Source organism: Propithecus coquereli, unplaced genomic scaffold, assembly GCF_000956105.1.
Source record: "Propithecus coquereli isolate 6110/MARCELLA unplaced genomic scaffold, Pcoq_1.0 Scaffold121, whole genome shotgun sequence".
Lineage (NCBI taxonomy): Eukaryota > Metazoa > Chordata > Mammalia > Primates > Indriidae > Propithecus > Propithecus coquereli.
The window spans coordinates 1534385-1606473 of record NW_012136192.1 but is presented as its reverse complement, the minus strand read 5'-3'; the positions used below and the strand labels follow the sequence as shown (position 1 = coordinate 1606473).

The following is a 72089-nucleotide window of genomic DNA, read 5'->3' as shown; positions in this document are numbered from 1 at the left end:
AAATCAGAGGCTTTCATATACGCCAACAGCAGTCACTCCAAGAACCAAATCAAAGATTCAATCCCCTTCACAACAGCAACAAAGAAAATAAAGTACCTAGGAATATATTTAACTAAGGAGGTAAAAGACCTCTACAGGGAGAACTATGAGACATTGAGGAAGGAAATAGCAGAAGACGTAAACAGGTGGAAAACCATACCATGCTCGTGGGTTGGCAGAATCAACATTGTTAAAATGACTATACTACCCAAAGTGATCTACAGATTCAATGCAATCCCCATTAAAATACCAGGATCATTCTTCACAGATGTAGAAAAATTAATTTTATGCTTCGTATAGAATGGATTTTTTTTAACTTTTTATTATTGAACATTTCACACATGCACAAAAGTAAAGACAATGGTATAATGACCTTTCTTGTACCTAGTTTCAATAATTATTCTTGGCCAATCTTTCACCTATATTTTCCCTGGTTGCCTCCCCGTGGATTATTTTGAAGCAAATTCTAAACATCACATTTCATCATATAATGTTAATATTTTAGTGTCTAACTCCAAAAGTTAAAGACATAAAAATTAATTTTTCTGGTTGTTGTTGCTTTATAACTTCTCCATAAATGAGTCCAGAATGAGTCCGTTTTTAATCCTCGTTATATCTTTAGTTCTTATATAGTGTCTGGAGCATTCTAAATAAATATTTTTTAAATTAATGAGAGAGGGTCACTTATGTAAATTAATCCTGGAATACTTCTCTGCCTGGGTCATTAAAAAAAAAAAGATTGTACTTAGAAATAACAAACCATAGTTAGAAATAACAGAGAATAGTTAAAAAATCTTAGAAAAATTTATTTAAAAGGATAAACTGGACATAAGATGGTAGAAATATTAAAGCCTATAAATATGAAAAAGAAAAGAATTACTCCAGAAAGTAAAGTAATACATCCATAGTTGAGAGAGAAATGGGAGAAACCAAAACAAAGGCAAATTTGATAAGATGAGCTTACAAGACGTTGATAAGACATGTTTGTGGACATTTGATTGGTTTGTCAATGAGAAGACAAATTAACTAAGAAGGTATGCTTAGCATGTAAATGTCATTTATTAAAAACAACAACAAGGATAAATAATAGAATGGATGTGAACATTGCTGGAAAGCTATTAAGGTACTATCCTTGGGGTTTCAACAACAAGCTTTCTTTTGGAATTTCCCAAAATTAATTTGAAAGAGATACAAAGTTGGAAGACATTTCTAGCCTCGGTAGCTCAACTTAAAGGCAAAACTGAGCTGACATAAAAAAATACCTTGTGATATGAATCGTGTGCACAAGAAAATGTATGAGTGTGCCAGATGCTTTCCAGGTGCTCTTTGAGACCCACTCTGCACTCATCCCCACCCCACAGGAGGTCGATTTGCAGGAACCCCTCTAGCTTCCAGTGGGTGTGGTCAGTAGGGCCACACCCTACTGTAGGGTCAGTCTCAGGAGACTGAAGGGGGAGAAGAGAGCGAAGTCCAGGTGTTTATTCCCCCACTTCCATTCCTGCAGGTTGCTTTGATCTGGCCACTGATCCTCTCCAGTTGGTTATCTATTTATCTCCTTTTGGGATCCCCTAACTCCTCCTTTCCTTGTATCTTTGAGTGCTGGGTGGTAACATCTTCTGTTACTGTCCCTGAGGAAGCTGACTCATACTTTTGATAACAGGCCTTTATGGACTGTCCTCAAATTATCCTATTAATAATTTGAGTGTGTCCCTGTCTGTCAAGGGCAGGTATCACACAGAACTTTTACAATCGCGCAGTCATTTCTACTCCTTCTAGGCAAAACAAAAACAACAACAACAACAACAAAAATCTTTCAGCACCCTAGCCTGATGTTTTCCTAATCTTTTCCTAATTATTTTTAGAGAAAGAGATTCAGCTTCCCTCAATAGCTCAACTAGCAATAAACCTTCTCAATAATACATCCAGCATTAACTGACCTTTGCTGATAGAAATTTATACTTTTGCCAGGCACAGTGGCTCATGTCTGTAATCCCAGTACTTTGGGAGGCTGAGATGGGAGGATCGCTGGAGGCCAGGAGTTCAAGGCCAGCCTGGGCAATACAGTGAGACCCCATCTTTGCAAAAAAATAAGAAAAAAAATTAGCTGGGTATGGTGGCACATGCCTATAGTCCCAGTTACTCGGGAAGATGAGGCAGGAGGATAGCTTGAGACCAGTAGTGTGAGGCTTTCATGAGCTATGAGTGGGCCACTGCATTCCAGCACAGATGACAGAGCAAGACCTTGTCTCTAAAAAAAAAAAAAATTAAAAATTAAAAAAAAAAGAAATTTATACTTTGTATGCAATGATAGTCCATCCCTCTTTCCCTTTTGTGCTTGTCACTGAGAACATAGAATTTCCAAGTGAAGAAGGGACCTCAGACATCATCAAATCCAGAAGTTTCCAAATAGGTGCTTTTGTTTATGTGCTGAAACATTTTCTAAATGTGTTATTCTGTTGTTTGCAATGTATTTAGTGGACAAAATCTTTCCAAACACACACATCACACATGAAAAGTTTGAGGACTCACTAACCTAATTTAACCTCCTCCTTTGACTGTAGCTCGGAGAGATTTATAGCTTATCCGAAGTTAGCTTGTTGCATGGGTTGGAATATAGTCCTGGTTTCCTTGCTCCTAATTAGTCCTTTCCATTACACAATCTGCTGCCTTAGAGGAAAACTTCCTGCTCCAATATAGCTTTATTATCCATATCCTTTGGGATAAATTTCCAAAGAGCAAATTGCCAAGTAAGAGCAGCCTTGCTACTCACAATTTGGTCTGAGAACCAGCAGCATCAATATTACACGGGAACTTGTTAGAAATGCAAACTCTCAGGCCCCACCCCAGTCTAAAACACTTTAACAAGGTCCCCTGGTGATTCTGGATATATACGTGGATAGATAGATTGATACAGATGTATATCGAATATATAGGAGATACAGAGATATAGCTATATAAAAAGATTTATTACAAAGCATTGGCACACACAATTATGGAGACTGAGAAGTCTCAAGATCTGCAGTAGGCTGCTGGAGACCCAGCAGGGCTGAGGGTGTAAGTTCAAGTCTGAGTTGAGCCCAAAGGCAGAAGAAGAATGATGAATGTCCCAGCTCAAAGACTGTCAGGCAGACAGAATTCTCAGGCCTTCAGTGGATTAAATGAAGCCCACCACACTGGAGAGGGCAATCTACTTTTCTAAGTCTATATATTCAAATGTTAATCTCATCCAGAAACACCCTCACAGACACACCCAGAATAATATTTAACCAAATTATCTGGGCACCTCCTGGCCCAGTCAAGTTGACACACAAAATTAACTATCTCATTCACATACACATTATAATCTGTGGTACTTTGACCTGTTGTCTTGCTAATTTCACAACGTAAGAAGAATCTATTGATTGGAAACACACCTGTAGGTGGTCCCCAGCATCAGATGCACAAGATCTGCCTTCATCACCTGCAGTGGGATTTGCTGCACAAAGGCTCACAAGGAGAAGAAATTGTACCCTCTCTTTCTTCTCAGAATAGAAGGTTGATGTTGCATTAATGTGATTCTCCAGCCACCTAACAGTTCTTTGCTTAAAGAGTGAACTATTCCAAGTTTCCCAGGGTTGGTCACCTTTATTAGTGAGAGCTCCTTGAGAACGCATGTTTCTTCCACCTCATTGCCTAAAACCTGCTAATAGAAGTTAGGAAATTAAATGAACAGGGATAAAGGGGCCAAGAGGTGGCAGTGGGGAAACTCAGCTAAACAAAGAGGAATCACTGGGAAATTAAAAACAAAACAAAATAGGGATCCAAGAGTCTGGAGTTGAAAAGGGAAGTTTTGTGTAATTCTAGCCAGTTGATGTCATCAGAGCCAGTTCTCTGCTGGCCAGGGAGGCCGGGGGAGGGGAGGATGTGGAGGTGGGAAGGATCCAGACATTCTCCTTTGGATGTGAGACTCAGCCTTATGTGTGCAAGATGAGGTCAGTGAGAACAAAAGGATGTGTCTGAGCAACAGCCAGGGCCATTTCCCTGCAGAGATGGTTCCGCAATCACGATTGCAAAGGAGGGCCACTGTGAGTTTAAACCTCTGTCATCCCTCCTGTGCCTCCCCCTCCCTCCGCCAGCCTCTCTGGGCCTCCCAAGCCCATCCTCGCAGTGGTGACGCCTTGCAGGCTTCCAGCCCATCTGTGCTCAGGAATGGGAGGGTCGGGGCCACTGACACACACCAGTATCCTGCAGCCTATTATTTCCTGCCTGTCCTGGCTCCCCTCCAAGGCCCAACATGACAGGTGGATGAAGTTCACGAGAAAGCTCTGCCAGTTTTCCAGGAATGCCGCTGCTAACTAGACTCACAAACTAAGCCAACTCCCCACCACCCTAAGCTGAATGGGGAGGTAGCTGAATGGGGCAGAGTTGGATTTTTTTCTTTTTTTCTTTTTTTCCCTCTGTCTCCAGTCTGGATCCTGTGATTGTTTCAGCTGGTATAAGCAACTCCCTGTTCAGGCTCCAGAGTTTCAAGTGCTCCCAAGGCCCATGCAAGGAACAAAGACGCTTAACTCAAGCCTCTCATTTCCAAACCAGTGACCTACAATTGAGGACTGGAAGGAAAAACAACCCATGACATTGTGGAGCACGGGGGGTGAGGGCGTATGAGGGCCTCAGACTGCTTTAGTAAGAAAAGTCGCAGCATAATTTGATAATCTGATTGTGGAAGGAGGAGATGGGAAAAGCATAAAAAGATCACGGCTTTTACTAGGCAATCCAGAAAGATTTAAAGAGCCAGATTAAATTTAGAAAGATAAATCTTTTCATTTGAAGAGGGCTTGGATAAAAGTGGCTCATCTTACAGTTTACTTACGGCTATTTTTCCCAAGTAAAACTGTGAGTTAATAGGGCAAAAAAAATATGCAAATGCTTTTTGTCCACAGCTTCAGACTTAGCAGGGCATCATATATGGTCCGTTCCATGTGCAGCTAATCTGTGCCTCCCACCGTACTGAGAAGGAAAGGAGAAGGGGAGGAAATGCAAAAATAAGTATAAATCCCTGCCCTTCTGGAACTCACAGACAAGCAAGAAAGGCAGATATGCAAGTGGATAGATCATAATACGATGTGGCTAGCATTGAGGTAGAGGTATGTGAAACCGCGATGGCAAGTCAGAGAAAGGAGACCAGGAAAAAATACCAATGCTGGGTGAGTGAGAGTTGCCCTCCTTCAAATTCAAGGTAAACGAAGCCAGAATGGGATGGATCTGGCTTCCAGATTTTAAGGCAGTAAAACTTGCTAATGGGACCAGCAGTCGGAAAGCTGACTTTAGCTAAAATTGTAACCCGTGGGCTAGGGTCAGTATCTAATTATTTTGGGCTCTCATTGGATGCTAGTCACCACTTCTTACTACTGCGAGCCTAGGCACCACTGGGTAGGCATTTGCAGAAGTCCTTAGAAAGTTACCAAGAATCAGCAAGCCTGCTGGGAGAGCTAGCTTTATACTTCACACAGATGTCCTAGAGATCTGGAGAAAAACTATTTGGGGTAGCAGTATGTATTCGAAGATCTTGGCTGGTATCTAAATAACTTTTGTTTTTGCCTCTATGGTTAAATACTAAACGTTTCTTCCCCATGCTATAGCATCAGTGCAAGGAAATGAACTGGAAGAGCCCACCACTCTCCACTTCAAATCATTTCTGTTCTGCCCACAGGTGGAGAGGGGGAGATTACTTGGATGTGGGGCTAATAAATTCTCTTATTGCCTTTGAAGAAGATTTAGAAGAAGGATGAACAAAGAGGTTCACTCAACTGTGCACATATACAATACTGTCCCATTGGTAATAGGGTCTTGAAGATTATCTTTTATATAGGAAAATGTTTCACCTTAAATAAGTCTCTAGATTACATTTTTCTAAATATTAATGTTTATTCTTGAGTGAAAGGGAGTATTTACATATGTGTGACTTTGAAACAATGTTTATTTGCTTGGAAACTAGGAAGAAAGAGAAAGAATATCTGGATGTCACAGTGATAAGGATTTATCAAAAGGGACAACAGAGTACCGAAGTCCACCCTGGGAAGTTATCTTATTAAAATACTAAAGTCTATCTTTGAATGTCTTACCAAAGTCCCTATCATCTCCTCTATTCTTCCTTTCCTTTCCCTAGGTATCATTCTAAGGAGAATAAATGAGACTTTGGAAAATTACTGTAAATTATTATGCCTTAGCAATTATGCTGTTGTGTTTGGAACAGAGGTAGGGATGGATTCTACCTCTCTGGGAAAAGAGTAAAGGATCCTGAAGGAGTGAGATTATTTGCAATGTAAAGGTTTAATACAAAAGCCAAAAATAGCAATCTCTGAGAGGAAGAGCCAATCTTGGGATAGAAGAGCCAGGCTAGCTAGAGAATAGAGATTCTCTATGGAGCAGCTCTATGAGAAACTTCTCCTATGACGGTTTTAAATTATCTTTGTTTCTTACTTTGTTCTATAAAAACAATCATATTTATCATAAGTGTGAAGTTGGTTTTGCCCTTTTAATTCCTCTTTTATTATAACAACGCTTTGGTAAAATGTAAAGGCAAAGACATCTAGGAATGGTGTGTTAGGAATTAGGGACTTTCTGTTTTCCTCTTTATTGGTTGAGATCCTTGCTATAGTAATACCATCATCTTAAGAAAAATAGTAGTCCAGGCATTCTTGATGGGAGTAAACCTGAGATCAAAGATCTTTTCTAAAAAGATACCAGAGTAAGAGCATGTTTAAAAAGACTTGGATATTTGGATATAGGAGGAATTGAAGAGAAAAAGAAAAAAATATTCTTATGACCTTGCTACCTTCAAGGAGCTTCCAATTGACTCAAGAGGCTAAAGCATACATTCATGACTCAATTTTTCCAGCCAAAGTGGACATTTGCCCATCCTGCCTTGTCTCAACTTGCTTTCCCTATCATACCCCTATCTTTAAGAATGGGGTACGACCCCATCCACCCAGTTTCCAAGCTAGGAACTTGAGCACCATGTTTGAATCTTTCCTCTTCCTCACCCTCCATAAATAATCAGTCTCAAAGCCCCACTGGTTTTGTTCTCCCAAATACTTGCAATATTTTCATTTGATACATCAACAAAGACATTGGAGAAGATAGAGAATGGGGAAGCCAGTGGATTTGGCAACCAGAAAAGTTTTACAGATTGGTGAGGGAGCAGATTGAGTAGCCGAGTTACAAGGAATCGAGTATGAGTGAGAAGAAGAGAATATGGCCATTGTACCTCACAAATATTTTGGTGTAATGTTATTCAGTAAGTGCTCAAATTTTAAAAAGTCCAAATTATGCCTTTGCTAATGATTGAAATGAACTTGTGCTCTCCCCATTCCACTATTTCATCTCATAATTTCTTTTTCCATATTAAAATTAACTCTACCTTTTGAAGAATTAAGTATAAAAATCAGGGTAATAATAATTAGTGGAAACGTTAGCTTTGCTAATTGTAAGCGTATGGGCAGGAACATTCCACTATCTATGCAGAACTAAATAACTGTTTATGAACCTCCTGGATTCTTAGATAGTACATACATTTTTGCCCCGACCCCTGCCTTATTTATTTATTTTTAATAAATACTAGCTTTAATATTTTTTTAACTTGTTTTGAGTTTCCCAGATTCCTGTCTGTCAACTAAGCCAATCTCCTTCATATCTGTATGGTCTTGGCTTCTCTTGGAATTTTTATTTTAAATTATTTTCTCCCATCTTTTTGTCAGTCTGTAACCACAATCAGCCTCCCAATTCCCCTAAAATAGGATTTTAAAATATGGAAAGAATCTAGCAGCCAGGGTATTTAGGTGTGAGTATTGGGTACACCACATGATGGTTGTATGAACTTGGAGGAAAACTTAATGTCTGACCTCAGACTCCTCATCTATAAAATGGGGAGAATTGATGCCATCTCACTACAGGGTTGAGGTAAGGGCTAGGTAAGAGCAAGTATGTGAAAGTGCCTGGCTCACAGTAGACACTTAATAAATGTTACTTTCTTCATATACCTTTGCTAAAGCCCCCTACTCTTTCTCGAGCTATAATATTAATACATACTTGCATTTCCAATTTCCTTCCAGACATCTCCACATGTAAGTCTTCCTAGTACCTCAAAACTCAATTTGATGGAAGTTACCATTTTCCATCAAGCTCACCCTTCACATTTCCCTCCATATTTTCGTTAATAATACCATCACTCTATCATTCACCACATTTTCCTACCCACCCTTTGTTCCAACCTCCAATGACACCTGGCAGAGAGCATGAGATGCCTTCCAGGTATCCCCAGGTAGGAGCAGAAGCACTTGGGTCTAAACAAGAGACGAAAAATGCAGAGAGCAGCAATCCACTTAATGAAATTCCTTGGAGACTTTCTAAGCCTAGCTCCCTTCACCGTTTTTCTTGTCTGCAATGCTTGGCTCCTGATTCATACCTGGGATCTGCTACTATCTTTGATATTTCAGGATCCAACTCAACTTTTATAGATTGCAAATTTTTCTAACTAATCTCTGGAACCTCAACTATTGCAAATACTCATTAATTGATCTCTCTTCTTGCACTATCTTCCTGTCTAATCCAGCCTTTCAAAAGGGATCACCTTAATTATCCAAATAATTTTTTTAAATAACATTAGTCTATAGCATAAATACAAAATTATTTTGCCTGGAAATTATATGAGCAGCTCTACAACTTGATTCTAACCTACCTTTCTAGACTTAAATCTGACCATCATCCTAGATAAATATTTTGTTGTCATGTTAATTTAATTTACTTACTCTCTGAGTAAAGTGTACTTTTTCTGGCTGTCCAACAGTTTAACCACCTAACCTTCCTGTTTTGGGGAGAATCCCCCCATTATGTTACTCTTGGTGGGGGATAGGGTCAAATGTTCCATCTGTCTCCTTGCTTCTGTGGTATGAGCACTGGCTGAGGCTTAGCCAATCAGATGTTCCTATCCAAGACTATGGAAACTGAGTGAGTGATACAAAGACAAAAAAAGCAGTTGGAATTCATTTGCGGCTGTGACAGTGGGGCTGACTGAGTCCTCTGGCAGTGGCCTTAGCGTCTTGGCTAGATTCTTTTTGCTGAAAGACTGTTGTGTTTCCTTCTCCTAAGCCCTTGGGAACACCTTTGCTTCTTAACTTTTTTAAAGACTTGTCCACTAGCTTTCTGATAGTCCTGTAAGCCACTGACATTCCAAAACATTTTCATTGTCCTTCCTACAGATGGAGGTGGTCTTTGTTACTTTCAACCCCAAGAACCCCAACCCATATATCCCCAAATGAGTCTTGATTCCACCATTGTGTTTTTGCTAGGCTAATTGAGCATCCAGAATGCCTTTCTTGCTTCTTTTTGCTTTTCCATATCCAACTCAAATTTCACTTTTCTTGACCATCCTAGCATTTTCTGAGTCCATCCTACGAGGGTAAGCATGAGCAAAGACAAGGAGGCGTGAACAGGCATGGCAGTACAGAGGAACGGCTTAAGTTCAGTGTGACTACAGCACAGGATGTGAGGGGAGGGAAAGGCACGAGAAATAAAGCTGGGGAAGAGCATCCCTATTGGGCAAGTTTACCAACGTGAGGCTCCGTCGTCCTGGCCACAGTCCCCAAACCTTCTGGATTGTACATCCCAACCATAAAGTGTTTTGAGCTTCCCCCCAAATGTACATACATTCACTTTTCAATTTTATACAGTACTATGATGGATCCATATATGAAGTATTAATTACATTAATTTTATATTTGAGGAGAAAAGTAACAATAAATAAATGCTAAGATAGTCTTTCCACACTCCAAAGGATTGTCTTGTATAACCACAATCTGCTGTCATTAGAAGAGTTTATTAGAAGGCTTTTTTGCAGGATAACTCTACCAGCAGCATGGAAGAAGCACTGGCAGAATCCTTGAGCTCTAATGTGTGTGAAATTTACTTGGCTTGCTTTAAAAATAAAGAACCATAGTCCCTAATGAGTTGGTGGAAGTCAGCAATAATCATCGATAGCTACTAATATTACAAAAAAGACAAGCAGACATGCAGCGGTCCCAGATGAAAGTACTCCATAGTTTATGCCACCTATAATGTATTCTTGCCAATAACATGAAATCTGAATCTAAGCGAGGCTTACCATTTCACGGATATTAAGAAAATTATTATTAACTAGTATATACTTATTAATAAATAAATGATAAAATGAAATATGTAATAGATTATAGAGTTAATTATTATGCATATTATAGATAATAGATTATAAAGTTAATTATTTTGCATATTATTATTATATAAATTAAAGAAAACATGGGCTCAAAAAGACATGTCAAATGATACCATAAGAATCTAACCAGCAAAATACAGACTGTAGGAATTTCTATGGGACAAACAAGCCACTTTCTTCAACAAATATCAATATGAAGCAAGGGGAAAAAAAAAGAGTAATGGAGGGGCAATAAAAGAGGCATGGGATGTATCAACCATTTGCAATGCAGGGAAGTTATTTGGCTTTTGATTCAAAAAATTGTGAGACAATGTGGGAAATTTGAACACTGATTGGATATTAGATATGAAGGAAACATTTCAAATTTTTAAGGTATGATAATGGAACTTAGATTTTTAAAAGTCTTTATCATTTAGAGCTACACACTGAAATATTACAGATAAAATGATTTCTGGGATTTGCTACAAAATAATCTGGGACAGTGTATTCATCAAATAAGATTGACCATAAATTAATAATTTTAAAAGATGGATGATAGGAACATGGTAGTTCATTATATTTTTTCTCTTTACTTTGGAATATGCTTGACGTTTTCCTAACAAAAAGTATTTTAAATTCAGATTCCTTGGTTTCACCCCATAGAGATTCTGATGCCATAGATCTAAAGTGGTACCTAGAAATCTAAAATTTTTTAAGGGATTCGGAATCAGATGGCCCCTAGACCACAATTTGAGGAAAATTAGACCAGACAGTTCAATGACTTGAATGGAAAAAATTAAGCAGGAGAGAAGTTGGCAACATCCTGCATGGAGTGGGTGCTCATAATAAATATCTATCAATTTTGTTTGATAATTGTTTATGAGTAATTGCCCCAAATCTTAATAATGTTCATTTATAATAATCATTCAGGGTACAATTACCAGCACTATTTCCTGACTTGGGCCTTTTTTTTTTTTTCCTATCAGATTTTTTTTTTAAGAGTCCTCTAATACTTGCCGCATGAACCAAGGCTAATTCCCTGATTAGATAATCATCCTTGTGAATGCTTCCTTCATCATCACAATGGCGGGAGAGATGTTGCCAGGCCTTTCAGGAAGGGAGAGACACCCAGTTGTGACCCATTAAATTGACATCAGCTCTCACTCCACCCCTTCCAGGAGGAAAGGATTTTATAACCCTGGAAGGGGGAGGGAGCAGAGAGGTGACCCATCTATCCCAGTGCTGTCAGGTCACATCACAAGGTACACACCCCAACCCCTTTTTCTTTCCACATTGGCGACCTTTTCGACTGGAAAGAGCCCTCGGCCCTGGAGCTGGGATATGTAATGAAGACAGGGCTGGCCGCGTTATAAGGCAAACAAACTGAGAATTGGAAGGTCCTACCCTAGCTCCTCAGAACATGGGTCCCTCTCCAGCCATTAACCTGCAGCTGGCCCTCCCAGCGAAATCAACACAAAAATCGCTGCTGTTGGCTGAGCCTCCCTGGGATTGCAAACATGATTTCTATCCAGGCTCAGCTCTGCCGTCCTGCCAGCAACAGAAAAGCAGTCTTCCAGAAGAATCTCCTTATCATGAGAGGTTCCGGGCTTCAGACCTGTCCGGGATCAGCTCGGCTCAGGGTAGGTAGATGGAGTGGCTGCATTCCACTCCGCCCCGAGACACTGTGAACTGCAATGGCCTTACCTCTCCTGCACGATCCAGGGAAACCTCATTATCTCCTCCTGATAAAGCAATGAAATAACAATAACCAGAGATAGGCTTATCCCATTCTGTTCTTATCCCGATTTTGTAGACAAAGACCTTGAAATGTAAGGTCTCAGTGACTTGTCCAAGGTCACTGGGCTCAGAATCAGAGCCAGGATCCCAGTAATCTTGCTCCAGATTTTGTGCATTTAACCCCCTCAGAAGTTCTTTGTTTAGTTGGCTTGATGCAATCGAGGCTTAAGTCCTATTCTTCTCCTCTTCCCTAAGGATAACCTACACTGCCACCAATGTGGACCGAGCGTGTTTCCTGAACATGTTCCACCTGTTCTGATATACTTCCTTTTTCCTTAGCTTTCCTTCTTCCTGCAGAAACTGTCTTTCCCTCAGCTCCAATTTCGCTGATTGAAATTCTGCCCCAGCTTCAAGGCTCATGTCAAATGCCTCTTCTTTGGAGAAGCCTTTCAAGATTGACTCCTCCACCCGTATCTATGAGACACATTCTCTTACTTCGCATCTTCATCACATTCTGCTGGTTACAGTTTTGGCATTCACATTTGTTTCCTTTTCTTGTATTATTCCATTATGGCCATGCGTATACTTGCCTTAAAACTCCTGTTACATTGCTAAGTCCTTGAGCCCAGTAACCATTTATTACTCAAATTTTTATTTCTCTCAGCATTTACTACAGTGCTTTGTATATAGTAGGAGCTTAAAAATACCTATTGGATTGAATGTATACAATCCTGAAACACGTCTCATTTAATTTGCTTTTACCAAAATATAATTAAATGCACTGAGGAAGTTACATGCTGCAAATGAGTAACCCTATGATTCATCTTTACACAATTAAAAAACTCCTTAAGCAACAGTATAACTTATGTCTTTGTTAAATATGTATTTGCACGTATGAAACACATTAGAAGTGAGCTGCCACTGTGTTTGGAACATCTGGCTCCATTTCTCCACTTCACAGGCATGAGAAAGTAGACAAAGCCGCAGAGCTGCCTGGGAAGTTAGTGGAGTTGGATGCTCACTTCCAACCCTCCTTGCCCTTTTGTGGTTCCGGATTGGATTGGGTGTGTGAGGAGGGAAAGGACAGCCCTCTGGGGAGATTAATAATGTGGTCTGAAGGATGAAGATCAAAGAGTAGCCTTGGCTGTGGACCACATAGTGACCACAGTAACCGGCAGAGGCTTTCTGATCTCCACGCTCCTCAGTGCCCCCTGTAATCTCACACTGCACTTTGCACCCTTTCTTGGGGTCAGCACCCTTCTCAATTACACCATCTCCACTCCGCTCTTGTTTCTTCAAAGCTCCACCTCCTGCAAGGCTACAGGTCTGCTGTTTCTCTGCATATAACCCACTGTCTAGCCATCAGAGAGTACCACCAAGAAAAGTTTTACAAAACTGATATGAAGCTCATTTTTAGTTAGTATGAAAAACCAAAGTTTGTTTAAACTACTCTTAAAATATCAATCCAAAATGAATGATCCTAATTGGTCTTCTATAGATAGTATCTAACTTCGCTAAAACTACAGCCAAGCCATAAGCCTTATGAAAGTTTTATTGCAAATCATCTATTGCATGTTGTCTGAGATGTGCTCCAAAATAACCTGGTGGCAGGTGGCAGTTGAGGGGGACAAACAAACCAAGACTGACGGTGAGTTTAGAATTGTTGAAGCTGGTGATAGGTTCCTGGGGTTCATTACACTCTTGTCTCTTGCTTTAGTAAATGTTTTGAAATTTCCCTTAAGAAATTTTTTCTTTAAAAAAATCTGTTTTATTCTCAAATTCTAGCTCCAAACAATTCTAATGTGCTTAACTTTCCTGTTTTAGAATCTGGTCATCACTTAGTTGGGTCCCCTGCTCTGTCTTCCTTAGTCTCAATTTCTGTCATTGTCTGTTTTTAGCCAGCTTAGTGAAACAGGGCTCTACCTGCTTGGTGAATCTGAAGTACTATCCACAGAGCGGCCCAAGAATCCTGGGCATTACCAGACTGAATGCTCAGACTCCTTTCGTAACCATTTAAAAATATGCAGTGGTAGCTGCAGTTCCAGGCTGGAGGGTTTTATTTTCACTGGGGACTTCGAATACCATCACTGGGCTGCAAATAGAAACTAGGATGGTGGTAAGTTTGTGAAAGTCGCCATGTTTGTTCCTTTTCTTTTCCTCCTTCCTTCCCTCTCCTTTTTCCTCTAATTGGAAAAGCACTTACTGGTGAGTAATCACCAATTAGGGGATACAAGAACTCTCGATGTTAAATATTTCCCAGGACATCAAAAACCAAGCTGTTTGAACTGCTATGAATGATGCAGTAAATTGCCAGCCTTTGTCCTTGTTTTGGAGACTTAAACTACATTGTTGGTCCGGGAGGAAAACAAGCTCAAAACCCAAATGTAAACCCCTGTATGAACAGGTGATACTCAAGTTTTGTTTCACAGGTGTTTTGGCACCAGCAAGCAAGCAGGGCATTTCTTAAATCAAATGAGCAGACGGACTTGCCATTCGATCCACAGCAGAGCTTGTCCTGCACAAACCAAGACCAAGATGTTCCACACAATGGGCAATTCTTTGCAACACCAGTCACTGGCAGCCTTCCCTTGAGAGCTGCTCTTGGGAACGTCTCCTGAGGTGTTGCATTTCTCTAATGCTTGTCTGACTCCATGAGGCCAACAAGATTCCTTGAACAACCAAGAAGCTCAAGGCAAAGAAAAAGAGAAGTTCAGTCGGACTGGTTAGAACCTCGGACTGTGGAGGAAGATGTGCCAAAGAGCCTGGATTTACAGCTGTCAATCATGCCTCTTGTTTTGCACAGGAAAGGCATTTCTTTAATCCACCTGTTCAATTATTTATCATGCTATGTGTTTCCTCTTAATTGTAAGTCGGGTAAAGCCTTCATGCTGTAAGGGGACACCCTAGTATTTCTTAATGACCTTAGGCAAAGTGATTGACACTAGATCCTGGAGTCAGATGTTCCTAGTGACGCAACTTGTTCTCCCAGTAGCAGAAAAGCTTCCTGCCATGATTAAGTTAGAACTTGTGAAAGTGCTAAAATGTGTGGTCAGCCTTCCTCTGATGCAAGCACTTTTATTATAGAGCCTAGCTGCAGAGGAGTGTAGCAACACAAATCCTGCCTCCAAATATCCCTTCTCTCTCTGGACTAACCATTCCAAACAGAAAGGCATTGTGCTGTATACATGTACCGGGCACTTGAAATATCCCTGATCACAGTCGTACTTTCTCTAAATTTACCATTTTACTGGCTCTATCCCTTTCCCCTTTTCTATTTGTTTTTCTGAGTTCGTACCACAATGCGATCACAACTGATTTATGTCTGGCAGGCTGCCAGTCTCTGAGCCCTCATCAACTACTCTAGTCAAGCAAAACAAGAAGCAATCCATTCTGTATTTGAACTTGAAATGGAAAATCATCTGTGTTTGCTTTGCTAGATAGGAGGCTGAGATGGAGCAAAAGTGTCATTCTATTTTTTTTGGATGTGGCCTACACTTCCCACTAAAAACGCTTGAGAACGTGTGAGCAGTGGATGTCAGATCCACTGTGACTCAACGCTGGATGATCCCTTCCTAGTTAAAACAACACAATAGGGCTTCCCCCCTCCCCTTGGGTTATCTCCCCTGAGCCCGCTACTCTTCAGGGTTCCTAGGCAAAGGGTATTTTTAGGATGTGATTGCCTTCTGAGTGGTTGCATGCTGAATAGTCCCTATTATTACTGATTCATTAATTTACCAATGTTGTACCACAACTAATGCAGTAAGACCAAAACACACATGAGGCTATGACCCTTATAAATTTGTGACTAACTTGGAAAGGAAGGGGAAACCAGCAGAGAGTATGTGCACTCTCGTTACTTTATGCTCAAGACTCTTAAAAGTATTTATTCCAAATAACCATAGGCATTTTGTTCCCATTCTATCTTGATCTCAAATACTCAGATATTATAAACCTATATGTATAATATCAGATGCTAAAAACCTATATTCTATAGGTTGTTATTGTTTTTGTAGAAGATTTGTGTCTCAATTACCTTAGCCAGACTCATCTTAATGCAATTGAAAAGCGTGCCTTCTTACAGCTTGAATTTCCAATATCTAGAGGTGCTTGGTGCATTGTACATGTTCAGCAAATATTGGGCAAATGAGCAAATGAGTGAAGGAATGAATGGAGAAGACCCCTGGTGCAGAAAGGATCTGACCTGAATCAGTAATTCCCTAATGTTGCTGCATACCAGAATCACTTAAATGTTTTTGATGTTTATTGTCTCTCATTTTATTTTCCCCTTTTCCATCTATGTTCTTTTAAAGTTAATTGTTGTTCATTCAATAATTTAAATAATATAGAGATCTCTTAAGAAAAATGTCTGATTTTCCTTGAAGTAACATCCTAATGATGTAAATACTCTCAACAATTCAGCAAGTGTTCTTCCGTATTTTTTCTTTGTTTAAACAAACCCAAATACACTTTCAATTTATTTTATAAGAATGGCATCATCTGATAAAGATTAGTTTAAAACTTGATTTTTTTCACATAATATATTGCAGATACCCTTCCAAAGTAATATTAGTACATACCAATCTGCCTCATTTATTTTATTAGCTATATAATATCCAGAATATAGATACATAATCATTCATTCGAAAGTTTGTGTGTGCGCACATGCAAATGCTGGCAATGCAGAAATAAATATTCTTGTAGTTCTGTTACATTTATATCTTTCAGATAAATTTTCAGAAGTATGATAGTAGAAATCAAGAGCATATACATTTAAATTTTTTTTAAAAAATGGCCATATAACCTGATTCCCTGCTTTTATCAGCACTATACTTATCAATCTTCTACTTTATTACGTGTCTATTGAGAAATAAAATGATATCATATCGTGGTTACTAATTTGCATTTCCTGGGACATTTTCTTGTTTGTTTTTCCCACTATGAACCTACTGAACCAGAATGTCTGGGGTCAGCACCTGAGAATCCTGGTCCTTATGAGAGCCCCTGGGAGAGTCTGATGCAGCCAGTGCCCAGACAGGCATTTGGAAACCACTGGTCAAGACAATCTCTCATGTTCTACTGAGATGTAAGCATCTATTATTAAAAATATAAAATGAAACTCCCCCAACAAAAATAACAACCTCAAAAGCAACAAGAGCTGGTTAGTGAAAAATGTGTATTGCATTATCATGTTATATTTTCTATATGATTTAAAACCCTACACTCATTTTAGATGTTGATGCAAATTTCTACATCATCACTTTTTTTTTTTAAATGTCCGGTCCAAGCAGAAAGAAGATAGCTATAGACATAACCAATTACAAGACTTGCTAAAACATTTTTATCTACATAGCCAGGGAGCATTGAACCCCCAGGGAGGCATCCTACAGGAACCTACAATGCCTGGGTTAGTGAAATGGTGGAAAAATGCAATGGGAAGAAGAAAAATTTGTAGTCAGAAGAGCTGGATCTGGGCATGAGCCTTATTTCTATCACATGTGAACTATTTGATCATGAACAAATAATTTATCCTTTCCAAGCCTCAGTTTCTGCATCTATTAATAAAAATGAGAATAACATTTTGTGGAGTTTCTGGAAGGAATTAGCAAGGCAGTACATGGGAAATGCTCCGTCCATGTTAAAGCACCATGAGAATGCTTATTGGCCCTTTGTCAGGTAGTTTGATAGCATCAGAGCTATTTTTGAGGTGTGTAAATTTGGATATGAATATGCTGAACACAAACAACTTCTGACTGAGAAAACAAAACATCAATACTGTGTACATGGATTTGGAGAGGATGAGTGCCTGCCAGATAAGACCTAATGCAAATTTCTGTGTCAACCCATTTGCATCAGTATTTACAATTTCACCCACAACACAAACTGCTGTTTTTCTACTAATGTCCCATTTAAACTGATTTTCTTGTAGCTTTCATAGTTTTATGTCACCTATTCACCCAAAGCATATGTCAGCTTTGAGATAGATGATAATATTTTGAGTACTAGGCATTGGCAGAAGCACTTTATATCCATTAATTCAATTAATACTTACTACCACCATATGAGGTGAACAATTATTATTCCTATTTTGTTGATGAGAAAATTGAGGCATGAAGAAACTGACATGTACAGAGACATATAGCTAGTAAGAGGTAAAGCTGCATTTTAAGCCCAGGTACTTTAACCACAGTGATATGCTGTCTTCGGGAAGACAGTATTTGATATGATGATGAGGGAAAAAAATTTAATTGTGGTAATATTTTTTATTAATGATCCCCAAATGCTTTCAGATTGAAGTGAAGTGCTTGCGCTCTATTAGAACCTAAACATTTTATTCTCTGGTCGTAAGTTCGAGCCCTACAGGTATTGGAGTTATTTAATCCCTTTGCTTGGACAGAATTTTGCAATTGACAAATACACTCAACAAGTTCATTCATTGTCACCCTGAGCCAGTGAGGTGGAGAGACTGAAGACTACTTTTTCTCTCACCTTCCAGCATTCACTCATGGTTTTCCCTCTGGAAATATCTCTGATCACTCCTCCTCACTTCCTGTCACCTGGCTAACACCTCTACCTATCCTAGTCTTACCAAGTCACCACCTGCAGGAAGACTTCTTTGATTGTCCCTAAAATGTATTAAGTTTTCCTGGTCTGCAGTTCCTTCACATCCTGCCTGCAGTGGCAGGCTGAGGCTGCCTCATATCCTGAATCCCGAATTTTCCACATAGGAAACTCAAGGAGGCTGAGAAAGAAAGCAGCACCTTTGGTGGCAGAAGATGTGGCTAGGGTCCTGAGTCCCATGTCCACTAACAGGAGAGAGTGTCTTGATATTTGTAAAAGGCTACAAATATATGGAAGGTTCTCAGAAGAAGGCCTGGCTTCTGATGGCAAATGATTCAGTAATCATCTCCAATTTTAGTCTTGGTTTCTCAAACACTGTTGCTGACCCCACTCTTAGCTGAGACACCTGACCCTGTGTCGCTCAGCTTCTACTCGGGACGTTTATTCAAGAATCGAGTACTGAAAGATTACCGTGTACCAGGCAGGTTAGGGCTAGTGGTTCAGTGAGTAGGTTCTGGATTTTGAACTCAGGCCCTACTCTTTACTAGCTGTGGGATCTCAATTAGTCAGCTTCATCAGTGTCTCAGTTTCCTCATCTGCAAAATGAAGATAGTGATAGTATCAACTTCAGTGGGTTGTTGTGAGGATCAAACGAGATATTCCATGCAGAGCTCAGAGTATGATGTTTGGAGAATAGTGGATGCTCTATAAATGCTGCTACTAGGACTATAAATTAAATTCCCAGTCCTAGGCTGATTTCCTGATTTTTAGAGCACTTCCCTGAGAATTCCCTTTTGCTGCTTTGCTCCTTCAAAGCCCAAATCTAACTCTGATTTTTCCACTCTAAATCCTGGTTTCATCTTTAACCTGCGCTGCCTTGTCAGAGCCCGTGTCCCAGGGCTACATTTCCTCTCTCAATACTTTAAAAGCAGAAGTTTTCCCTACCAGAATGACTAAAATGAAAAAAATGAAGATGTAGTACATCCAGGCTCTCTTATCGTGCTGGTCAAGAGTAAATTGATTCTACTATTTTTGAAAAGTGTCTGGCAGTAAAGTTGAACTCATACCTATCCTTTAATCCAGGAATTCTACACCTAGGTCTATCTTTAACAGAAACATGCACATACGCACATCAAAATTCACTTAGAAGAAATTCTACAGTAATACAATATTAGCTACCTATTGTCACAAGATAAATTACCCCCAAACTTAGCAACTTAAAACAACAAACATTTATTATCTCACAGTTTCTGAGGCTCAGGAATCTGGGAGTAACTTAGCTGGGTGCAGGGCCAACTCATCCATTAGATGCAGCAGGCACAGTGCCCAGGGCCTACAATACTTGTCAGTACAATTTCCTCCTTCCAGTGAGTGAGACACATCCTTTTTTTTGGAATGGAGGAAGGGGCCCACAAAGATAGGTCCCGTAAAGTCACAATGCAGCCCTGGCGGGGCAGGGTGGGGTGGGGAGGGGTGGTGGTGGTGGTCTCTCACGAGGTTTTGGTCAAGCCATCAGCAGGGAATGCCATTGTTGGAAGACCTCACTGGGGGGAAGGTCCACCTCCAAGCTCACTCAAGTAGTTGCTGGCAGATCTCAGTTCTTCTCTGACTGTTGGCCAGAAGCTTCAGTTTCTCACCACATGGACCTCTCTGGAACTGCCTGGGTGTTCTCAAGACATGGCAGGTGGCTTCCCTCAGAACAAGTGGAGAGAGTGAGAGTGAGAGCAAGAGAGAGAAACACCAAGATGCTTTTCATAACCTAATCTTGGAAGCGACATACCATCACTTCTTCATACTCCACTGCTCACACAAACCAGCTCTGAGACAGTGCGGGTGGGGACCACACAAGCATGCAAACACCAGGAGTCAGGGGTCACTGGAGCTGTCTTAGAGGCTGGCTACCCAAAGTTCTATCTTTTGTTAGAAACCAGAAACTATCCAAATGCCTGTCGACAGTAGACAGGATAAATAAATTATGGTGTATTTGTACAATGGAATTCTATACAGCAATGAGAATGAACAATTTATAACTACATGCAATAATATGGATGAATCTCATAAACACACTATTGCACAGAAGTCAGCCACAAAGAGTATGCACTATATGATTCCATTTACGTAAAGTTAAAAAACAGGCAACGCTACTTGGTGTGTTAGAGGTCAGATTGTGGTTCCTCCCGGAGAGATAGTCAAGAAAGGTGGATACAAAGAGATTTTAGGTGCTGGCAATATTCAGTTTCTTCATCCAGGTGTTAGTTCCACAGGTTTGTTTGTAGAAATTCAACTGAGCGGTGTGCCTTTCTCTGAGTATGTTATACTTTCATAAGAGTTTTTCAAAAGTCGGTGTTATAATACCTATATTGTCTCCCTTTCCTAAAGAGACATTCTGGAAATGATTTAGGTTATGGCTAAGTACAAAACTGGTGATATGTACTAAATGTTTGTGTCCCCCCAAATGTGTATGTTGAAAGCTAATCTCTGACGTGATGGGATCTGGAGGTGGAGGTTTTGTGGGGTGATTAGTCATGAGGGTTTCGGGTTTAGTGCCCTTATAAGGGGCCCCAGAGAACTTTTCTGCCTCTCCTGACATGTGAGGGCACTGCAAGGAAGCTCCACTTTCTGAACCAGAGAGCAGGCCTTCAGCAGAGACCGAATCTGCTGGCAACTTGATCTTATTCTTCCCAGCCATTGGAATTACGAGAAATACATTTCTGTTGATTATAAGCCACCCAGTCTGTGGTACTTTTGTTATAGCAGCCCCAAAGCACTAAGACACTGGGATAACCATAATGCATGGTCAACTTATTGGTCCCAGGGCTAGGCCTCACTCGCTGTGAGATATTGGTTAACAAGTCACTTAACTCTCTGAACTGTAGTTTTCTCAACTGCAAAGCAGAGTGGACACTTATAGTACTAGACTCAGAGTGTGGTGGAGAATATTGAATAATAACAAGTGCAGCTGAGTCCTGTTACACTATAAGGGCTATAATATCAAGATCTTCCAAGTTCAAAACTATAATTACTTCCCAAGAGATCAGGATAACTATCATCTATCTATCCTTCATCTATCTATCATTCATCTCTCTATCTACCTATCTATCTATCTATCCTCTCTCTCCCCACTCACTCTCTCTCTTTTTAGGGGTGTTGGGGGGTGGAATAAATAGGTTTGAGGATTTTTGAACTGGCTCTCCTGGGTTTATCTTCTGGCCTTAGCCGTCTGCACTATCCACATGACCTCCTTCAGTGGCGAGATTGCCTAGATTAACCAAAATAGTAAGGTGGGGAGAGCAAAGCCACCAAGCAGCTGTGGTTCTCACTGGGCCAGAACCCAACTACGTAGGATAAGGTTAAAAGTTGTTTCTGTGTACTGTGGGATGTGTGGGTTTAGGGGGAATCCCACCAAGCGATACAGCTGGTTTCTGATGTTCCAGGATGAGGCCAGATCATCTTTTGAATACATTTACACATGCATGTTATATAAATATTCATTTAACACCTGCTCGTTTGTACATAATGGAACCATTTGTAAAGATAGACCTTGCCCAATAAAGACATGCTATAATTGCGATAATTCATAATTCAAGTCTGGGTATATTCTCCTTGTGGGAGCTGGGATCCACAGTGTGTAGGACTGTCTCTGTGCCTTACAGCTTTGCAACGGTATGTACCTTTTAATGTGACTAGAGGCTCCCTAGACAAGGCAAGTCCTTTCTGTACTAGAAGAACCCCAAGACAGCCAGTGTGAAGTGGCTTGGGGTAGTGGGTAGGGGTGGGCTAAATAGAGAATCTCCTCCAACTCCTCACATCTGGGAGAGATATGATCCTATTTCAGTCATTACTGTTTGAGTCTTTTCATAGTACTGTATTTCTTGTGGGGACTCAAGTAGCAGCAGGAGGCCCCCTGGTGGCCAGAAATAATCACTGAGTTTGCTTTCCAAGCATTTTGAAGGGCAGGTCTGGCTGAAAAAGTGCAGAAGGAGTAAGTACTCACCTAGACACGGTGCTTACAGTGGAGGCATGATCGGGTGGGATGACCTATATTGGGGAGAGTTGAGAACTAAACCGTTTTTAAAGAGATTAGAATGAACTGTAATTTTGGATAAACCAGTTATTCTCTGATTTTTCATTCTATGGTTCATTTAGTGCCTCAATTAGGTACTTATTGAGTACCTAATCTGCACAAGACATTATATTAGGCATCACATTGGAATTAAAAAGAAGTTATATCACACACTTTCAAGGATATTTGGAATGGGAATAAAACACTTATACCACAAATAAGATAGAAAATAAGAGGTGCCAACAGAAAACAAATAATGACTTAAGAAAGGGCACTTTCAGATAAAAGGGAAGGCTTCTAGGAAACGGTTGAGCTGGGGTGCTGATGAGAAGCGGGATTTGGGGAGATTGGAGATTGGATGGAGGAAAGGATGGCATTATAAAAGAGAGAAAACACAAGTTTGAACAGATATAGAGGCAAGAAAACCAGAGCCTAGTGCAGGAATGGTGAATAGCCTCGTCTGGCTAACTTGTAAGTCCCTGTGGAGGTTAGAATGAGAATGAAAGCCGGGTACATCTGTTTGGTTCACGCTGGAGAACCTTGAACCTTGCCTGAGAAATTTCTTCACAAAACAATGGGAGCCTTTGAATATCTTTGAGCAGAAAAGAGACATGTCACAGCAAACTAACTCGCATTGAAATGAGCGCAGTCCTCTACACTTGCTTGCATTTGGTTGGGAGGAATGTTGACCGGCACATGCCACTATCTGACCTCCAAATTCATTAAGGTGCTTCCTTCCACTTACCCAAACTACGTGAGCACCAGGGAGTAGTCAGTGCCAGAAGGCTCCTGCCATATTTAATTAAATTCCTGGATAGAAGTCCTGTCAACGAATGTGCTATGCTAGGCTTTTTTGTTTTGTTTTTCCCAAGTTTTAAGAAATGCCACATGCCTATTTTCATGCTTTAGTTTAATGCGGTTTAAACTACATGGATGAGGAACATCTCTGGCTGGAGTCATGGGGTAGAGTCCTAGCTATGGAATAGCTCAACGTCCACAGAAGAATTCAAGCCGTAACCTTATTTGCATTGCATTAGAACTAACGGAGTAAGCAGGCTGAGAATCTACATGATGTCTGGCATTTGGTGGTACTTAGGAACATGTTAAGCAAATAATTAATGACTGATTCAATAAAAATATAATGCACATTTAATGGGACATTATAAAACTCCCGACCCCAGGTGTTGATTCCCTAATTATAATGGCAGGGAAATCCTTTAGAATATAGTAAACATAATTAATACTATTCTTCAGTAGTAACGAAAAAATATGATAAAAATAAAAATCTTAGAGTACAGTTAAGAAGAAGCAACATGCCCATATGAGAGAAGTACAGTTGAGAACTTGCAAATGAGACAAGGAAAGATGAGTAATTTGGAACTGCAATAAAAAATAACCACAACAGAAACAACCATTTAAGAAGTTTCAGCAGCAATGAGTATTTATTATTTTGAATTAAATGTACATTTAACTTTTATATAAAAATCATCAAAAGTGCTATATTGGATTATTTTAATATTAATTTAGCCCCCAACATCATCTATTAGCTATATAACTTTTACTTTTTCTTTTCCTTCTGATACATCATTGCAAACACCTAAAATGGTCTAACGTTAAAACATAAAAAATATTAGTTTATTCTTCAAGATAAAGTACCACCAGTGATGAGTTACTGAAAGTGAAAAATAAAAACAGATGCCAGAAAATCAACTTACTGAAAAAAAAATTATCACAGAATTTCATAGAAGTATACAAAGTCCAAAGAAATTTAGACCCTTGGCAGAAAGCTTTTTATGATACAACCTCTTAAGAGTATGGGTTATTTCTTTTGGAAGTGTGTTTGGTGTGCTAAGACCACTCCATCTTTTCTCGGCTACTTTCTAGGGTGAACCAATTGCTGTCTAATGCTGGGCACCTCCTATGACCCCCCAAAATGTTTAACGTAAAGAGAAAGCTGATTTTTCAGTCTTAGAAATAGCCCTTAGGGTTAAGTTTGTCATTAAAGAAGACACAAGTCATTTCTCTCAAAGGAGAAACTCCTCCACCCCCACCCACCCCCATTTCTTCTCATCTGCTCCAATACCACGTCAACTGTCTCCCTCGACGGTTCTGGGTGCATCGGCTGACAAAGTTATAGCAGGTTTTTGGGGCCACATGGCCCACTGGGTCTCCTTCAGTCTCAAGCAAACAAGCTTCTCTGATTTGCCACGAGAGCTGTCTGACTCTCCCGTCTTTTGGCCTTCTTGCTCCTTTGTCTCACCTTCCAGCACAGGGCGCTGGAGGCTAATAAAAAAAGTCCAGATGACAGAACAACCAGGCCAAAGATGGAGATGATGGAGCCGTGGGAATTGAAGCTGTACGCCACCGCGGTGACCACGACGCCTGCGATGAAGACGACCACGGCGAAGGGGATGATGCAGCGGTAGCAGGAGAGCTCGGCGCCCCCTGTCGCGGCCATCAGCTGAATCTCACTGACCAGGGGCACTGTGGGGACCACAACTTCGCTCTTGGGGTTCTTCTCCGGCGTCACGGGCATGGGTGCCTTTGGGGCTCCCAGGATCTCTTTTATGGGCTCTTCAGTCATTTTTACAGCAGTGCTTCTTCCTAGCTGGGTTTGCAGACTTAGATCTGGAGAGTCTCACCAGGGTGGAAGCTGCGGAGAAGACAGAAAACGTCAGCTGAAGGTATCAGAATAAGCCCTGCAAACAGAAGTAAAAAACTGGGGAGACGCCTCCTTTCCAGGAGGCACAGATGCGTTTAAAAATCACCTTGACTTTTTCCCTTAATTGGTTGTATTCTCTTTGCACTGAGCCAAAAATTAAGAAAGATGAAGCAGATGAGCACAAAGAAAGGGAAGACATAAAAAGCAGGAAGCACTTTACAGTGTTTAATATACCCTGGCAGTCTACAAAAATGTTTTACAAGCTTTTCCGCTTTGTCTATTGCTTTTCTCTTTCCCCTAAACACACAGAAAAGCCTGAATCCTAATCCAAAGACGGCCTCGTTTCAAGAGGAGAATATGTTATAAACAATATTTCGCACAGTTAGTTCCACAACTCATAGCAACTCAGACTCTGCCAGTCTTGCTGGGCATAACATGCATTCTTTCCAAACTATCACCCATCCACTGCCCACAAAATCCATGTCAAGACAGGTAGCCAGCAACGAATTATGTTCTCCGTCAACTGACAGCCAACAAGTCCATTGCGTTACTATTAAACACATGTGTCCTGGGACCTTTCTAGTACACCATGCGGGCAGGCAGTTCAGCAAAACATTCATTGACAATGAGGTGAGGATTTGTGATCTGAAATGTGACAATACCCATTTGAAAAGAGAAAAATAAGAAAAAAAATTCAACAACTTCATAGGATATAACTTTGTGCTTTGCCCTGTTAAAAATAAAATCAAATGCTAGGACAATTAGTTGTCAATTCACAAATTTTTTATTAATCAACAAGGAATTTTGATATTATGTATACTATGGCATGCTCAAACAAATAAGCATGCTAGACTTTTAGCAAAATTTTACAAATTCATTTTTCTCCATGCCTTTGTGTGTAAAAGTTGTTGGTATGCCCCTTCCTAAATATTTTGAACCTGAAAATTTCAGGACAAAACATGAGACATTTGATCAAAAGCATCTGGTTGAAATGCTGTCTAGAAGAAATCAGTGACAACTCTTGTCTGCTACTCAGACATATTGAGTCCCCATCTTCCATTCTCAAGAAGCTGTCTAGTTGCTGAATAGTTAAGCACTTGCAGTTACCGAAAGAGTTTAAAAGAAGATACTTGAGACCATTTCGATGAGATTAATTCTTTGAATATATTAAGCATCTACTGCAAACAAATTCAACCCCAAATCAAACCTCACTGGTTCTCCTCCCACTCTGGCAGGTCAAAATATCACTCCCTGAGCAATGAAACTAAATATTAGGGCTGTCTACTTACGTGTCATTTTTAATAACCAAACAAATTAATCACTGTTGTCCAGTGATATGCTAAATACTGGCTAAGCCAGTTAAGGGATATTTGAGATTACGTCTGAAAAAAAAACTTCACTCCAAAGCAGTAATTAAGCTAATCTGAAAATGAAGATCTCCCCCCAGACAACTCGCACGTACCTCGGAGAGAGGCAGTCCATTACCAGGGAATCCACTTGACTTGGAAGGGAAGAAACGGCAACAGGAGCTTCTTCGTTCAACTTCTGGGAAAGAGCCTGTAACAGCCCAGCTGTCAATAAAATGACAGGTCAGGGATCTCTTCTGGGGAAAAGAAAAGATGTAAAAATACTTTACTACGTGGGTTGGTTTGGGATCCGGAGCTCTTTGCTTCTTTCAGGCTACCTCTGTTCCTAAATGAGGCTTGTCTTTCCCTCCCTCCCTCTTTTTATTCCCTCCCCCTCGGGTTTGCCCCTCCCTGACTTTCTCTTTTTTTTTTTTTCCTTTCGTTCTTTTCCTTGCCAGCAGATTTTGGCTTCCCCCAACTCTGCTCAGTGACATGATAAGTCGGAATCATTTCTACAGAGTCTCTAGAGACAGGAGCCAGCTTTTACTTTTATTTCTCTAGCAGCATTTACTAAGCAGATTGCTTTGTGAATCTGAATGACTCATTTTTTCCCCAGCCAACCTCCAGATCTTCCTCCCGTCCATCAGGCACTTTTATAAGAAAATCCCAGAGTCAGCGTTGCAGGCCCAGCTGAGGGGACAGAGCCGAGGGGACAGACACGCTAGGGCGGCAGGAACAGCTGTGAAGTCATCGGGCAGCTGAACCCAGCCTCTAAGCCAGCAAAAATCCATATTCCTAGGTTTTCCCTGTCATGTGTGTGATGGTCATATGACGCTTAAAATCCCACTTGTTTGATGTTAATTTATTTAGGAAGGAGACACAGATGTTTTTGGTTAAGGGGGAAAACTAGTCATCTTGATTTAAACAGAACTGCTGACAGCTTATACTAGGAGGTTAGTAACTTGGGCAATGCTTGGTCATCATCATTGCTGCCATTTACAGAGTACCTATTAATACCGTGGGCATGGCACTATATTAACAAATGCCACCATTAATATTAATTCTCACTAGTTTACTACAAAATAAAATACCAGAGGCTCAGAGAGGTTAAGTAATCTGACAAAGGTCACACAGTAGGAAAGAAACCCTTGGTTTCAACCCTAGTCTTTAATGGATACATAAATCACCTGTGGAGCTTGTTAAATGTAGATTCTGATTCAGTTTGTAACAAGCTCCCTACCCACCCTGAGGCTGCTGTTCTTTGGCCCACTTTAAGGAGCAAGGTGTTCTAAACATTCAAACATACATCACATTGACACATCATACTCTCAAACAATAAAGTTACAAGTCTATTTCCCACCTCAATAAATGGCTTTATAGAGTTACGCTTTCTTACAGACAAGCTATTTGAAATTTTAAAGTATTTGAAATACATAAAGTCCCAGATTGTCTTTTTGAGGAAAAAAAAATGAATAATGGGAGACTATTATAAGTTTGTTCTATACTTTCGTAGCTGAAAGTTATCCACTCCCCCATTTTTTAATCTGTACAATGTTAATAACGCCTTTTAATTAATATAGTGAGTCTACGTGTCCAAATGAAATCTTGGAAGAGATTTGTTTTCCTTGTTTCGGATTATTAGATTTCTCTAACTGCTGGCAAAGGGCTTGGATGTTCTCAAACATTTTACTTCCATTTTATAATAGCACATTCTTTCCAGCCTCATCTCGTAACGATACCATGGTGATTTTGTCCCAAAGGAAGAGGGATCAGAAGTCCTTTTCTTCTAGAATGAAAGCCAGAAATAAGGCTTCATCATTTAGAAAACTAAAGTTGAAAAGTCCCCGAAGCCTGGCTGAGTTAGGTGAGCCCAGCCTGTGACAAGTACCTGGAGGGTCTCGGTCACCATCCTCATGCTCTTAAAATGTGGGACCTAAAGGGACACAGCCATCATCCCCCAGGAGTGCTGTCACTTGGCGTTGACGATCAGGGATACTTAGAACCAGGGCATCTCAGAACTTGCTAAAATTGCCCCAGCAAGACAAGGAGATTGGGAGCCACTGGCTACCAAAACTGGAGGTTCTTGAGAAACTCCTTAAAAGAGCGATCTTCCCACCTGTGAACTCTGGCCTTCGAGAGCAATTCTGCCCTGCTTCCTAGTATGGGCCACTTTCCCCCCAAATTAGGTCACTTATCCTACCAAAGCTCTGAGTATCACCTTACTCTGTTGAAAATCATGCTTCCCTGTTACCAAAGCTAAAGGTAAATGAATGGAACCTCTTAAGAGGAGCCCTTGGCTGAATCTATAACGCGGCACAGTGAATGTACCTGTGCCTTGGGAGCGTGGGCAGGTCTGTCATTACTTCTAATAGCAAAGCTTTCTTCAGCCTTGCCAGACTTCAGGTGACTCACTCACCCTAATTCTCCTTCACCCTAATTCTCTTGTATCTGCCTCTGCCTACATATACATCTCTGGACTCTTAAGTAGACAACCGATGATTTCTATGATAAATTCAAAGAAGTATAAAGATTTGAGATAAAGTGGAAATTGTATCAGAAAATATCTATTATAACTACTGACACAGGCAGACTTTAACTAACTTTACTTCTTCAGATTGAAATTCAAAGAGAATTCCTAGTGATGTATGCCTGATGCCTTTGAATGTTTATTCCTCCTTCCACTCTATGCCTATAAGCTAGTGGACATCCCTGGGAATCCCTTCAGGGACACCTGCCCCCAAATGCAAAATTTCACCCACAGGCAACCAGTCTTATTTCTGCAAGTCTTTTCTTTTCAGGAGAGAGAGGAAATCTCACTATTTCTTCGTAAAGTACATGGCTTCAGGAGACTCCTTTAAGTTTGGAGAACTTTTCTGAAAGTCTTCAATGTATAAATTATATCTATGATCGCCCCCCCCCCCAGCCCCAACCCTCACAGGCATTCAACATTTCCCTCCTAGATCTTTCAAAGAACAAGGCAAAGATCTCTTACCTTCCCCAGCCAGAGTCGGACTGAGACAGCTGCCGGCCCCCACCAACAGCCACCCAGAGAGGGGATGCAAATCACTGTACTAGGGACCGTAAACAAAGTACTCAGCAAGGCTTAAACACAATTAAGGGACCGGAGACAATTTGGTAGGAGGAAATCCCTTGAATGCTGTTGCGTTTGACCACGTTTTCCTCTATGAGAATGTAATCTATACGTTCTTTTTAAAGGGCATCGTGTTTGCAAAGAATGTCTTTCTTTGTTTCTCTCTCTTTATGTCTTTATTTCTTTCCAAGATTTTCTCTATCCAAAGCCTCCATTCTGACTCTATCCCTCTGTATACCATGAACCTGCAGAAAAGAATTTGTCTGGAATCTTTGTTCTATGCTTCTAAGGGGGTGTGGGGCTTGGGAAGTGTTTGTGTAGGGGAATGGGACCATAAACTAATCTCTTTCACTGTTACATGCAGGTAATAAAAGGAGTGCACGGAAGGTAAGCGTTACTGGTGAAAAGGGCATTTGGTTCCTGTGTGGACGCTCTCCCTGAAGTCAGGGCAGTGATCTTATCAGTACTTTTCATCAGAGATGCCAAGGCGGCACAGACAGGATGGTATCTAGACAATCACATCTCTGCAGCAACCTTCCACCAATGGCATCATAAACAGCAGAGCTAGGAACACTTGCCCCCAAATTTGAAAAATCTCATTTTTCTTAGAAACGAGACAAGAGACAAAGTTACTTAGGGAAGGGCGGGGAACATGGTGGGCACCATGACAAAGAGGTCATTTTCGTCCATCTCCCTAAAGTAGAAGCCAAAGGTTCAGGCTCTAGGTTGGAAGGGGGGTTGTTCTGCGTTTTTATTTTGCCTTTGAGTATATGCTGCTGACAACTTGGAACTTTCTCCCTTGGGAACACATAAGCTTTGCATTTTGTGAAGGGTGCCCCCATGTGCATTAGATTATTCACCGTGTTTACTTTCCGTTTGCTTTTGCTTGGTGTGGTTGAGTTGGCCAATTTCCAGCAGCCCTGAAGATGCCAGTTCCTCCCGGACCTCTGTCCAATCACTGCGCGCCTTTGATCTCGGTCATCACCCAGTCCAATTGGATTCAGTGAGATTCGGGAAGTTGGCCAGTTTTTCTCCTTTCTAATGCTTCTTTTAAGGGTGTGCCTGCATTTATGTTCTGAAATCATGGACATTTTGGAAAGCGATCCGTGCTTGTGTGTTCATTTTGGGCAACAGGTTATGTTATTATTCCCCTTTTTCTTTTTTTCTTCTCCAAGGCACTTTTCTTTGAGGTCTACGACATTAAATAGAGAGATCTGATAGTACCAAGAGGAACAATGAGTGTGCCTTAGATATAAAAATCTATTTTACTGTTTGCTGGTCAATTTCCTGGTACTGGAACCTCATAAGATCCACATGGATACAGAAAGGAAAACATCCATGTTGCAGTCCCCATTCTCTTACCCCATTTTGTTCTAACTATGAAAGATCACATAAACATGAAAAAACAGAGTTGCTGAAATCAAATGACACAGTGGGACTTGAGGGAGGGCTGAATAAATCATCTCTCACTTCACCAAGAACTAATTGTCATTCGGCCCTCAGATGAGAAGAATTTATTTCCTTGTGTCAAAATCAGAATACATGCTGAAACTCTTGTGATCCTGGTATATCCTCATGTATTTTGCATGGTCCTTTGTATTTACGTACATTATTCTTTGGAGGCTGAAGACAAGGAAGCCCAAAGGTAAAGATTTACAGCAAACTGGGCTGACACTTTTTCCTATGTGCACATTCCTAGGGCCAACCTGCCCTAGTGAGCTATGGGTCCTGTATTTTGGGGCTTGCAGGGAACCCACCACATTTGCTTTTTCCAGGGAAGAAAAGAGAAGGGAACACAATGACCTCACTCCTTTGCCATTCCTCCCTATACCTGATACCGCTGAGTCCTTCTATGCCTGTTTACAGAATCAATTCCCCTCCAAGACTCTGACAACAAATGTCACTTTTCGTGTCCATAAAATGATTTACATAAACATTGTGTGACCCTATTCCACTCCTACTCAGCACACAATTTCTGGGCTTCAACATCAATCTAGCGCTGGAGATGTGAAACCACCCTGCAATATGTAAAGTTTCTTAAAAGCTAATAATCTGTGACACCCCTGTATGGGTCAGTTAGCTTTTCTCTGTTCCATATTCATAGAGCAGAATTACCTTCTGATCGGATTAGCCTTCTCCCAGTTGTGTACCACTGGTCTTAAAACGATGGGCTCAGGGTGAGCCCGTCACTGCTGGCCCTCCCCCAAATGGTTAAAAATACAGTTCAGTAGACTTTAAATTCTGTGCTTGGATAAGAGAAGCATCGAGCATATTTACACAACAAGTAGTCTTTCTTATCTCTGTTTTGCAGAGAAAGAAATAGAGGTTCAGAGACTGATGCTGGTGCCAGGTTTAACTCCAGAGCCTGGGCTCCTTGTTTCTGGGCCGACCCACACGATATGCTCAGTTTGAAGAGGAAAGGAGCACGTGAATTCTTATGAAGCATCTAATATGCACCACCCATAACACAGACTGTCTCTCAGGTATTTGTATTTTTATTTTGCTGAAGAAGACACTGAAACTCAGCAGGGTTAAGTAACTGCCCAGGCTCTACTACTAGGGAAAGTGGCAGAGCCAGGTTTCTAATCTAGGTACTTCTTCTATGTTGTGCCATGAGGACTCCTTTGCTTATTATTTTATTAGATTATGTACATATTCCTAAGTTCAGCTAAAGTCTCATTTTCTTGGGTTCAGAGTGACATACTCTCCCTAGGTTTAGTTTTGGAAGAGTGCTCTGAAAAGGGGTACCTATTTCTTCTAGAATGATTAAACCATGCATTTTGCCTTATATACATTTGGATATTGAAATAGAGCTGTGTTACTAAGCAGATTCGGGTAGGTTTGAGGCCAGGACAGACACAGGCCTGGTACCACCAGAGTCTATGGAAGATGCCATGGCAGTAGGGGTGTTTCAGAGGTCACTGAGACCATCCCTATGCCTCCAGGAGCATTTTACTTCCACTGATGTTCACTGTACTCCTTTTGGGTGCCAGGAACTTGTCAAATGCTCTCACTAAGTGGGTATAAAACAGTGGATGAAACATGGTCTCTGCTCTCAGGAAGCTTATGGTCCAGACAAGAAATCCATCAGGATACCAGTGTGAATAATCTTTCTACAAGAGAGAATAACAAACTGCTATGGGAGGCCCAGGGAATATGAAATTGGTTCTGATGTAAGTATGAGTGTGGAGTGGGGAAGGGGGATTGGAATCTTCATGGAAGACAGGCATTTCACATTATAAATAAAGGAGAGAATGTGATTCTGGGTGAAAAGTGCAAGACTGCTACAGAGAGCATTGAGTAGTCTGGCTGAATTTTAGAGAGTACAGGGCAGGCAGAAAGCAGTCAAAATAAGACTGGAAAAGTTTATGGTCATTTTTATGTCTCAGTGGTGAATTTGGACTTTATTTTAATAGAGAGCAATGTGGTTTTGAACAGGACGGCAAAGTCTGCTTTGTGCATTATAAACAGTAGTCTAGCATTAGAGTGTTGGGGTGCCCTGGGGAAAGTCAGTATGGGGAAGAGGAAAAGTGGGGCTGAGACACCAGCTGGGAGGCCTCTGTGATTGTACAGGCGAGAGGCACTGGGCACCCGATACTGGGAAGTGCAGACAGGGAAGTCACCACAATGGGTAGACTTAGCAAAACTTGGCAATGAATTTCAAGTGGGGAAAGTTATCAAGGGAGAGGAGTTTGCAAGGTTTTAAAGCCTACTTAATAGATTGGAGATATTGTCAGCAGAAATAGAGATACCAGGACAAGGAGTAGGTGTGGGGTGAGGGATATGCACTAATGTCGTTAGCATAGCTATCACTTCTCCAGTGGAGAGGCAAATGCTAGAAAAAGTTGGCATTACTGCCTGACTACTAATTTATGATGCATTGTCCGAATTGTCAAATAATGCTGTCATAAGCTCACAGATGAATTTTCCACTAAAATTATGAATAATTATATAATTCATTTCATTCCATACACACACGCACACACACACAATTGCTGACACACATATAATACACACACATGATTTGAGGTTGCTAACTTTTTACATACAAGAAAATACATATTTTAAGAATTCCAAGTTGAAACTTCACTTGTACCGACTATATTTAAACAATATATTGATTATATGTTCAATTTTAAATTCCTTGAGAACAAGAACATAACTATCCAATTCTTCTTGCACAGTGTCAGGCATAAAAAAAAGCATTCTATAGATGTTTTCTTGTAATAAAAATGTTTTTTCTATTGATCACTACTCCAAGGTACTACTCATGTAGAAGGGTACATATAAAATGTTCCAATCTCCCCACTTCACATGTGGAGGAACAGCCTTTGCCTTACCAAGAACTAATTTTGTGTTGCTCCATGTGTTAATGATATAAAGAAAAATAGAGCAAATCCACTATGAGTTTCTTTAGAAATGTTTTTGGACCTCATGCAATGGAAGCAAACCTTTTTATTGGGGTGTACCATGATCATGTTGATTGGGAAATCTCCCATAAGTCCTCGATGCTTAGAAAGTTGTTGACAAATAAATATATGAATATATAAAATGACTGCACATTGAAATCAAATGTAAACTTTAATTATTTAAATGGATTACTTCAAGGTACCCAGATATTTGGTGTTAAGTACATTAATTATTCTTTATAATTATATTGATAAATTATAATTCATAAGTGAATAATAATTATAATAATTATTCAATTACATTTGGAAATTTGTGGTGCCTAGGACTAGAAACAAAGTCTGATTAACTCCAAAGAGTATCTTCCTAATCCCTGTGGAATATTGTTTCTGTGCTCAGATGATGTGCACATTTTCTGTAGCTCATAGGAGGATATACTTACCCCCAAATAATCTCTTGGGTTTGGAAATGATTATTTTGACAGAAAAAAAACATGTCATCACCTTCCTACAGAACCTCTGTAGTGGAACATTGATTGAGCTCAAAAAGCCTTTTGGAAGCATTTTTATCCACTTAGAAAGTCTTTGATGTCCACGACATGTGTTGAGTAGTGGGAAACAGGACAATTTGCCCAGCTGAACTGAGTTCAAAATAGAACTGTTTATCTTATGAACTTATCTTATGGAACAATGCAGGGGACAGATTTTTTTGCTCTCTTTCTTTAGATAAAATTTTAAAAGTCTTGTTTCGCAAAGGAGACAGTACTTTTGCTGTCTCCTTCTTGTTTACTTAAATAAACTATACAGGAAACAGGCATTATTGTCTTTGTAAAAGCAATGTAAAACTTGGTAAAACCAACGATCCCCTGAGAGAGAGCACGTGGCCACAGCGAACTCGATGTTTCTTCCATCAGGGCACATGAAGGGGCATGTTCACTTTGAACTCTCCTGGCCACTTGCACCCCATCAGCAAATCTGCCATTGATGACTCTGGCTGACTTCCAATAAGATGGACTCAATAGCCTCAGGAGAACCTTGCTTCTCTGATTTATTTCTTGCTATTTATTTTCTAACTAAACTTAGTTTGGAAAACTTTCTTTACAGTACCGACAGGATTTTTTCTTGGGTTGCAGTGTAAAGTTTCAGATTGCTTCCACAATAAAGTGAACGTCTCTGACTCTCTACTCTTGTTGTGCAATGAAAATAACCATGAATTGAGAGTCAGGAAACTTGGGTTTGAATCTTTCCTCTTTGTGACCTTGGGCAAGTCACTTAACTTCTGAGAGTCCCATCTGTCAAATATCAGGGTTCCATCTGCAGATATTTTATTATTCTTTTCTTCTCTTTCTTAAACATAAGATTTGGGCTCAGAATATCAGAGAATGGAGAGAAGGCAACTTGGGGCAATAGCTAACACTGCTGCTCAAGCTCCCAGGACAGCTGTAGGAAGCCTCTTTAAAAAAAAAAAAAAAAAAAAAAAATTCTTTGGTGCAGCATCTGTCAGTAAAGCCATTGACCTCTTACTGAGGATATTTGTCTATTTCCACGTGCAGAGAGTACAGGCGACTGGCTCAGGGACTGACTGCTGCACGGAAGGTTTTCTTCAGTTCCGATCAGAAATTCTAGGTTTGCAGAGTTTATACCCAGGTCCGCTCTTGTTTACCAAAAGCCAATGCAGTAAGGAGCATGGGGTGTCCAACAATATGATAAACTGCAAACTGAATTTGAAAGTAAAGCAGCAGGCGCCAGAATTCTCACTTGTGGAGCCTCGCCCTGCTGTGACTGACATGACGTAAGTCCGAGACCTCGGTTCACGGTTTTATGTGACAGGACACAGGAGCAGCCAACTTTAGGGAAGACTGATGGGAAAGCCCAAGGGTGACCCCCTCTGGGAACAGGAAGCAGGTATTGCTGGACCAACAAGGCTTTTGGACAGAGGACTTTGACAGGTTTTGTAGGAGCAGTTGAGCTCCCCAGAGGCTGCCAAGAGGGTGTGCTCTCGTCACATGGAGCGTGCATTTCCTCAAAGCTTCTCCCCTCCCAGCCCACACGGTCCAGAAAGGAACAGCTGTGCTACTGTGTGACTTCCATCAACGCAGGGGATGCCTTATAAGCACCCGGTTCACAATCTCACATTATGGATTAGAGCAGAGCAAAGGATAACTCTATATATTCCTCTCTTCCCAAAATTCTCTTATTTCCTTTCTGCTAGGATTACAATCTTACCATTTTCAAATATGCGAGGATTTTGACTACCTGCGTCAGCATCACAAGGGTGCTTGTAAAATATATGGGTTTCTAGGCTCCACCCCAGCCCTACTGCATTGCAATGTCAGCAGGGTATTTGGGGTATGTGTGTATGTTGGAAGGAATCTGCTTTTTTTATCCAACTCACAGATGAAGTTTGAGGTCCCCTGCTTGACACCAATACAGCAGGATATCAAGTGTGTGAACTGACTATACCCCTCTCCTGGTTAAAACCCATCAACAGTTCCTCTTCATCTAAGGTCTAGTCTCTCAGCTTGACACACAAGTCTTCCCTTGAGCTGGCCTCTCCCTTCCAAGGAGAGGATCAAATTACACATTACAAATCACAAACACAACACACTGTTCATATTCCTCAAGCTTTGTTGGTTCCTACTCTGAGATATTCAAGAAAATGTCTATTCATCTTTTCATGAAACCTCAAGCATCTCCTGCTTCTAGAAGCCTTCCCCAACAAGTCCTCCTCTATCTTCAGACTAAGTAGCTTGAGTGTCCTTCCCCTCTGTTTCCATAATGCTTTATGCCAATGTATCTCAACCTGGGCACTTTTGACATTTTGGGCTGGAGAACTGTTTGTTGTGGGGGGCTGTCATGTTCATGGCAGAATGTTTAGCAGCATCCATAGCCTCTGCCCATTCCATTCCAGTAGCAACACCCCCACCCCCAACTAATTGCAACAACCAAAAATGTCTCCGGATATTGCCAAATTGCCCCTTGGGAGGAAAACTGTCTCCAGTTGAGAACACTGCTCTGTGCTTAAATATATCACAGCCCCCACCAAATAGTGTGGAAAGTAGCTGTTTGCTTATCTCCTCTAAGAGAAGAGACTGAGAACTTCTCAGAAGTAGGTGGTATACAAAATTTATCTTTGTGTCCCTTGTGCCAAAGCATAGCCCCTGACACATAGCTAGGCACATATTACACATCTTTTGAGAAAAACTTTATTGAAGTTCTAGGTATCAAAACCCTAGCCAACCTTGGTTGGCTCTACTGCTTACAATCTCTATGCCTCGATTTCCCTCATTTGGTAAAGGGGGATAATAACGCCAGCCGTGTTGCTTTGGGTTGTTACGTGGATGGAATGAGGGTGGGTACGTGGAAGTGTAAAGTGCAGGAAGAAGCCTGGTGAAGGCAGCACGGCCTTAAGGTTGCTGCTCTCACGTTTGCATTCTCTGGGCACAAAGTCTGGATCACACTGAAAGTTCAGGGCCACTCAAACAATATAATCCTCTATAAGGATATCTGGAGAATTTTTTTAATGCAGAACATTACAAATATAAGAACCTCCAATGTGGACTGAAATCAGCCGTTAGTAAACAGTTATCGTAAGCATAATGCTGTATGATACGCTGTGTACATCCTAAAGGGCAAATGGTGACGCCTCCTGATGAAGACTCGGCCAGGCCTCAAGGAGCCTTCTCTGCTCTCGGCCTGTCTGATTTTCTGTGTTCTTGGGGGCTGCCAATCCCATTCTCACACCTTCTTCTATCCTGGTTCCTTTCTGCTCCATGCCAGGACAGCTGGCTACTTCCTTGCTTCCTGACCTTTACTGTCCTTTACTGACCTTTACTGACCTTTACTGTCAGGTGAGGGAATTAGCAGGTTTTGCATTTGCAACTGCTCAGAGCTCAGTCTCAGTAGGGAGTCTCATCCAGTCTCTGTGAAGGAGGTCATTTCCTCCAATACAGTCTAGGAGATGCCTCTCCTGTTATTTATTTAGTACCTTCAAGAAGAGTCTCCCTATCTCCCTTTCCCTCTCTCTCCCTCTCTCTCTGCCTATTTTATGACTTCCTTTTACATGCTGGGCATTCCCTCACTGGTGCCTCTGTGCTAGCCCAGCACTGCGGAAGGCTGATTTATACCCAGGATCTCCCTCCCTCCTTTAGTTTCCAGATTGAGTTCAGCTGAGAAGGACCCCCTGTTGCATGGAAATGTAGACTCTGCTTCTCTGAGCCTGCCACCCGCCCAGCTCCAGCTGGCCAGGGCTTTCTCATTAACCATTTCATGCCCCAAACATGTAGACTATAAAAAACACCTATAAATAGTAAAATTTGATACAAATGAGTCAAAGAAATCCCAGACATATGCTTTTAGGGCTGCAAGAGGGCTTGGAAAGCATCTAATTTAGCTCTCACATTTTACTCTTGGGAATACTGAAGACCGAAGAGGTTAAGTGATTCACTTATTACTATTTTCTTTGCAGTTTCTAACCATCTTAAAAAGCTAATCTGAATTTTTTTTTTTAGTGCATCACTCCAAATCATTATTTTCCAACCTTTCTTATACTTCATGATCCCCTCTTTAAGTTTAAAATATTAATAATAAGTTCCTTTTAGTGCAGGGTTTGGGGATGTTTCATCTGAAAGTGGTGATAGATGTTGTTTTTAAAATATTGGGTTCTGTGTGTCTATTTTTACAATAGCACAAGTTGAAAGTGTTAAATAGGTTTTACTTTTTTGTACATTTTTAAAATTTTATTTTGTTTTTACCCCAAAAGGCAATTAAATGTTTTCTGATACAAATTGAAAATAGCTCTATTCTGTTCTAAGATTTTTTCCTTACATAAAATATATATCTTTATTATGAAGATTGCCTGGATTTGTTTGTATAAAGACTTCAATTATGAAAATTTGTACCTCTCATTAACTACTAAAATTTTTCTGTCACTATTTGAGAATTTTGAAGATCTTGCAGCTTGGATGTACTCGTCTATTAGTTTACCTGAAGAGTTCATGAAAGATTTCAGTGTGGATTATCTAGGGTATCTAATTTTATTCTTCATGTCTTCTTATGTCTCACTTTGACCATGAAGTTATTAGGAAAGAATACTAAGTAAAACAAATCCTTTGAGTATTTCTGAGACATCTGTAAATAAATTAAGGATTAGATACTATAAATTCTTTATATATTTATCTATAGAAGAATATATATCCATGTTCGGATTTACTATAGTACATCTATTCATTTATTTATTTTAAAATCTTATTGTGGTCAGAACACTTAACATGAATGAGAGCTACTTAACAAATTTTCAAGTGTACATTACTGTTGACTATAGCTCTATCGGAATTGAATCCATTTCCCATATTATTCAGTAAAGTATATTCACTTGGAAAAGATTTTTTAATGTGTATGTGCTATCTTTTTCTGAGAAGCATATAAACTCTTGTTTGAATATTTCCTTTTTAGCCCATTAAACTTTTCTTATCCATTTATTTTTTATGTGTATGTATTCGTGAGATACAAGTGCAATTTGCTACCTTGATATATTGCACTGTGGTGAGCTCAGGACCTTCAGTGCGTCCTTCACTGAAGCAATGCACATTGTACGCACCAAGTATTAGCCTTAGTAAATCATTTCTTATCCTTAAAAATAAAAAAGTTCTTCTCAAGGCTGTGTTAATCTATTTGCAAAGTCTGATTAAACGTACCAAAATAAATTTTACATACGACAGCATATAAAGATATAAAGTATATGTCAGTGCCTGGCATAAAATAGGCACTCAATTATTTTTAGTTCCCTGTACCCACTAAAAGTACATGTTTTGACTCTCCACATAACATAATGCCAAAAATTCTGCAACGTAAGTGATAGCCAAACTGCAATTATGCTTCTACGATCTGTTAGAAATTTTTTTGGATAAATGAGCAAAAAGGAAATCAAAATAACCTTTAAGTGTTATGAAACCTTTCAACCCAGCTATACACCAACTTTTCCTGCCCACTTCCATCTGTCTCTCTTCTGCGCCCTCTACCGATGGCAAGACTCTATTGAATTAGCAAATTTAACTGTTTTGAACAAAAAAGATCACAATTCTTCCCAGCCTGTGACCGAAAGTCATAAGACACAAATTACTACTTTAAAAAATCATGGTGTCTTCTTTTTTCTTTTTTAATAGCACCAGGAAAACCTAGTCATAGTATAAAAAAATGAGATAGTATGGATAAATATAAGTAAAAAATAAAACTCACATGTTAACTCCACCTTCAATAGAACTATCAACATTTGCTGAATCATCATTCTATTTTCGCTACATAACATGTACATTATTTTTCTTATAAAAATAGGATCATCTTATGTATACTTTTTATAAACTTGCTCTTTTATCACTAACCATACCTGGCAAACTCTTTCCATGTCAACAAATGAATCATCAGAAATGACTATGTGACGTTTCATTGCAAGGATGTCCCATAACATTTTCATGGGTGCACACTAATTCTGCTTCCAGATTTTCTTGTTGCTTTTTTTTTTTTTTAATTTCTTCTTGTGTCCCATCTTCTTTATGAATATATATTAGAAGCTAGAGCCAACATTGGTAATATTCAATAACAAATATTGGGGGCTAAAATGATACACCAGTACTCAGATCTCAGTGTGCATACTGTATTGTCAAATATTCCTCCTGTCCCTTTCCGGTTCCTGCACTGCCTATATCCTTTTCTACTAAATTGAATTAAAATAAACAGTATTTACCATAAAGAATGGACATTTTTAAAAAATTTAAATTTCTTTCTCAATAAGATTCAAGAAGATATTTAACTTCAAAAATGAGAGTTGATGGTCATGAAAAAGGAAAAATATGAATATATGAAAATAATTAGAGAAAAAGATAAGAAATGAGTCCTAATCCAAGTGGTTTAATCCATGCAAAGTAGGAGTCCAGAGAAGGAAATGGAATGAGAGAATATAAGCAAAAATGCAAGCAACAGAAAAGGAAAATTTTGAGCTAAAGAAATATTTGAGTTCGATGCTTTAAAAGATTCACTGAAAAGAAATGAAAAAAAAAAGCCCACATGCCTAGGTATATATCCAGGCAAAATTCTTGAATATAAAAGACAAATAAAACTTCTCTAAGAATTGAGGCTTTTAGAAGAAAACAAGTCATGTATTCTAGAGAGGAACAGAAATCAAGCATTCTCCCCAAAGCCAAATGCCAAGCAGTCAGTGTTTACAGAGTTTGGAGCATGAATCCAAATTAAGAACTCATGAATAGTGAAGACATAGTTTAAAGATATTCAAAGTGAGCAATAAAATGCTTTAAAAATACTTTACAAATATAAAAACATAATTCTTTAAAGAGAAGATGCATGTTTTAAACCATAATAATAATAAAACAATCCAGATTTTGAGTCCAAAATCCAGGAGATGGTGAGAGGAAGCATAAACTCACTGTATTGTTTTTACACAGGGAAAGTATAAACAGTAATATTTTTTCTTGATTTTAATACACATGATATGTGTATTCAAAAACCTAAAGGTAACCATTAATAAGATTTTCTCTTCTTTTACAATTTCTTTTCTTCATTTATACTTTTCTTTATTTTGAAGGACAGACATATAGGATGTATGTTTTCTGTTTTACTTATCTATTGCTGTGTAATAAACCACCCCAAATCTTACTGGCTTGAAAGAACAACAGTTATTTATTTTGCCTGTGAATCTGTTATTTAGCCTGGGCTCAGTAGGGACAGCTCATCTCTGCTCCAGGCAGTGTCAGCTGGAGCAGCTCAGCAGGGTTTGGAGTGGGTGGGCTGGAGGATGCACTTTCGAAATGGCTCCCTTCTATGGCTGGCAAGTTGGTGCTAACTGCCGGTCGGTTGGGAGCTCAGCAGGGCTGTGGGCTGAGGGCTTTGGATCCTCTCCAAGGCATCCTCTTCACAGGCTGCTTGGGCTTCCTCCTGTCATGGTGTCTAGGTTCTGAGACAGAGATTCCAAGAGAAACAGGAAGCTGCATCATCTTCTATGACCTGGACTTGGAGGTCACAGAATGTCACTTCTGATGTAGTCAGAAGTCCACTTCAATTCAAGGCGAGGAGACACACACTCTACCTCTTAGTGGGAAGAGTGTTAAAGTAACATCATAGGAGATTAAGTGGAATGAGAGATATTGTTGGGGCCATTTTTGGAAAATACAATTAGTTCACCTTCAAATTACTGAAGGGAAAAAGGTATTTTTAAAATCCTCAAATATGTGCCTTTATTTAGCTTAGTTGTTATGAGAAATGGCTAGGATTAGAAAGATCTGTATTTGACCTTGGTGTGTAATATTTATGTTCTGTATGTCTGTGGACATGTCACTTAGTCTTTTTAAGCCATCTGTTATGGAAATATCGATACATAACTCATAGGGTTTATAGTGAGGTAAAGTACTTTCAAGTACTGACCATAGAGGCTGACACATATTAAAGTCAATAAAGCGTAGTTTTTAAAAAGACAAGAATGTATGATACTACTGTGTACATTGTTCCAGAAGTTCTAGTCCAGTGATTTTCAAGTTTGTTTTTAGCAGTAGAACCCTTTGCCTCTCCTAAACTCTTTTGCAAAGCCTGAATATGGAAAACTAATAAAAACTTAACTCTTATTTGTGAAACAAAGATGGGAGAGCCTGGTGCTCTACCTGCTACTTCATCCTCCCTCCCATGAGGACACCAGGGGCATCTGCTCAGACGTTCTGAAAACCACTGTTCCAGCCCGTATAATAACATGGGAAAGAAAAGTAATTGGTACAGCTATTGGAAAAGCTATGGTGAATTTATCCCCTTTTGCCCCCTAACAATATGATTGTCTATCTAGAAAACTGAGGAGAATAATTTAAAAACTAATGAAACCCACAAAAGAATTTAATATGGTATCTAGTTCATTTATGTATATATTATATATATACAGTATATATCTATGTCTATCTAGATCCTGATCTTTCTCTCTCTCTCTCTCTCTCTATATATATATATATGTATATATATATATCTCCAAAAAGATTCTTATAGTAATTCACCCAACAGGTATTTGCATGCTTATTAAGTGCCAGGTATGTGCTAGTGACTGAGGAGGCAGTGGTGGGTGGGACAGACAGGTCCCTGCTGTTCAGCTTAAGCTCTGATGGAGAAGACAGATGCTCAACTAATTACAGACCAAGATTGGTGCTGGAAAGCAGTTACCATTTATTTATTTACTCTATATTATTTTCCTCCTGCCCCCACTGGGGTGCAGGTCCAATTACAAGCAGCAATAAATTTTATACAGGAAAAAAAGGGCTGAGATAGCAAAAAAAAAAAAAAAAGGAGGAGGGGGTTTTAGGGGAGGAGAGTCTGTGGAAGGAGTCTGAAGGGTGAGGATGGGCGAAGTGCATGAGGAGGGCAGGTGAGGCCAAGAAAACAGCCTGGGCAGGGGAGGGGTAGGGATGCAGACAGGACTTTGTAGGCCAGGGGGAGGAAGAGTTTGCATTGCATTTAATGCACGATGAAGCCGTTGGAGGATTTTAAAGATTTAAATATACTGAAAAGTGCAGAGAATAATAAAACATTCACAAACCCACCATCAGCATATACATTAATATTGTGCTGCATTTAATTTAGTATTTTTTTACTAAAAATAAAATAGAACAGATACTGTTGAAGTTAAAGTGAATCCTTCTTATTCACATTTTAGCAACTTCAGGACATATGTGTAGTTCGCAAACGTTACAAAGTATCTTACTGTGTATATCCTTCTGCAGCTTGTTCTTTTCTTTCAACAGTGTTTTCCAGATTTATCCATAATATGTAAGTAGATTTTTTTTAATCCCAAAAGCTCTGGAATAATATATCACGATTTATTTGTTTATTCTTTGATTGGTGGACATTTATGCTGTTTCCAATTTTTTGTCACTAAAACAACATGCATCCTTATGCAGTATCATCAGTTCTCACAGAAGTGGAACTGCCATGTCAGAGAGCATGTGTATCCTCAAATTTAACAGGTCTCGTCAAATTGTTTTTCAAACTACTATTTACACTGTAACCGGAATGTTTTATGTTGGAGCTTTCATTTCCCTGAAAATTTACTAACACCTAATTTCAGATTTTTACATTTTTTGACAATTTTATGTAAATGAAATAGCATAATTTATTTTGCATTTCTCTAATTAAGCAACTTTTCATTGTTTGTGTGCCATTTGGGTTTTTTCACTGTTCGTATTTTCAATTGCATTATTTAGATTTTTCTTATTGATTTCTCAAAGTTCTGTGTATATTTTCAATATTGATCCTCTGTTGGCTATGTAACAAATGTCTTTTACCAATCTATGTGTTGGGCTTTAATTTATTTATGGTGTATTGTTGAACAGGAGCTCTTGCTTTTTAATGTAACAATTAATCTTTTATTATGTGTGCTGTTTTATGTCTTTAAGAAATCTTTTTTTAAAACTCAGATTCTAAAGGTTTACTCCTATATTATCATATAAAAGTTTCAATGTTTTGCCTTACACAGATAGTTTTTTTATACATCTGGAATTTGCATTTGTGTATGATATGATATAGGAATCTCATTATAAGAATAACCAATTGTTTCAACATCGTTTTTTAAATTGTCCATCTTTTTTTACATGCTATGTTTCAATATGTGCATGGACATATTTCTGGGTAGAAATCTATTTCATTGTTTTATTATTATTTTTTTCCTAGCCCTGGATCAATAGCATACCATTTTCTTTAAGATAAATCCTAATATCTTATAGGGTAGGTTTTATTTTTTCCCCCTTCTTTTAAAAATTGCTTTTCCCCTTTTTCAAACTGCCTGTCCTTTAACTCCTCTCTATGAATTTTAGAATTGGTGTGTCAAATTCCTTGAACACCTTTTATGGATTTTCATTTAAATTTCATTGTATTTATAGTTTGAATTGCTAGAAATGGTCTTTAAAATATTAAATATCTTAAACCATGAATATAGTATCAGTCAGGGGTCAGTGCAGAAAATAAAAACTCTCTAGATATCAAAGCAGAAAGGAATTTGATACAAGGAATTAATTACTGGCTAGGATACTGGAATAAATGTGTATTTGTTTTGTTTTTTAATTTTCAAATATATGGGGACAGGGATTGGCTATTACTGTTTGCTCCTTATTTTTACATTGTCATCAGAGAATGCTATCAATTCTTTGGTATTTGTTGAAGTTATCCTTTGTGGCAATGCGTTATGAGGATTTCCAATTAATATGTGTGTTCTATTTATTGGGTACGGGGTTCTATATATGCCCTTTAAATCAAGCATATGAATTATTATATATACTCAAGTCATCCATATCTATACCAATTTTTTGGTCGCTTGATTGGTTCATTTCCTAGAAAAGGACCTTAAAATGTTCCATGGTGATTGTGAATTTGCTGATTTCTTCTCGTACTGATGACAATTTTTGCCTTGCATATTTGAGATTATGTTGTAAAATGAGTGAATACAGATGTAAGCATTCAGAATTCATGAGGAGTTGTCCCTTTGTCATTAACTCGTGAACTTCTACTATTTTTTTTCTTGACTTAAAAGTCTATTTTGTCTGATGTTTTCAGAGCCATAACAGCTTTCTTCTGTTTAGGGTTTACTTGTGTATATTTTCCATATTTTTACCTTCACATTTCTGTCTACGTTTTAGTTATGTCACCTATAAACGAGTATAGCTAGGTTTTTTTCTAAATTTTTATTCTGAATAATTTCAAATATGCAGAAATGTTGAAAGAATAGAGCAACAAAAACTGGCTACCTTTTATCTAAATTAATCAGTGGCTTATATTTTGTCACTTTTGCCTCTCTTTCTATCTATGTATCAATCACACTTTTTAAAACAGAATCATTTGAATGAAAGTCGCAGGTATCAGGCTATTTCACCCTAAATAATTCAGCACGTATTTACTAACAATAAGAACATTCTTCCACTCAACCATCAGACCAGCTTTTATACCTAAAACATTAACAATAATTCTATAATATTACCTGAAGATGGTGTATATACAAATATCCCCAATTAACCCAGAAATGCCTTTTAATGGGTTTTTCCCTAATTCATGATTCAATTAATATTAATATTTATGCACCACATGTGCTTGTTATTTCTCTTGAATCAGAACAGTTTCTTTCATATTGACTTTTTAAAAATTTCAAGCTAGTTATTTTGAGCAGTTTTCCACTTTTTGAATTTGTCTGATTGATGTCTTATGATTAATTACAGGTTAAACATTTTGGCAAAAATGTTTAGATGATATTGTAAACTTCTCAATGTGTCACTTCAGGAAGGCTGTAATGTCAGTTGTCCCTATTTGTGATACTGTTGACCTCTTGGTTAAGGTGGCAACCACCAGATCTTTCCACTGTAAAGTTGTAATTTCCTGTCTGTAAGTAGGTAAGTAATCTATGGGTGACATTTTGAGATCAGGTGAATAGAATCTTTATAATGGATTCTTTGAAGATATTTGAAAATACTTCATAGCACCAATGGTTTGTTATGAAGTTGATTTTTCAAGGAATGAATTTTAGTTTCAATAAATGTAGTTTTTACAAAGAAGAGACAACTTATAAGGCATTATAAAAGCAGTGGGAAACTATGCCTCTAATCTTCTGTGCATTTAGTCTAGGAAAATCTCACATCCCTCCTTCCACCGCTATAAAACAAAACAGAACCAGCAATAAATTGAAGAAAGCAACAACTTATCTTTGCTGTGTTTAAGCAACCTGCCAAATGCCATTGTTTCCCTTCTTGGAAATTGGCATAAATGTGGAATTTGCTATCAACTTTCTTTCAAGTACAGAAAGAAAAACAGTTCAACATAGTAATGCAAAACAAGCAGATATTTTTATTGAACATTTACTTTTATAGACACTGTGAAAATTATTCTATGTCCAATTACCCTCCTCAACTCTAACTGGTAGCACTATTCTTGAATCATTTCACAGATTAGGAAACATAGGTTTCCAGAGTTTATTGGCACCCATGTGGCTGTTAACATCTTTTTTTATATTTAAATAGCCTCCTTTATTCAAACCCAGGTACAGTCTGATGGTGGGAAATATAGTAATACCCAAGAGACTTCAAAGGAATAAAAAGATCTTTGAGTTGTGCAAAGATCTAAATTATGCAACCTGCAGAAATCCTAGGTGGATATTATGATACCTTTCAGATCATTGTCTACCCTCCAGGTGGTAAACAATCTTGTAGATCCACATGGATTAGGTTTCTTAACCGTTTTGTTGTCATGGACTCATTTGGCCTTTTGATGAGTCCAATGACTCTCTTCTCAGAATAATGTTTTAAAATGCATAACGGAAAGAAGAGAAATTATATTGAAATACAGTTCTAGCATCTGAACCTAGGATTTTCAAGCATGTCTGCTCTGCCCTCCTCTCCTCCCCAAATCTACCCGAGAGATGTTCTCTACCTTCTTCCGAAAGGTAAGGAAGAGACATCCAAGCAGGTTTGTAGATTATGTGGGTGGGGAGGAGTATGGCATGGGATACTGAGGAGGTGTTTCTGAGGTGACATCAGTGTCTTCCTTCCTTTTCCTTTCTCCTTCCCTCTAGAATCTCCTCATTTCTCTAGCTTCTCCTTCCTTCCCCAGATCAAGTCCAATTTTTCTCCTTTTACCTCATTTTCATTCTCGGCCCCGCCCACTCTTCTAGGCCCGCCCCTCCAGGTCCCCGCCTCCCTATAGGCCCCGCCTCCTGCCGAAGTCCCGCCTTGTCCTCAGTTTCCTGCCAATCACACTGTGGCCGCCCTGTCGCCCCGCCCCGGGGCGCACACGAGCGGGCCCGCGGCCGGCACTCCAGGCGGAGGAACCTGGGCTGCGGAGGTATGGAGCTGGCGGGGGGCGGCTTCTCGGAGGAGCAGTTCCGGGAGGCCTGCGCGGAACTCCAGCAGCCCGCGCTGGCCGGGGCCGACTGGCAGCTGCTGGTGGAGACCCTGGGCATCAGCATCTACCGGCTGCTGGACCAGGTAGCGGCCCGCGCGCTGGAGGACGGCGGGGGCAGGAGCGCGCCAGAGCCACCTTCCCGCGGGGCGTGCGGGGCCGCCGCGGCGGAAGGGACTGGGGCGGGTCTTCTGGAGCGCAGGGAGGAGCTCCGCCTGGGCCTCAGGCGCTGGCTCCGGAGCGAGCTCAGGGGCGGTGCCTCCGAGTGACTTTGCCTCTGTGCAGACCCAGGGGAGTTGGAAGGTCATCCGAGTTCAGCTTAAGGTCGGTCACGAGTGGGGAAGTAGTTTCTTAGAAGTTAACGACAGAGTTAAAACGTGGGTCGGCTGATTCCTAGGCCCATGTAAGGGACAAGGATCCCCTCTCCCTAATGGGCTCCAGGGGTGCCTGGGGCTGGGGGAGGGGCGGTGTCCTAAGGCTTGGATATAGTGGGAAAGAAACAGGACTTTTCCGGGACTGGAGATGCAGGATAACGAGTGTGGGGGGGTGTCGAGAAGGGACCTATTATTTTAGTGACTTGCTTCTTTTGGCGGCTGCCTCTTTCTCCTAAGTTGTACTTGACAGCTTGAGTCTGAAGCTTCAGGCAAAAAGATCAAAAATGTAGGAGAAATAGAGTTGGTTATTAAGCAATTCTCAGGACCTTACTGGAGGCGTTTGGCACCACGTAGCCATCCAAGTGGAAGGCATTGCCCCTGAGACCTCTCATACAAAGCTCATAGTCATTTGCATTGTATAATAGTGGCAGCCTGGCAAGTAGGTTAAAAGTCACCCGCAGGTAGTTTGGGTGAAATCAAAGTTTTTTGGCATTGGACCAGAGTATTAAAATGTTAGAGCTGTAAGGAGCCCTGATGCTCACCTGGTTCAACCCCAGGCTTCATAGATAGAAGAAACAGGCTTGGAGGGGTGAAACCATTCTCCAAACAGGCCCAGCGAAGTTAAGGGCAGTGGGGGGGTTGGAGGGTTCATGATCTTGTGAATGTTAAACGTGCGGTTGATTTTTGAAGCACCTGCATTTTAGTTTATATCAAATATAGTATCTCTATATTTTAAAACAGAAAAGAAACATTCACAATAGTTAGAATTTGCTCATCTGTAAAACAGGAATGAAAACTCTGTCCTGCCTCCTCACAGGGTTATTAGGAGGTTCAAATCAAATTTTTCGGATGTGTGTGAAAATCTGAGAAAGCTGTATATAACTCTGCAAAGCACAGGACAGGCCCTTTGCTAGGAAGAGTTATCCTGTCCCAAATTACAATATTGCCAAGGTTTAGAAACCCTACCCTAAATAAATGGAGACTATTGGTATTATGAAGTAATTTCCTCTCTAAATACATACATATTTGTTTTGGAGATAGTCCACCCCTCTCCCAGTTACTGGGACTGTGGAATATACTACTTTGAATATTTACAAATTAGTAGGGCAAGCCCTTTTATTATAATCCAGAACAGAACAGATGTTGGAACTGCCATATTTACTTTTTTCTGCATCAAGTTGTTATATTTTGGTGGCAATTACTCACTCAGCAAACCCTGAATGCCTGCCATATACCAGGACCATTGAGTATAACAAGATGACCAAGAAGCTTGTAGTCTAGACCTGGTGCCTGTAACTTTAACAGGTACCTTGGTTTGGAAATGGATATATTTTCAGGCAAAATCCTTTTATCTTCTCTCTGACTATCCCATTTTCCTTACCAGCCACATCAAGGCATTGGCCAAGCTTTATTGATTCGTCCACTCAGACATATCTGGCCTCTGGCCCATTTCCTTCCTTATCTTTCCTTGGCCACGTTGGGTGCCCAGCACATCTCATCTAGAATTGCAGAGCCTTCTTGACTCGTTTCCTGAAGGCCTTGTACCTTTCTGCTCCCCTCTGTCCTACCATCACAGCCCAATCAAGTATCTGAAAGAGAGGCCGTGATCTTATCACTACCCTTTCAGTGGCACTACTGATTGCAGAATTAGTAATAACAATCATTGTAATAGCTAATACTTATTACATGCTTTCTTATAATCCAGGCACTAAGTGCTTTGCAGGAATTGATTTACTCAGTCTTTGCATCAACCCTATGATAAGGTACTATGATTAATTATCACCTTTTTACCTGTGTGGAAATGGATGCATGCAAAGGTTAAGTTGGTTGCTTAAGATTTGAAGTAGCATCACAGCCCAGCTGTCTGGCTCCAGACCTGTGCCTTAAACATGCTCTTGCATTGCCTCTCTGAACAGAAGGCAAATGCTACCTGGTGGGTACACTGAACCAGTTTGGTCTCAACTCACATTTCCATCCTTATCTCCCGTGACTTGTCCATACACCTCACCTCTAATCCAGCCAACCCAGACCGCTCTACCTCCTTCATGGACCTGTGGCATCATCCCTTTATACAGATGAGGAAATTGAGGTCCAGGGATGGTAAATTGCACATCCAAGGCACATGGCTAAGAAGCAATGAAACAGGGATTAGACTGAAGTGGGTGTACAAAGCCCGAACTCTTTCCCCTATGCCACACACTCTTTTTCTATAAAACTTCCCAAATGTGAAATGTCCCATCTCGTTTCAACATGGCTGCCATGCTTCAATCATGCTGCTGTTACATCTTAGGAGGGGTAAGTTCCTCGTTATTGGAGGTACAGTGCTGTGTTGGAGAAAAAACTCAAACTGTGTTTTTGTTGTTGCTGTTGTGTTTTTAATTCTCTCACCGTCACCAACAACGATCAACACAGAAGACTTCTGTGACCAAAGGTGTGGTGGTTTCTCCTCATATACCAAGCAAGCAATCAGTTCTGCAGCAGACACCTACTGGGTGTCCTCCAATTCAATTTTCACTGTACCCACTTAGAGATAGTGTCAGATGCCCCAGGTTGAGGGATCGATCCCAGAAGATTGCCCCCATCACTTCCAGTGGCGATTGAAAGCCCCAGGTTGTTTTGCCTGTGCTTCTGACTGGCTGTACATCAGGAATCCCAAGACGAACCACCTCCTTGGGTTTGATTCATTTGCTAGAGCAGCTCCCAGAGCTCAAGGAAACCCTTACTTACATTTACCGGTTTATTGTAAAGGATATTACAAAGGATACAGTTGAAGGGGTGCCTGTGGTGAGGCATGGGGGAAGGGACTCAGGGATTTCATGCCCTCCCTGGGTATGGCCCCCTCCAGGAACCTCCAGATGTTCAGCTATCCGGAAGCTCTCTGAACCCTGTCCTCTTGGGCCTTTTGTGGAGACTTCATTGGATAGGCATGATTGAAGCATGGGAACCATGTTGAAATGTGATGGAGGAAAAAAGGATATGCTCTCATACTAATAGAGCGATTGGGGAAACCCGCCAAGGCCTGTCTGTTCAGATTCTTCCGGCCTCTCCGTGCAGCATTCCTTCTTCCAGGGTATGGGGCAGGGCCCTCGGGACCTGTGCAGAGACAGAAGACCATTTGTTTATATAATTCATTCAACCCTTATGGAGGGCTGCAATGAGTCAGATGCAATGCTATGCATCTAAGATAGGGTTGCTCCCCTGAAGATTCTCGTGGCTTCGTTATGCAGTTACGAGCGTTGGTTGGACTGATGGGCCTTTAAGGATGTGATCTTGCTCAGCATGCTTGCTGCTGTGTGTACCGAGATGGGTGTTGATGAACCCCTCGCTTTGCCTCCTACACTCAGTGTCAGAGGTGGCTCACCTGAGGCCAAAGCCAGGCAGCTCCTTGGGGCTCTTTATTTAACAAGTCTGGAAACAAAGATGGGGGAAAAACAAAATTGTGATCATGATCTAAATGATGCTGTAACAAAGTTACCAGTATGTGCTTTGAAAAGACAAGCACGAGGCACTTGAAAGAGTTTTCAATGTAATAAATAAATTATACATTAACATAAAAAATTAAATTGTGGCCTTCTTTTGGTAGACACAAATGATTCTGAATCCTGTTCTTGGACAAATGGACAGTTTTGATGTACAACATTTTGATCTCTATATATTTTTTTCTATTAAATCACAAAATTTTGGACTTAGAAAATTCTTCTAAACCATTCTGTCCAACACCATCATCTTTTCCTTTCCCTTCTTTTTTCTTCTTTCTTTGCCTACTCTGTTTCCTTCCTCTTAACCTTCTCCTTTTCCTCCTCATGTTGTAATGATAACTTCTCAGGATGCTGCAAATGACAAAATGCCATCTCATGTAAGTTTTCATTTATCTCTCTAACCAAATCTGGAAGATAGGCAGACATGGGCTTATTTGCTTATTTTACAGATAGAAATAAGACCCAGATTTGTTAAGTGAGCCACACGTAAGACATTACAACTAGTGACTAACACAAACGGTCTACTTTGATAAACTCAGTGCCAGATATACAGTTTGGCAGTATACAGTTCATAGCAAGAACTATATTTTCTTGCTGGAGGCTAAACAAAACTAGTCAAGGGCTGCCATGTGGTATCATGGGAAGAACATGGATTTTGGAGTTAGGTAGGCCTGGGTTAAAATCTCAGCTCTACTGTCATTCATTTGTTCATTCATTAGATAGTCATCAACTTCCTCCCACCTGCTTCTGCCTTCACAGATACCAGGAATAAGTGGTCACCAAAGAGGAGGAGCTGCGGTTGCAGGGAATGAGCTTTTGAACAAGAGTCATATTCACTGATGGGAAAAAGCCCATAGTACATAATGAAATGCTAGGGGAAGGATGCTATGGAGAAGATAAAGTGGGCAGACAAAGGAATAAGGAAATGGCATGGCAGGGGTAGCTGCAGTGATTGGTTTTAGATAAGGGAGTATGGGAAGCCCCGTGGAGGGGCTAACATTTGGCTGGAGATACAAGTGAAGTGAGAGATTATTCCAGACATTCAAATGTCCAGAGGAGAAAGGTACCAGTGAGTGTTTCTCAAAGCTCAAGCCCATTACAATTACGTGGGAGCTTTAAAGGCAACACCAAGCGCTACAGATTCAGATTGAATTGGTCTGGGGTAGGGCTTGGGTGGTCCTTTTGAAAAGTTCCCCCTTCACATCGGGGTGGATTATTCTATTCTCTCTACTTCTGTGTATGTTTGAAATTCTTCATAATAAAATGCCTTTTTTTTTTTTTTTTTAAGTTAAAGCTCCCCAGGAGATTCTTGTGAGCATGCTGGATTTTAAGTCACTGAAGTAGAGAAACTGAGCACTAATCCCTGAGCCAGGCTGAGCTTGCCTTGTTTTCTGGGCAGAGCCAGAAGGTGGACAGGCCTGACGGGGGCTGAGGTGAGAGCCTGGCTGGGGCCAGGCCCACTTACAAGCCAGGTGATGTCAGCCAGGTACCTTCTCATCTAGAAATCTCAGCTTCCTTACTTGCAAAACAAGGATGATACTTACCTTTCAGGGTTATTGAGAGAATTGAAAGAAATGATACCTGGCAGAATGGTTCTCAAACTTGAGTGTACATTGAGTGTGCATTAGAATATATAGATACGTATGTTTATATATATATATATTTTTTCCTTTTCCTTTTTTCCTTTTTTGCATTCTATTTCTAACCAGTTGCTGAGTGATGCCAAAGCTATTAATCCAGGGACCTTACTTTGAGAACCACTGGTACAAAGGGAGCATGTAGCATGATGTTCAGGGGGTCCTGATATTGCCAGCTAAAGCCAGAGGCAGGAGAGTCCCCTAGAGATGACACAATGGAAACTGAAAGTGAGATAAAGGACTATCCTAAGACAAAAGCAACGTCCGTTTGAAGACTCACTCTCCCTGATTTTTAAATTAGTGGCCACTTGGGAGTAAATGTGGTCCCTTGAGCAGTGCTGAGAAGTCCCCGTAGGGTCACTTAGAAAAGCTTTTCCAGTGATCTGCAGTCAGGCCTTGCAGGAGCTTTGGGCTGCCTTACCATGCCAGGCCACCGCGCCATGCCCCCCGACAGTGTGAAACCGCACACAGAGCTTCACAGCTTCGATTTAAACAAAATAAGTGTTCGACTGAAAAGCTCTGGCTGATGGCTTGACTTACTAAGTTTTTAAATCTAAATGCCTGGCACGGTAAGAAGGGACTGTCTAAACAGCGTTTTTGTCCTTGAATAGGTTTTCTAATCAAAGAGTTTGGAGAGGAGCAGACAGTACTTTCCCAGGGACCATTCTTCCCTGCGCTGTTGACCTACTAAAATATGCAGAGCCTGGCTTCGCTGAGAAAACTCTGCATTTGGTCAGCCTGGGCTGAGAGACGTCTGGCCTTTAGAGAGAAGCACAGATTCAACTCGCAGAACAGAGTTCCCTCTAAAGATGAGAAGATGCCACTGCTGTTTCCCCCAGGTGGGATCGTAATGCAATTTGCATCATGAGCTTCTCTCACTTCGTGGTTATAGAACTGTTCTGCCCCTTTCTCCCACCCTTCTGGTTACCAGCATGATTGATAGGACCATTATTGAATCGGGTCACATATTGAGCTCTGTCTTCCTAGTGGGCAGGGCCACCATATCTCAAGCTGGAGGGCACCCACGTGTGGCATTTCCTACTTCCCGCCGTGGCCTGAGGTCAGCACCCTCTTCTTTTCCATCTCCCCTGAGCATGCAACTGGGTAGATATGCTAGAGCCTCGGTTCCCCCTTTGCTCACTTCCCTCTCAGGACGAGCCGTGGATGTGAGGCGATAGGAGAACGCTGCTCCAAAGTTTAGGTTTGGTGGGAGGAGGGGAGAGGGGAGAACAGGGTGCCCTTTCTGTCTCCAGGCAGAAGCCATGCTTCATGCTCTCATCCTGTCCATCACCAGGTCCCTGCATGGCGATTACAGGAGGTGGCTATTAATAAAGTGAAACTCTGGTTTTTCATTCAGCCTTGGGAACCCCTTTGAGAGGAGGGGTGACTTGCAGGGAAGGGTTTAGACATTCTGGATCCTTGAACATAATACCATGCTAACAGCTGGGGTGAACCAGGGGCAACGCCGAATGGAGGTCCTTGTCTCTATAAATTTGCCTTTTCTGGACATTTCTCAGCATATCTTTAAGCCTCAGTTTCCTTGCCTGAATAATGGGTTTACTGATGATCCAAACCTCATATTATCCTTATGTGGATTAAGTGAAATAATCTGTGTAAAGCACTCAGTTCAGTGCCTGGTATTCAGTAAATACTCAGTAAGTGTTAGCTATCATTGATTTTCCTAGCTATCTACAGTCCTTAGGGATTAAACGCATCCAATTTTCTTATATCTCAAATATTAAATCAAATTTAGTCAACTGTCTTTCTTTATACAGTCTTGATACATCTTTCCCGGTTGCAGCTGCAGCTTTGACTTCTGCCATTAGAATTGTTTTACATTGGTGAAAAATGCTCACTTTTCATAACATCTGAATCTATTACTTGCTGCTGAGTGGCTGGAGTTGGCAGACATAGATTGGGGAGGCTTCCTGTCCCCCTGAGAAGTAGACATGAGCTCTTCTGTGAGAGGCAAAGAAAACACAGTGCACGCTCAAGGGTGCATTCCCAAGATTTGAGACTTGGGATTCAGCAAACCTGCCTTATAGTTAGGGATGTAAATGCAGATAAACACCATAAATCAAAGGGAATGAGGTCTGGTAGGGGGGTGGAGGTGGCAACTACAGGAGATTACTCCTGTGTAGGGATTGCAAATGTCAATTGCAAACATGACTTTTCTCATATGTAAATGCACATCAGCTCTTTCCGAATTTATTCTGCTTTGGACAAAGAAGTGTACTGTCGATGATAATATTTCTCGAAGTACTTTAACCCTGTGAATACAATTGAAAATAAATTGCACAGCTTTTTTTTTTTATGCATTTGAATCACCATTGCTAAGAAATACAACAGCTTGACATTTAGACAAGTTAGCCAGAATAACAACATCTCAAAAATTAGTGATGTCAGTAGCAAATTTCCTAGTCATTTGTCCACCTCCCCCTTTTACCCCCACCTCTGTCTCTCCATTTACAATGTGGAGCTGATGATGCTTCCTTCACAGGATTATTGCAAGTATTCATCGCAAGCACAGTGCCTGGTTTAGAGCAAGTACTTCATAGGTGCCGGTTTTCCTAAAAATGCACATTATTTACAATTCTGAATCCTCAGTTCTTTAATCTGGAAAAAGGAGATCATCATACCTACCTTATTAATGAAAACGATAGCCAATATTTACTAAGTACTTATTATGTGCACCACATGTTAGAACTGTAGATGGGTTATCTAATTTAATCCCCATAATCATTCCATGAAGGAGAAACTCTTACTAGACCCCATTTGCAGGTTAGCAAGTGGGAGAGCTTAACCCCTCCCAGACTATGACTGTAAGTCTATACTGTAACCACCATGCTGAATTTTCTGGCTACCTTTTCTGGTTTATGAGACAGCTCTTTGGAATTAGATCTGGGAAAACTCGGCATAGTGCCTCATCTGTTGACAGTGACAATAGTCATCTTTCCTCCATCCCTGCCTTTCCCCTGGTTTTTGTCTGAACCCTTTAGAAGCAGCATCTGAAAAATACTTGGGAGGCCTTGTGGGCAAACACACTAGGCTTAGGGGTGAAGGGGAGCATCTCTGGGAGGTCCATCCTGGGTGGTCTGGAGCAGGAGCACTGGGCTGAGAGAAAGAACTGGTTCCCATCCAGGCTTTTCCACCAACAGCATCACATGCTGACTCTTGGCAGGTCCCTGACGTCTTTTACACAAGTGATCTAAGGCCCCTTCCTGCTCTAAGATCCTATGTGACGGGTCTTTACTTTGACCATTAGCTTGTGGTTTGGAACAATGATTTGGAGAAACCATGAGAAGTGGAGCCAAATAAGGAGACATTGTGGGGAATCTCTTTCTGTCTGTCCCTTACTAGCTGTTAGACTCCGGTGAGTAAGTTAGCCTCTCTGAGCTTCATTTCCTCATAGAAAGATGGAGATAACACCAACTCTCTATGTACATCTTAGGGCTATGTTAACTATTACATGATGAGATAATGAATATAAAACCATTTGGAAATCAGACTGTGCTTAGACAGTTCCTAGTGTTACTGAAAGAATTTATAGTAGGTCAGAGTGATAGAAAATCTCCTTCAGATACAAATACATCACTGTTAAAGTGACTGCTAACAAATCACCAAGGGAAACATATTCCAAGCTGCAAAATCAAGTAGAAGCCTGTGCCTGATTTCTTCTCAGGGTCAAGAATCCTAGCAAGTTTATATCTATTTTTTTTAGAGTTATTTAGTGGAAGGAGGCAGTACTTTTTATAATATGGCAGGTGGAATTTTATATGTCTCTGTGCAGAATCGAATGTTCTACCCCAATTTAATATCCATTAAGGTGTCCATTGTCTCTTACTTCTTGGCAATGCATTTTAGCAACATTTATGTACTTCTGTACTGTTTTAATGAATTTATACATAATTATATTTCTTATAGTCATAAGTCTTATCAGCACTATTCTGTCAGGCTACTTTTTTACTTGAGAGTAATGTCAAATAATAAAAAGAACAAATCTGGACTTAGTTATGAAGAGACTTTTATTCAAAAGGATTATTTCGAGGAGTGGGGGAAGGAAATATTGCAATAGGAAAAGTCTTTGCCCATGAAATCTGCAAGCATCTTGAAAATTAGGCAAAAGAGTTTTTCTTTTATAAAGAACATTAGAAAGAACCATATGCAGGGAGTGGGATGGAAGGGTGGGATGATTGGATAGTAGATCAGAGAATATTGTACCCTGAGGCCAGCCTGTTCCCAGGAGGGGCTGTCTGCTGGCTCAGTCTTAGGGTGGGCCAGAGTTCAGGGGCCTGGAGGAGGGAGAAAAGTTCAACCATTTCAGTTAACAAGCACTTTGTTCCCATTGATCAGTGGGGACAGGCAGCTCAGCTTATCATTTGAGGCAAAGAAAGGGAATTTGGAAAGTCTATGTCTGGCCTTGTCATAGGTAAACAAGGGGCGCATCTGTGAGTCTTATCTAAATCACATGGGAAAGGCTGGTGGATCTTTGCAGTAAGCTGCACAAAGATTTTTTAACCTTTACCATTTTCCGGGATCTCAGGGTTCAAGTAAAATTCAACATTGTTGATGAGGACCACTTGTGTCAGTTAGGATTGCTTTTAGCAGCAAGGAATAGAAAACTGGAAAATCAATGACTTGAAAAAAGAGAGGCATATCTTTTTCACCTAACAAATAGTTAAGAGGTCTACAGTTGCTGTCATTGGTGTAGCTGATTAATGATGCCAGGAATTCTTTGAGTCTTTCTACTCTGCCTTCTCATGTTTGTTGCCTCTTGGTCACAGAATAGTTGCTGTAGTTCCAAACATCATGTCCACATTCAAAACAGGGAGAAGTCACATGGCTACCTCTACCTGCATAGGAGACCAGGAAAGTTACTAGCTGTGTACATGGCCACCGGGATTTTCTTAGTAAAAAAGTAAGGGGGTGTATAACCACACCAAATCTTATGTTTTTTCTGGTAATTATACTCTATACATGATGTTGACTAATTCTCTATCCCCAACATAATCATTTTACTATTTGAATTGCACAAAACTAAATGTCTTATAAATGGAGCATTTGAAAAGTATCCAGTATATTTTAGTCTAGATGAAGAAATTGAGCCACTGTTAGAGGTGGTTTTCTGGAGGAGCTTCAAGAAAAGCCAAGAATCCCTTGAGTAAAGTTATTTGGAGTCATTTATGCAAATGTTAGTAAGCTTGGAAAATAAAAGAAATATTGTAAGAGATTTATATCTCTAATTTTAAAGAGCTCTTACACATCACTAACACACACTTTGCCCAAATAAAATGAAGAATTATGCTTTTTCATATCAAAGTGTTTATATAAACAATGGTACCGAATTCTGGTGTGATGCTCCTTTGCTTACTGGTGGGAGTACACACTTATACATTTTCTGAAAAGTTTTCAAAAAGTATAAAGAGCTTTAAAACGTTAATGCACTAACCCTAAAATTCATCTCTAATGAAACTTTCCTAATGAAAAAAAAATTACAATTATGGACCAAGTATTCTATACAAGCATGGTTACTGTGGAAATATTTATTTTCATAGACATATTTGGAAACAAATATCTTAGGAGAATGGCTAAGGTGTGAATTCTCCATAGCCTCAACATAATCAGTATTAAGCTAAAAATAAGAGTACAAACTGTTTATACTATATTATTCTCATTTTGTAACATATAGAAGTATTTATTATATTTACTTAAAGGAAGTAGGTCAAACATTATCAGTAGATATTTGCAAATTATGGGGTTACATAAATAAAGAATATTTCTTTATTTTTTTAGCATTTTCAAATTTTTCTATAATGAATATGAATTATTTTTATAATTATAAAATATTCACTTTATTTTTTAAAAGCTAAAATAAAAATGAGTATGTTTGCTGAGATCCTTTTTAAAAAGAAATAATGGGTGAGAAAATGCTTTGATGCAGAAATTTGGGCCGAGCCGTTCAGCACTTGAAAAGAACATTTTTTGGGAGGTAAAGTGTTACTGAGCATTTTTTCCCCTGGAGTTCTGGCATTTCTCAGTTCTGCCATGAGGGGAGTATTTAAAGGAAGTTGCCACAATAGTTCATTCTTCCCTATTCACGCAAATTATGGTCATTCTATTTTTCTCTTCCTAGAGAACTTTCTGTTCTTTTCTTTCTGTGATGTATAATAGGATGGAAGTCACTAAGGGTTGTAACTACATTCAGGAGAAGAAGAAAATCAGTTTAAGGAAACAGTGTCACAATTTGTGCAGATATTCAAAGCTAAATCATGTAAGATTGGGGAGGTTGTTATCTTGACACGTAAGTATCCCTTTTGCTCCATATGTATAGAAAATGGGGCCTCATTATTCTCGAAAGAGTTGCCAAGTGTCTCTCTTCCAAAGCTTGTTGATGAAAACGTGTGTGGCGGGGTGTAAATGAGTGGGTGTATAAACCCTAGCTGTGTTCTCTTAAGTGTGTGTGAGGACAGGGGAAGAGAGGTGGGAGATGTTTCTCCTGCTGTCTATCATCAGACTCTGAGGACTGCCCCTCTCCTGGGTCATCCATGGCACGGCACATGAGGGGTTCAGATATGCCAGCTTGTCATTTGCTGGTTGGAAATTCTTGGTATGAAGCCACATGCTTTTAGAGCTGGAAGAGGCTGATGGATTCAATTTCAATTCTGCTGTCCATTTCTCTGCCAGGTACTTGCACATACATCTGAGATTCCTCAACTGGGATGTGTTTATCCCTGGGTTATGCCACCTGAGCCAGGAGGCCCTGAAAGTTTCAGGATCTCTAGAAAGATTCACCATGTTTATTCCTTGACTTATAAGTCCCTGCCAGAGTGTTCAAGGAGATGGCTTCACTGATGAATGATGATGAGCCAATAATATGGCCGTAGCACACGGAAGCAAGATTTCATCTGAAAGCTTCATTTTTGTTCATTTGTTTGTTTACTTTCATACTGAAATTAATCTACAGACCATTGCTTTGATCTTAACAATAGAGCAGCCTTTTGGCAAGATGAGGGGCAGGAATTGTAAGTTGCCATGGTGCAGTGAGTGAAATGTGTCGTGGGGCCCACTCTAGAACCCTGACAGACAAGGATGTGGCTTACCATGGAAACAAGGAAACTCTCCTGTACTTTGGAAGCTAGAAAGGTCTTTTTCTGAACAAAAGGAACTAATGGGATTTGAAGCAGATGTTTCTTCCCCTTTTCGGTCCTTTATACACAATCAAAAAGAAGCTGTTGTTGAAAAATTCTCTGTGATATATAATAGGATGGAAGTCACTATGGGGTGTAACTACATTAAGGAGAAGAAAGGAACCAGTTTAAGGAAACGGTGTCTTGGAATTGATAAAATAATGAATTCAGTTTCATTATGGCACATGGATATTTAAAATATAACCTCTCCCCAGAATTCTGCCTGCCTACACGACATCCCTACTTGGGTGTCTAATTTGTATCTCAGACTCAGCTTACCCAAAATGATGACCCCATAGCCCACAAATCACTTCTTCTCTGAGTTTTCTCTATCTTAGAAAATGGAGCCCCATCTACCTGGTTGTTCCAGCAAAGGTTCCACGAGTTATCCTTGATTTTCTGCTTTCCCTCCCCCCTCAGTCAATATGTCATCAATTCCTGTTGACTTTACCTCCAATATATATATCCCTCAATCACTGACTTCTCCCCATCACTGTTGTTACCTCCCTGTTCAGATTGCCGTTGTCTCTTACCTGGACTGTTGCACTGGTCTTCTAACCTGTCCCCTTGTTTGCTTACGATCTATTTTCTACCAAGCAGCAAGAATCATCTTTTAAAAAAGTGAATCAGATCTGGGCATTCCTAAACTGAATTCCTAATCAGATCTGGTCATTCCCCTATTTAAAATCATCCATTGGCCGGGTGCAGTGGCTCACTCCTGTAATCCTAGCTCTCTGGGAGGCCGAAGCGGGCGGATTGTTTGAGCTCAGGAGTTCGAAACCAGCCTGAGCAAAAGCGAGACCCCGTCTCTACTAAAAATAGAAAGAAATTAATTGGACAACTAAAAATATATAGAAAAAAATTAGCTGGGCATGGTGGCGCATGCCTGTAGTCCCAGCTACTCGGGAGTCTGAGGCAGTAGGATTGCTTGAGCCCAGGAGTTTGAGGTTGCTGTGAGCTAAGATGACGCCACGGCACTCTAGCCCAGGCAACACAGTGAAACTCTGTCTCAAAAAAAAAACAAAAAAACCATCCATTAGTTTTCCATAGCAATGAGAATAAAAGCTTTACCCCTTACCCCGGTTTACAGGTCCTTTGGGGTGCAGCGCCCACAACCTCTATAACCTCAGCTCCTACCACTCTGTCTCTCATCCAGAACTCTCCAGACCATGGAGAGTTAAGCATGCCAATCCATCAATCTGGGGACCTTCCTACCAGGAATGGGCTTTCCTCATCTTCCCATGGCCAGCTTCTTCTAACATTTAGAGCGAGATGTTCTGATAAATGTTATCCTCCATAGAAGCCTTTCCTGACAACTTGATTACATAATTCTCCCCCGACTAAGCACCATTTATCACATAACCCTTCTTATATCCTCTTTAAATTGCCTGGATGGCACTTTTAGCTATCCCCACCGCCAGTGCCTGCCTGCACTTCAGATCCATGAGAACCGGGGTGCGTCTGCTTTTTCACCATTGTGTCGCCAAGACCAACGTCAGTGTTCGGTGTGGTATGAAGCCCCTTCTCAGCTGCTTTCCGTGAATCCAGCTTTTTCTTAACTTGGGAACCAATAGATTGTTTCTATTTGTTCTGTTTCTACAGAAGACTGGACTGTATGAGTACAAAGTCTTTGGTGTTCTGGAGGAATGCTCACCAGCTCTACTTGCAGATGTCTATATGGACCTAGACTATAGAAAACGGTGGGACGAGTATGTTGAAGGTAAATGGTGCCTACTTTTTTTTTTTTAATCATTAGAAAGTAGAACTTATTCTTATTTATTCTAGCCAGTAGAAAGACATAAGTTTAATTTCTACTATATTGTGCTTCCTTTTAAACTGTGCGCAAAAGTCTTTTAAACGTGGGGCCGAAACGAACCTTTGTTATTCCTAGGGCTTGCTCCTTGCATACTCTTAGATCCTCTCTCCAGTTTGCTCCTGGCACTACTTTGGTGTCACTGTTAAATTGTGTTATCATCCTGTGTACCTAGGTGGTTGTGGAAGGCTTCTTGGAGGAGGTACAGTGTTTAAGCTTTGTTTTGGAAGTTGAATCAAAGCTTTCTAAACAACAAGAATGCCTATATGTGAGGAGGTGAGGGCGGGGGAGGAGTAGTTAAGGGCATTCCACACCCAGGGAGCAGCAGGAGCCAGGGCAGGAAAGCGCAAAGCAGCATGTTCGCAAACCACCAGCAGCGTAGCGTTGCCGTGTTGGTTGGAGTAGCGGAACCTATCCACGTTCTACTACTAATGCTGGTACTAGTTCTCCTACTGGTGCTAAAACTGGGCAGCAGTTGGGTCCACATCCTCAAGGGCCCAGCATGGCCCCTGAGCTACAGGTTTTAGACTTCACCCTGTCAGGGATACTGAGTTACGAGGGACATCAAATGGGGCATCGTCCTGCCACTTAGAGCTGGGAGTGGCCTCTGGCAACTAAGTCACGGTGGAATAGAACTACCGAACTAGGCAGAGGCACATAAAGTCTTTAGTCAGGACTCTTGGTTTCAAGTTACAAGAACCTAACTAAAGACAGTGTCAGAAAAGAAAAGACAGTTTATTGGTTCCTGGCATTGGTAAGTCCAGGGATTTCTGGCTTCTAGATAGCTGCAATTTGGGAACTTAAATAATTTCTGTGGGATGTTTCTTTCTCTGTCTCTACACTCTTTTCTTCTGCGTTGACCTAATTTCCAGGCAGATTCTTATGTTATGGCAAAAATGTCCGTCGAAAAACCCAGACTCATATTCTAACCGTATAAATAACCTCAGAGGAAAGAGAATCCCACTTTCCTAGGGATGGCAGGCACACTGCCAGGACTGGCTCTCGTCAGCGCAGCCTGTAGCACGTGCTCATTTCCTGTGGACGTTTGTCATGGTCTTGGGGAACTTAGTGTTTTCAGATGCCCTTCCTGTTTAGGGGGTGTTGTGCCACTCACCTGTCCAGGGGAGCAGCCAGACGCTCTCTGCCCCAGTCTTCCTGGCAGCCGTAGTACAGTCGTGTGATGCAGACTCTGCCAATAAGACACATGGATGGCTTCGCGTTGGAGAGCAACGTGAGAAAGCAGGCAGCATGCAAAATCCATTTTTTCGTGATGGCTAAGGCATCTGACATTAGGGAAAACAATTGCAGAAGCTCTGATGTTTGCTACCCAGCAAACATTTCACTCCGGGTTCTGATCCAGCGGAAACAACAATTTGGCTTTGCTGGAACAATCCTGAGGTTCTAAACCTCACTCCGGTCCTCCTGGATGTTGTGTGAGTATCTGAGAACCTTTGCTAAACTGCTTTTCAGCCTGGACTTGCTAGAGTGGCAAACTAAGAACCTACCTGGCCAGATGTACCATCACCACGGCCGTGTCTTGTTCATTTTCCCTGAAATTACTGCAGACTCAGTCTTGCTTAAACCACATCGTCAAGATGTAGGGGAAGGAAGGTGCCTTGAAGGAAAATTGAGACGTTGATACAGAAGGGGGAGCAATGCTGAGCGTGGGAAAGCAACAGATGTCCACTCCTCCCCTGCCTTTAAGGGCTGTCAGCCTCCTGTGGCCCTAATGGGCTGGAAAACTCCTTCATTCACAGTCTGCTTCTAACAGATTTTCTTTCAAAAGCTAAATTAACCTCCCTCAGCATCACCTCAAGGGACTTTGGGTTAGGAAGTCTCTAACTGATTGGAAAGGGGCTTACTGCACAGCTTGGGGCCAGAGGGCGTGCGTGTCATTAAAATCTTTTGCCGTCTCCCTCTGAGAGTTGGCTGCTGTTTGCGCGTAATAGCAAGATGGAATGAATGTGAAGGAAATTTGGTCATTCTGGCTATGGTATAGTGTGAATAAACATGGGAGGGAAGGAAGAAACAGCCAGAGTCCTACCACTTTCTAGCAATTTAGGAAGGACATTGTCCTCTGTGGAACCTTTCATTTTCCTCCTGAATGTGCTAGACTGGGTGACTCAGTCCCAGGTTGGCTGTAATGTGTCAAGAAATCTTAAAGGAAAAGAAAAGGTCTCAAAAGCAAAATTGTTGGTACTCTAGTGACATCTAGTGGTTATCCTGATTTAAAAATCTCTGACTATTTTCTGATGCCTGATTTTGTCACATTGCATTCTATACAAGAATCTTGTTTATACTATACAACCAACAAGTTTTGTTGGGCTCTTTTATTTTTGCTGTGTTTTTTATCCACTAGACTCTGTCCCTGGGCAACAACCTTTCAGTGGTAATTAATCTCCTGACTTTTTCTAGAATTCTATGACTTATGAGTTAGTGGTTTATCATACCCTAAAGGTCATCTTATTTATTAATTGAAGACAAAGAAGTTTCTAGGTGCATTAAATTCTTTTGTTCTCCTTTAGAACTCTACGAACAAGAATACAATGGACAGACTGTGATCTACTGGGAAGTGAAGTACCCTTTTCCCATGTCCAACAGAGATGTATCCTTTCCACAAGGCACACCATTCCTCAGCCCGCTAAGCGTTTCTGTGTCCCTCGGCCATTGCCCGATGCAGGTGCAGACAACACTGTCTCTGATTCTTGCAGCAGCATCTGCTAAAGCCGTTGCTTCTTGTGTGGTTTGTGGGGATCTCAGAGTGTGACTTCTGGGCCTGACCACATGGAGCGTCTGTAATTGTGGTTACTGGAGCGCAGCTCATACTTTCCTAAGAAGTTTCCTAGGCCCGGAGGTTGTCAGGCCACAGAATTGGAGACCTGAAAGGAACTTTTTATAAAGAGTGCTTAATACAGCTCCCTCAGCCTGCAGAGGAGGAGGGGGCCATCCAGAGAGATGACAGAGGCTTACAGGTGGCAGAGCAAGCATCAGAGCCCAGGGCCCTGCACTCCCAGCTCTCTCCACGCCCTCCTGTCTCAGTTGACCCTGCAGCGATCCCTCCTTGACTGTTGGCTCTGAACACTGAGCGTAAACTTCTGTCCCTCACTTTCCTCGTTGGTGAAATGTGGGGAGTTTTGGCTGGTGCTCCTAGGTTCTCAGAAGCCTCTTTAGGACCAGCCTGGGGGTATAGGATAGAAATTTGTTGTGTGGGCAGGATGGTGGTAGGATGACTCATAGGTGAGATTTTGATTCCTTCACTGTCCTCTTCAGATCATAGCAGCTGAGTGTTTTACATACTCATATATATGTAAATTTCCATATATGATCCTTTTAGCAAAGGATCTGGGAAGTAAAAAAAAAAAAAAAAGTTTGGAAACCACTGAATTAGATGATCACTGGAACTTTTTCTAGCCCTGACATTGTTTAAGTCTGGTTGTTCCTAAATAATTATTCTCTAGAAAGAGAGGGAGAGTATGTTTGTGTGTTTTTGTGTCTGTGTGTGCACATCTGCCCTGGACTCCAACTAGATTGTGAATTATTTCTTGGCACAATATCTATGTACTGCTAGTTTGTGTATACATAGTTTGTATTTCAACAAATTGTTGATTATGTGACCCCTTAGATTTCACGTGTTTTTTTTTTTTTTTTAATCCTGCCAACAACTAGGCAATGTAGGTATCCTCATCCCCATTTTGCAGTTAAGGAAACTGAAAGTTGTCAGGTGATGCTGAGTTTTGCTCCAAAAGTAATGTTCCTTTCTGCTGCACTATTCTCTGTTCTCAAGAATTCAACAACCCTTACTGGGGAGACCTAGATACATATATAAAGACTAAGAAACTTACAGGATTGTGTGACATTGGAAAGCCAAGGGAATAGGCCTTCAAGGAGCCCCGAGTGTCTACTCCTGAGAATGCCTACCCAGCAGAGTCACGGTGGGGTCAGAGAGGTGCTTTGATGCCCTGGTCAAGATCACAGTCTCTGGAGACAGCTGGACCGGGGACCCAAACCTGCCTCTACCACCCATCATTGTGTGAATTTGAGCCAAGTTCTGAACTTCCCTGCTGAGCCAGCAGATTTGAAGTCTAAACACATTCCCTGGTTTGCTGTGTGACCTTGGAAAAGGCCCTTCACTTCTCTGGGCCTCTGTGAACTGATGGTTCTCCAGTCACAGGCTGTATGGCACACTGGAACTGCCAACCCTTCAAAGGCACTCTGCCAAATTCTAATCAATACAGCAAGGTCATTTTCCTTCAATGGAATGTCAGGCAATGTCTATCACATGAGCTGAGTAAACTGGGTGAGAGAGTAGGACAAAATTTGCTGTGAGGAAACATTAAAAGGCTTGGAGAGAGGAAAGACAGGGCCAAAACAACATCATTTCTTCCCTGAAACATTTAATAAATTTACTCCTCAGTATGTCAGAGCGTGGGGCAATAGACGGCCCGGTGGGAGGGGCAGGCGTTGGTGAGGGGTGTCGAGACATTGAGGTGGACAGGGCTGAGGTGGTTGCTGTCATACGGTGGGTATAATTGTTTTGGACTTAGCGACTCTTTGATTGTTTTAGGCTTTTAATTCCCTCTAGCGTGAAACCCAAAATTCTATTATATGAAAGTATATTGAACACATTGAACATTTGAGCGCCATCTAGCTATGAAATTCTAACTAGGTTTCAGAGCCAGATCTGAGTTCATACTCAGGTTCCATGACTGCAGTTGGGCTGTGGGATTTCGGACAAGTTTCCTTACCTCTCTGAGCCTCACTTTTGTCATGTGGAAGATGGGGATACTTATACCAAACGCACAGGATCTTTGGGAGGATCAAAATTGATGCTGTATGTAAAGCTCATGATGTTACGTGATGAGGGCTCAGTAAGTAGTGACTTCTGTTGTTTCATAGGATTTAATTGTTTTCCCTCGAATAGTGCCACACACCTAGAGGTTGTTCTGTAAAGGTTTATGGCAATGAAATGACTTTGTTATCCTTGGTGAACCAGTGTTAACCCAGAGAGGACACATGCCTACCATTCAGGTATTCACGTGTCTTCCTATGGTCACCAGTTGTAGCACTGCTTGACCATCTTGTATGCGTTGAGGTCAGTAGTTAGAGCTCTGGGTGAGGACAGGACAAAGAGCAGTGATGCCATTGTCTGTTGAGTGCTTATTCTGCCCTAGTCTTTCCCTAAAGCCCCCACCAAGCCTACCTGCTGGGCAGTCTTACTCCTTTTTCCTACATAGGGAAACTGAGTCTCAGAAAAGTTGAATAAGTTACTAGAGTCACATAGCTGATAAGTGACTCTTCCACTGCTATGTCCCAGTACCTTCGTGGAGAAAGGAAAAGTGGTTTCCTCACGTAATTAAAAGCATCAGGGAATCATTCACAGGTAGGTAATGAGGATAGTAGGTGGTGTGAGGTGCCGTCTTGGAGTACAGGTAGGCAGACGGGGCAGGTAAGTGGAGCAGCAGTATAAGGGAGCACAGGGCAAGGGGGAGGCATAGAACCACCCCCCTTTGCCTCCAGGTCGTGGAGCTTTCCTTGTGTCATCTCACATGCTGGCATTGATGGTTCGCCTTGACTGGCGATACAGTATATCTACATCCGGCAGCTGCGAGAGCTGGACGTGGCCGGGCGGAAGATCTACGTGGTCCTGGCGGAGAGCACCTCAGTGCCTCAGCTTCGTGAGAGGCGGGGTGTGGTCCGGGTGAAGCAGTACAAGCAGAGCCTGGCGATTGAGAGTGATGGCAAGAAGGGGAGCAAAGGTAAAGCCTGGGGTACATGCTGGCACACCAGCCAGGCTCCCCTCGAGAAGGCCTTGCTGACGGAGGGGATGTCAGGTGCACGAAGCTTATCCATGGCGGGGGTGTCAGAAAATGGGGACAGGTGCAAAACAGACCAGGGATCAACACCTGGGGAGAGACTTGATCCACCCCCACAGACTTGGCTGCAGCCTGAAGTGGATGTTGAAATCTGACCTGATCCATTCTTTCCTGATTTTTGCATTGTCCAGCTGAAATCAGAACATTAAAAGTAAACCAGCAGATTTAGAAATCCGTTCCTGGCTGGTTCTGTGGATGTATGTACTAGGCCTGGGCGTGGGTAAGAGGACTGGCGGGTCTGTCTTGGAAAATGCAGCACCTGCTTAACACGAACCCAGAGACTGTGAACCTGCCCAGCTTGAGTTCCAGCCCCCAGGGAGGGAAGCTGAGGACAAACAGTGAAGCATGAGACCACCTGCTGTACTGGAATGAGTATGTCCTTATGTCATAGGCAAAATCAGAACCATAGTTAGATTGGTTACCTTGGATATGTCAGCTAACTTTTCTGAGTCTCCATTTCATCATTTATAAAATGGGGTTAGTTTTACCAGTTCCTTAGGGTTGCTGGGATAATTAAATGAGAGACTATATCCAAGTGTATCCAGGTGTTTAATAAATAGTAGCAAAGTATGACTGTGGCTGTTTTTCAAAAATGCGTATATATAAATATGCTATTATAAGGCAAGTCAGTGGAGAAAAGTCCATTTGAATTCTATACGGCTTCCTTCTGTACTTTCTGAGCCTGCCTATGAAGATATAAAGTTTGCATGGTTTTATTGCTATATTTTCCCAGTGTTTTTCCTCATTTTGAATTGTCCTTTTTCTCTCCCTCTAGTTTTCATGCATTACTTCGATAACCCAGGTGGCCAAATTCCGACTTGGATCGTTAACTTGGTTGCCCAGGTGAGATCCCAGGAGGCATGAGGGGGGGAAGCGTGTTTGACAGATGTTGACTTAGCTCGCGGGGCTGTCAGGCTGAAGAGACACATTGTCTCAGGAGTAATGAGGCTCTTTTATGAAGAGCTTGGTTGAGTGACTCCAGTTAGGTCTGGGATTGCCAACACCCAAGACAGTGGCTGGGACAAAAGACAAAGAATGGTCAGCTTGGAATGCCAGCGTCTCCCTCCCGGTGCCCCGAGACCCCGCCTGAATCAGTCTCTGGAACCTCCAGACAATAGTCTATTCCTGGGAGGAACAATAGGGCCTCCGGACCCTGTACCCTTCTGCTAGTGGATGAGTGAGACAGACTGACCTGGCTTGGAGACAACCAGACGTGTCCAGGCCTGAGGGAAGCCCCCAGGCTCATCATTGTTGCTTACTTTTTCTGTAAGGGGAGGGAGCGGCTGGGTCCCTAGAGACTGCTCTAGGTGCCTGGCATCGTGGGAAGCATCAGCCAGCTCTGTACATGTCCTGCTTACCAGAGGGCCCAACAGATTCCTCGGGAGAGTGAAAAAGCACTAGGCTTTGGAGTCAGATGTAATTTTGAATCCTGGCTCTGCTGCTGACTGTCTTGTTTTATTTAGGGAAGCCGTGCATTTCTTCCTTTTCAAAAATGGAGATGGATATCACCTACCCCACAGAGGAGGAGCCAATAAGACAGTGTTTGGGAAAAGTCTTGCACAATGCTCAACATTAACTGAATAATAATCCTTCTCACCCTTGACACCCAGTCCTTATTCTAATTCTGTAAAGCAAATCCTTTTTCTCATTTCTTTGGAAGAATCTAACAACCCAGTCCAATCCCATTTCCTGCATTTTCTTTTTCTTTTCAAGAAACGGTGTCTCGGAAATGTCTTCACTTTTTGTTAGCAAAAGCTAAACTGTAAGGCAGTGTCTGTCGTCCCATCTTATCTGTGCTCTGGGTCTTATCTTTTGTTATTCTCTGTGCCAACGTTCTGTTGAAATCTCGCCAGGGACCCTATCCTCTTTTATTATCCCCAAAGCCATCTGCGTTTACCTTTTGCAGATGGAGTGATCCCTACCAGGACGTGGAAATGACAATCTCTTTTCCTTTGCAGAGTGGAGTTCCTAACTTCTTGAAAGACATGGCGAAAGCCTGTCAGAACTACCCCAAGAAAACCTAAGGAAAAGAATTGGTAACGCTGCATCCATGGGGCGATGTCTCTGGAAGTGCCACCACCCAGCGATGCCCAGCCTTCCTCTCCTTCCGTCTTCAGAGGCCTGCACGCTCCAGTGCGTCGCTCCTAAGCACGTTCGCCTGACGCCGGGCTCACTCGCCTGCTTCCTTTCTCACTCTCCCCACCCTGGGGCTGGCTGCTTCTTCCACGATTGAGTACAGGGCAGATTAGGGAAACCTTCACTTGTTTATTTTTAAGAAGGGAAGTCTTCAGTAAGGGAACACAATCATTCCATTGTGCCACTTTAGGGGGATGGGTGGGTGGAGGGCCGGACAACAAAACATAAGAGTGACCTGTTCCCGCCAAGCTGGCTCCTTCTCAGAATGTGATTTCTTCCAGCCCAGGAGGGGCTGCTGGAAGTGACATTCCATTCAGTGTTGACTTTAAGTGCACCCAAACTGGAAGACACGTGCCAGCGACCATTTGTCTGATGCTTTGTTGAGTTGATGAGGCTGAGATTTGAGTTGATGATCTAGTCCGTCTTTCCTCTTCCCTACTTGCAGATCAGTAGCTCTCTCAAACTATTTGCAGAAGCATCGTGAGCCTGAGTGAGCACATAATGTGATAACCATTTTTTTCCTCATCGCCTATATCTGGTTTTTTCTCTTTTCCATATGTCACTGGGGAAAAGCTGCCCAAACCTCTTTAGCACTGCATTTTACTGGAAACTGAGGCATTGGGATGGCTCTGGCAGCTAGCAAAAGCAAAAATGCTTTGTGCATAGCATTGTGATAAAGTGTCCTTCTATGCAATAAGATGAATTTCCCTTCTAGAATGTTTGGAGATATAGAAGGGATAATAGTTCACAGCTAGGTAAAATTTAACTAGTGGCTTGGTTGATTCTGCACCTTTTTCTCAGGAATTCTACCCAACTTGTCTGGCTTTTCCACCACCAAAAGAACTTTCAGTTTCCTATGTTTTCTCCTGAATTTTGGTAGGATATGATACCCTTTAGCCAAAGGCATAGCCTTGATGCTCTCAGGGAAAAATTTTAATCACTGTGTGTAATGGTACTGAACGTTGATGAATGAACATAGAAATTCAGGATATAAAGGCAGAGGATAGGATTTATTAAAATGGGATACTTGAGACTGTGTTTTCTTTCTGGAAAAAAAAGTATATTCTATATTGAATAAATATAATAGAGTGACTTTTACTTGTTCTGTGTGCAGCTTCCTTTCTACCTTCTTTCTTTTGTGAGAAATTTGTTAGGTCTCCTTTGTTTCCAAGTGATATACAACCTAACTCATGGACTTGAACATAAAAAAGAATTTTGGGTTCACTTACATGTAAGACCAGGTATAGGTGGCTTCAGGTAGGGATTGATACAGGTGCTCAAAGTGAGATTAGAATTCAGATCTGTTCTTCAAGTTATCTTTGACATTGGTCCACATTTGCTAGTAGGATTGCTGTTAACAGCAATAGGTACGCCTGCATCTTCCCACACTTATGCCAGGCCAAAAAAAGAGACAGAATTTCTTTTCACCAGATCCTGCATTGTTCCAAAATGTAGAGTCCCTCTAAACCATGTGCCTATCCACGCTCCAGTCATTATAGTCATATGGATAGAATTATGCAAGTAAGCAAATGTCCCATAAATTTATCATTAAAATGTCATTATCAGT

General features: G+C 41.0%; 2 protein-coding genes across 4 annotated transcripts; one reads left to right on the top strand and one right to left on the bottom strand.

Moving 5' to 3' along the window:
• Positions 1–24453: 24453 nt before the first annotated feature.
• Positions 24454–26963, bottom strand: TMEM100 (transmembrane protein 100). The gene is made up of 2 exons (XM_012665685.1): positions 26726–26963; positions 24454–25254 (listed from the first exon to the last, which is right to left on the bottom strand). The coding sequence occupies exon 2, from the start codon at positions 25183–25185 to the stop codon at positions 24781–24783; it is 405 nt and encodes a 134-aa protein (XP_012521139.1). The 5' UTR covers positions 25186–25254; positions 26726–26963; the 3' UTR covers positions 24454–24780.
• A 20923-nt stretch (positions 26964–47886) lies between these two features.
• On the top strand, positions 47887–71620 carry PCTP (phosphatidylcholine transfer protein). Of its 3 annotated transcripts, none has more exons than XM_012665681.1 (6): positions 47887–48109; positions 62303–62420; positions 65039–65118; positions 68098–68269; positions 69162–69229; positions 70345–71620. In XM_012665681.1, exons 1-6 carry the CDS (start codon positions 47969–47971, stop codon positions 70408–70410), a joined length of 645 nt encoding a protein of 214 aa, XP_012521135.1. In that variant the 5' UTR covers positions 47887–47968; the 3' UTR covers positions 70411–71620. The 3 variants fall into 3 exon arrangements, with proteins under 3 accessions (XP_012521135.1, XP_012521138.1, XP_012521136.1); XM_012665684.1 differs by having other exon boundaries at positions 47939–47966; positions 62306–62420; XM_012665682.1 differs by having other exon boundaries at positions 47970–48347.
• Positions 71621–72089: the final 469 nt, after the last annotated feature.

Bases quoted from the DNA above. Each gene is read 5' to 3' on its own strand.
- TMEM100 (XM_012665685.1), bottom strand. From the start codon at position 25,185: ATGACTGAAGAGCCCATAAAAGAGATCCTGGGAGCCCCAAAGGCACCC.
- PCTP (XM_012665681.1), top strand. From the start codon at position 47,969: ATGGAGCTGGCGGGGGGCGGCTTCTCGGAGGAGCAGTTCCGGGAGGCC. The intron at 48,110-62,302 runs GTAGCGGCCCGC...CTGTTTCTACAG, and splicing joins TCTACCGGCTGCTGGACCAG to AAGACTGGACTGTATGAGTA. The intron at 68,270-69,161 runs GTAAAGCCTGGG...CTCTCCCTCTAG, and splicing joins TGGCAAGAAGGGGAGCAAAG to TTTTCATGCATTACTTCGAT.